The sequence below is a fragment of the Cetorhinus maximus genome, chromosome 13 (assembly GCF_964194155.1).
Source record: "Cetorhinus maximus chromosome 13, sCetMax3.hap1.1, whole genome shotgun sequence".
NCBI lineage: Eukaryota > Metazoa > Chordata > Chondrichthyes > Lamniformes > Cetorhinidae > Cetorhinus > Cetorhinus maximus.
In genome coordinates, this window is record NC_135891.1 from 79,140,482 (window position 1) to 79,212,570 (window position 72,089).

At 45.7% G+C, this 72,089-nt stretch overlaps 1 protein-coding gene across 1 annotated transcript; it reads right to left on the reverse strand.

The window, feature by feature from the left end:
* Window positions 1-1,079: 1,079 nt before the first annotated feature.
* LOC144688736 (procathepsin L-like) lies at window positions 1,080-31,115 on the reverse strand. The gene is made up of 8 exons (XM_078555631.1): window positions 31,020-31,115; window positions 17,940-18,081; window positions 17,095-17,217; window positions 13,622-13,828; window positions 8,936-9,160; window positions 5,660-5,822; window positions 3,212-3,314; window positions 1,080-1,475 (listed from the first exon to the last, which is right to left on the reverse strand). The coding sequence occupies exons 2-8, from the start codon at window positions 18,069-18,071 to the stop codon at window positions 1,361-1,363; spliced, it is 1,068 nt and encodes a 355-aa protein (XP_078411757.1). The 5' UTR covers window positions 18,072-18,081; window positions 31,020-31,115; the 3' UTR covers window positions 1,080-1,360.
* Between the last annotated feature and the right edge of the window lie 40,974 nt (window positions 31,116-72,089).

The window sequence follows — 72,089 nt, forward strand, 5'->3', positions numbered from 1 at the left end:
CTGCCTTGGACTACCTGCTGGCCCTCTGCCTCTTGTGTCTGTGCCTGTCACCCATAGGTCCCTCCCCTGGAAGCTGCATTGGGACACCCGGCCTCCTCTCTTCTGCCCCTAACTTCCTCAGGAGATGCCTCCAGTGGAGACCAGGGTGACGGAAGGCTGCCTGATACCTGGAAGGGTCCACGTGGTCAGTCCTCGGAGCCTTGGAGACAGAGTCCAGAAATGACACATGGAAATGCTAAGAATGAAGCCCCAAACAGATGAAACTGCCAAGTACTGAAGCAACAGCAACAAACTATTTCCAAAACTCCTCGCTATTCACACTAGTAATGCTGCTGACCCTCCTTTATCCCACCTATGGATGAGGCTTTGCAAATTGTGGCTGCTCGCCTGACCATTTTGCCTGTGCAACAAGTGAAAAATCTCACGGGCAATGTTAAATCGCCGGCAATTGAGTTGTCAAGTGCCTTAACTGGCCTCTTTAATGGTGGGTGTGGCTCTGACTCCCACGCACACCTGCTGCCTGCAATGTTGCACGTCACTTTATACTCATTTGGGTCAGGCACACCCACCCAACGAGCGGAAAATTCTGCCCCAGTGCTAGCGCTATTCCTTGTCCTGATTCATGACTGTTAGGGCTGTCTTGTCCATATTCAGTGTCAGCCCTGTGTCCTCTTTGGATTCAGGGCTATTTGCACTGTGACATGTCTGGACTCTGAAGAGTTGACGCTGTGCATTATCTGAACTCTGCAGTGTTAGTGGCATTTTTGAACTGTGGAGGTTTTTCTGCTGTGCTGCAGTTATCTACCAATAACTGGACCAAATTTTCCCCCTCTGAACTAGCTCCTGTGGTTCATGTGACCATCTACAGTCTGACTAGATTAAATTGCATATTCTAGGAGGGCTCCTGGATGAGCACTGTTCAATTAAACTGTAGACTTCTCAACAGTGTCATTACACTCATTAACTATACAGGTATCAGAAAACACAGCTTAATCCTTAATGTTTTACACATTATTTTAAGGTACTTATCATTTCAAACTGAAGTTGATAATTCATCAGGAAGAAAAAACACAGCTCCATTGTTATAAAAAGTCTGATTGCTGAAGCATTTATTATACTGCTCGACATCACCAGTACAATGCAGCCCACTGTCTCTACACAAGTTGGATGATGTGGTTCCATTCTTTAAATACGCAATGGGATTGCTCTTTATGTGAAGCTATAAAAATGTGTAGAAGCTGTTAATATTCCATGTTTTAAAATTGCAGCAGGAAGTTGAAGCAATGGCGGAGAATGGGTAAGCATCAGCAGAAATGATCATTCCATCATTCTTTCAGGGGGAGTTCGATGAAGCTCTAATTCAACACTGGTTGCGTTGCACTAATGGATAGACTGCATAATTGGCAATTCCACAGTTATTCCTTCTGTCCTTGGCCATTCTGATGTAACCTTGGTCACCCCAGGCTGTCCCCCAACTGGAATTTTAAAAATTGTCCATTAACATCACAGTTCCATTCAAGAGACAGGGTTGGACAACTGAGGATTTTTATACTGGAAATGTGTAGATTCTGAGGGGATCTGATTGAAATCTTTAAAATAATTGAGGGACTAGATTCTGTCCAAGCACATGGGTTATTTGAGTCAGATCACTTGAGTAGAACCAGACTACAGCAGTACAAGTTGTGAAGCAGAAAGTTAGATGAGGTGACAGGAAGAATTTCATTGTGACCCCTGACATAAGTTGCCAGTATGTACGGTGAGTGGATTCACTGCAAGCTTCAAAATGGAGTTAGGGGAGATCCTGCGAGTGGAGACATCTACAGCTATAGCAGGTAGATGGGTAGCAGAGACAAGAGAGATCAGTTACCATGGTCTCCTGGAGATTGCCTGCTTGCCTTATCAGGGAGAATTTTCCAGAGCTTTTACTGCCTTCATCCTAAGATCGCCTCCCACAGGAGATTGGGTGAGTTGTTGGCATGTGTAGGTTGCCCCATGCCTGTCTATTCTTCTACACACACATCCTGCCCTCCAAGGATATTACATCCTAACAACTTGCTTCCAAATGTTGCTGCCCCATCCAACCCTTATCCCACCCATCTCACCAAGCTATCCTACCTCCCATTAAACACTGATATTATCTGTTTTGTCTGCTTTCTATTTACACACACACCCCTTTTTCCCCTTTGGGAATAGTGTGGAAGAGTGAGGAGGATTAGCAGGCTGATTATCATGATAAAAACAAATGCTGTTCAAACAAGTTGAACGCTCCTTCCCCAGCCAACAAAGTCCTAGGGAGGGACTTTAACCCAGAGCTTCTGACTCAGAGGCAGGGGTGCCACTTACTGAGCCACAAGACCACCTAATCCAACCATTATACCACCTATTCCAACCCTGAAACTCACCTCATCCAACTTAGCCCCCAGCCATCAATTCTCAATACTATCTACATTTAACTGTTCTACCACCCAATCCAACCCGGATAAAATCCACCTCACTCAATCCTTCACCTCCTCCAACCCTGATATCATCCCACCCAACTATGTCATTAACCCTTCACATCCACAAACATTATTCAGTGTTGGTTACATGGATACATAGACTGCAGCACAGAAACAAGAAATTCAGTCCAACTGGTCTGTGCTGGTGTTTCTGCTCCACATGAGCTCCCTCCCATCTCTCTTCAGCTAACCCTATCAACAAATCCTTCTATTCCTTTCAGCCTCATGAGCTTATCTAGCTTCTCCTTCACTGCATCTGTGTTACTCACACGCCTCGTGGTAACACTTTCCCAATTCCACCTCTCTGGGTAAAGAGGTTTCTCCTGAATTTCTGATTGGATATATTAGTGACTATCTTGTATTTATGACCCCTAGTTTCAAACACCCCCACAAGTGGAACCATTTTTATCTATACCGACCGTATCAAATCCTTTCATAATCTTAAAGACCTCGATCAGGTCACCTCTCAACCATCTCTATTCTGAAGAAAAGAGCTCCAGTCTGATCAGCTTTCTCTGATAAATCTCTCCTTTCAGTTCTAGTATCATCCTTATGAATCTTTTATGCTCCTTCTCCAGTGCCTCAGATAATAATCAGCAGTGGGAATTTTGGTGGATGCTTCTCTCCCTATCCCAGGAACACAGAGCAAATCCAGTGCTCCTGTTACTGCCCCAGCTGTGATCAGTTATTTGGTGTTTTTATAAAGTACATACCTGTTTTTAACCAGCCAATAGTTCCTTCCATTCTCTCTCCCATATCCAACCACCAGCACTGCATGGTTTGGCCGTCGACTGCATCTTCTTTCATAGTAGACTCCTGTAAGCAGATACTTTTATCTTAAATATGATATAATTGTGAAATGTATAATTATTATTCCCTTCCTACAGATATTTGCTTTTTGTAATATCTTCCTCTCCAATTATCTACTGGTCTCCAATCCTTTTTTACAAAACTTTGCTCCCTGATGTTACTTACTTGTCATTTTTTTAATCCATTTCTTTTCCTAAAGTCCACACCTCTGCCATTCACTCGCCCTCCAGGCTCACCTTCTCTCTCTTGTCCCATTATCACTCCCTTTGGCCCTGCACTACTGCAATGACTTGACAGAGCAGGCATGGTTTCAACAAGAAATCGAAACTTTATAACAGAGCTTTCCAAGTACTACATGCTAGATCAGGACTCATCAGGAAGCACCCCTTTCCCCCCAGATTACTCTGCTTAGAGCACATGGGTCAGAGCCTCCCAAAACATCACGTTATCCCTGACAGACAGCAGGAGAGGTTATGCCCACATCCTCCCCCTTTAGGTATTTTTACACTTTCTACTTACAGGTTAACATTGAATATCTAACAATATATACAGCTGTTTTAAAGATCAAGTCTCTGAGGAGCTCTCCTTATACAGCTAGAGCAGCATGGCTCTACCACTTAAGGTTGCTCAACAGAATCTGGAACTGCAGCATGAGACACTTCATTAGAAAGTGGCAGTTCTGGGTTTGGCAGCTCTACAGAGACATTGGGCATGTTTATTCTAGGTCAGTCTGTCACCTTGGGAACTGATGTTTCGATGTTAATCACAGACAGAATAGTTGGTTGTTGGAATGTCTCTCTAACAAGAATCTAGTCTCCGCGCCTATGACCAATTCTATCTTCTAATTGTGCTTAAAAAGATAATTGACCAGTCTGAGATAATGGTTCCAGGAATCCAAGGTCCACTCCTGAAATTTTGCATGAATGCTGTTACCAACAGTGTGCAAGCTTTGCTGTGCATATTGTGATTCAAGTTTTGATTACTCTGATTCTGCTCTGCCTTCCCCTATAAATTTGGAAACACCAGGCTTAATTGTGTACATAGGTGGCGTTTCATCAATAATTCAGACAGTGTTGAACGCATAGTCAAGTGTAACATTGTACAATAACTGAAGAAAGCGGGAAAGTCGAGTTTCTAGAATACTTTTTGATATCCTTTTCAAACCAGACTTAAAAGTTTTCACTGCTTTCTCGGCTAAACCATTTGAGGGATGGTAAGGGGCTGTTTTAATGTCTGATTCCATTTGTGTTCATGAATTTCTGAAGCTGTGCTGGTAAAGGCTGTACCATTTACAGAAATCATTGACGAATTGAGGTAGGCCATGGATGCTAAAACAATGACTCAGCTTCTCGATAGTTGCGCTCTATGTTGGCGATTTGACTTTGTATACATCCATCTATTTAGAATGCGCATCTATGATCAACAAAAACATGGTACCTAAGAATGGCCCTATATAATCAATATATAGTCTAACCCAGGGTTGACCAGGCCACTCCCACGGATGCAGGGGAGTTGAAATAGGCAGTTCCAATGTTGCTGACAATGGACACAGTGCTTGACCATGCTTTCAATGTCACTGTCAATGCCTGGCCACCAGACATAGCTTCGCACAAGCATTTTCATCTTTGATATGCCTGGATGTGTACTGTGAAACTGAGTGGTTCTCTACCTTGCAAAGGGACAACAACTCTTGACCCCCACAATAGGTGTCATACTATAGGAAGGATGTTATCACACTGGAGAGAGTGGAGAAGAGGTTTACAAGAATGGTTCCAGGGATGAGAAACTTGGGTTATGAAGATAGATTGGGACTGTTCTCCTTGGAGAGGAAGGTGCTCAAAATCAAGAGGGGGTCAACTGTCTGGCCTGTTGCGCTATTTCCATTCAGCAGAAAGAGTAGTGTCTCGAGTTCCAGCACCTGCTCCTTTAAGAGGTACGAGTTGGCTTTAAGTCATACAGGCGGGTTTTAAGTGGTGTTAGCCTCATAAAAACTTGAGGTTTGCAGTCACTCAGCTGCACATCTCTATCAGCTAAATTCATAGACAGTACGAAGTTTGTGAGCTGCCTGGATCACTATGAATGGTGGGGGTAAATTGCCCATTGCAATTCCTGTGCTCATTACCAGCCTGATCCAATTTTAACCCCACGGTGTTTGACCACACTGGAGAGTATGTAGCACGGGGGATGGTAAAATATGAACGAGTTGAAGGGGTACGGTAGTTTCCATTACAAATATTGAAAAAAGAATTAATAAAAAGTTGACTAAGTGTGTGTGGATGTATGATTGTTGAAATATTATATAGAATTGATTAATAGACTGGTGCATACCACCCACAGCTTCTGTTTCTTACCATTACGATAAAACTGGAAGGACCTTTGACTTGCATCAATAGCAACAGATATTGGTCCGATCTTTTGCACTGCTTTTCTTAAATATTTTTCATGTCTTCTGACAGCTCTGTACGATTGGATTTTGGCAGCAATATTTCTTCTCTGAAATCTGCATCCTCCTTCCTAAATGTTAAAGAAAATGCCAAAAGTTAAAGTTTATTAATATCATGTGATGTTTTTCATGATGTTTTTCAAAGTTCCTGTGATATCTTCACAGGATCTTAAACAGCCCCTTGGGTATTAAAAATGATGCAATGTTTCAGATTGTAGACACAACCATTGTTCCCACGTTTAAATGAAAAAGGGACAATTACAAATGTGGGAACAATTGCAGAATCTCCTTGTCTATTGGTGGGAAGATCTTGGTCAGTCTGGCCCTCAGTTACCATTTCACCAATGTTGCAGTTAGTGTAGCTTCAGAAACACAGGGCTGGATTTTACCATTGATGAACGGGGGTGGGGCCCACTCCCCTTTTTAATTTTCAGGAAGCCAGGGGTGCAGCAAAATCAGCTGCGCACCTGCCGACCTGTCAATGGCCAATTCAGGCCATTGACTGAGTCACTAAAGTAATTAGTGGACCTGCCCGTCCAAACTTAAGGTTGGCGGGCAGGCCAGGAGCCCTGGTGGGAAGTAGAAAAAACATGAAACTTCATCCACAGGCGGGATGAGGTTTCACGTAGGGTTTTAAAAATTTAATAAAGTTTTGTTGGAAATTATGAACATGTCCCAAATTGTGACATTGTCACATGAGGGGACATGTAAGGGAAAACATTTTTTTCTATTTTTAATATTTTTGCATGTGGAGCTGATCTCCCTGAGGCTGCACTTAGCCTCAGGGAGATGAGTGTGCTCTTTCATGCGCATGCGCAAAAGAGTGCACTCTCAATTTTAGGAATCCCTCCCATCCGCACAGGGAGTGCATAGTGCTTCCCTGCAGACGTCACGCTGGGTGGGCCTTAATTGGCGCACACACGTAAAATGGCACCATGCCTCCGATCAGGGGTGCTGATTGGAAGCACGCCCACCCATCAACTCTTTCTCTCTTCTCCACACCCCCCCTCCCCCACAACAGGGGGGCGGAAATTCAGCCCATGGGGTGGAATTTAATCCCCTCCCCTAGTTTGGGGTGGGCTGGGGGAGTGTTTGGGGAGCAACATTTAATCAAACCAGATTTTAGCAGGTGGGAATTCCACCTCCACCCCAATTAAGTCTGTGGTAGGAAGGCCTGTAGACAGCCATCCTGCCCCACTGTCAAGTGAGGCCCTTCAATGGGGAATTCATGTACATTTTAAGGGTTGGGGGTTGACAGGGGCCTTGTCATGTTGGGGGGGAACATCAAGGATACCCATGCAGAGTTGCTTGTGGGCTCCTGGGAGGTTGCCTCATTCAAAGACACTCTGCCTGATCTTGGGATCAGGAAGTGGGACGCCTGCTGAGAGCCACTCCCCTACCCTTGCTCCTGATCCACCTCCCTCCCTCCCACATGAGCCACACCCTCCCACCAACACTCACCTGTGAACAGTTAACCAACACTACAAGATCATGGTGGGTGTCATGTCAGCAGCAGACGCTACCTTGATGCTAATGCTGCCACACAGCAGACCTGCTGGCCTCTGATTGGCTGGCAGCTCTCAGCATGGTGCGGGGCAAGGCCTGCTACTGGTTAAATTAAGTGAGTGGCAGTTAACCCAACCAACCATACTGAAAAGTGGCCAATAGGGGCTCTCACTGCCTCTGCAGCTTGTGGGTGAGACCCCCATTGCCTTCATTAAATACCCCCCCAACCCCCAGAGTGTGCGTCACTTTGCTCTGAATCCAATCAACAGATTGTGTGGATTCATAGCAAAGTGATGCACTGTCAACCGATTATTGATACATCTCATATGTAGAGGGGCGTTGCTTTCATTCAGTTGCTGCTTTCACAGATGAAAGGCTGGGTCTGTGGAGAGCACAGTGCGAGGTAGCACAGTGATCTCAAAGTCTGACTGGCCTGTGGCCTCAGGTTACCTCAGGGAAAATCAAACAGTGTTGAGACAATCCCAATATCATCACAACTCTGCTGGGTGAAAACAGACAGGTATGTGTCATCTCCAAGGAGCTCAAACATGAGTGTGTGGAGTAGATGGGGGAAGGTTTGAAGGATGCAGTGAAGAACAAGCTGAAGCTGTTTGACATTGATCTAAACAGCTGGGAGGTGCTGCAGGAGGCTGATCAGGATGACATCCAATGTCGAGGGACAATTGTGACATGAAGTACCATCAACAGTAAGAACAGTGACTGCTAGAGAACAACATTACAAAAGGCAATTTACACAAATAGTCACCAAGGAACCATTTCAAACCAAATTACTTCTTAATTCCAGCCCAATATTCAAAACTTCAGCCTATCAAATTGCAGCTTAAATTGCATTCCTAAAGAGTAAACTCCTCTCTGTCCAAATGATTGTGTTTACACAGGCTGGCCTTTCAAATAGTTTACTCACCAACTTTGAGCCTTCCCACCAAACATTAGTTTGGGGTGTGACCTATACACAGTTAAACTTTTTTTTTAATCTCAAAATGCAGCTGATATACAAGTTACTGACCAGCCACGTGGAGCGTATGGGGGAACCAGATGGACAAAAATAATCTCTCCCAGTCTTATTTTTCTCGGTCCTGTATGTCATTATGTTGCTATGGTAACTGTTGCACTGGGTGATGTTGTACACTCCACAGATCATGTCAAATGATATGTTGATTCAGCCGAGTGACACATCAACATTCTGAGGCTGGGCTTTTCCAGCCCAGTCATGGGAGATTTGGTGGCCCAGCCAAAAGACCATTGACTTATGGTGGGACTGGACAATCCTGGCAGTGGGCAGGGCTAGAAATTCCTGCCCTGGGTCACAGAATGATGAGCAGTAACACGTATAAACTTAAACACTCTTAACTCCTCATTCAAATTGCATGATAGCAGGAGATGTTGAGTGGAGATTTGAGAGAGATCATTACGAGGAGAGAAATGAGATGGAGAGCTTGTCCCTCCCTGAAAGATGTTATTCTTCCACCCTCCCTCACGCTGGTTATACGGTGACATTGCTGGAAACCTGGGAGCAGATTCTCAGGGAAGAATTGATCCAAAGTAGGATGTCAGCTTCCATTCTATTTGGACTGGGCTCCACTATCTAATACCCTGAATGCTGTAAACACACACATTGTACCTGGTGAATTTGAAAACATATTTAAAAGAGATTTACCCGTCCAGTATATGGATAAGTTCTTTCAGATTCGATGCCATTATTTCTAATTACATGTCGAAAAGCATTTGCCATCCATCCACCACGACATCCAAAGTTGCCATTTCCCCTGTCACAATCAACCAGGTTCTGTTCACTCAGAGAAACCAGTCTTTTACATATCTTAAACCACTGTCCTTCGATGGCACCAACCGCACTGAAAGCCCAGCAAGAACCACATTGCCCCTGGTAATTACAGAAATACAATCACATTAAAAACATTCTGACAAAAATAAAATTGTCTTTCCATCTCTTGTCAGGTGGAATACAGGTTTACACTTTAGTGTAAAGTTAGTTAGTTCATCTTCTTTGAGGTTTCTAGGAAACTCAAGGGATCAGTGAGTGTCAGGTTTGGGAGGGCAGTGCCTGAACTCTTGCTTTTCAGAGATGAGGCACCACTCGCTGCAGAATAATTTAATAAGTAAGACTAGGTGCTGGAGTCAGAGGCACAGTAAATCTGCATGATTCTTGTGACCCAGGTTTAAACCCAGTTCAGACACAGATGTTAACCTCCCTTGTGAAATTAAACAGTCTCAATCTACTTCTGAATAGCCTTAAGATCAAAGATGGAAAAAATGGACAAACATTGGTAGGAAATTAACAGTCTCACTCAAACATAAAGGATGTTGTTGTGGGAAATGGAAATGCCACAATAGTGTAGGAGTGGATGTTCACCTGAGAGTGGAGTTAAACTGCAATGTTGGTAAAGAATAAAGGGGGAACCACAGAGCCACCTGTGTATAGTCAATGGTGCCCTGCACCATTGGGCATCCCACTATCCTGGCAAAGTCATGTGCCCTTCCAACCTGCTCTTGCCTCTTGAGGGAGAAGAGCTGAAGTTTCCTTGCCTTGTGTTTATGGATTCTGTTACCTTCCGAGTGCTGTGATACATTTGGGATGCATGAAGCTCGTGCCTTGAAAGATCCTGGGTTGTAAAAGGTGAGGGTGACAGTGACCTTTACGACCCTGGGACGGCCGTGCCCAGCCTGTGGTGTGGGTCCAGGTCAGGCTAAAGGAGGTGACACAGCACTGCAACTAATCAAAGAGAAATCTGAGCCATGTCAGTCATCAGTCCTGGAATATCTGTGATGGACATGGTATTGAATGGAGTGTCCTCTTTCTCCTCCCTCCTTACAGGGCTTCCCTTCTATGCCTCCTTTATTCCATCTCCTGACCATGCTGTAGACCAAGGGGTACTGCAGCAACTCTCTCCATATCCGAATCCAGTGTTCCCCCCCCCTCCTCCCTGAACATAATCACCAACTGCCAAATATCATCCCCACCAATATTCCACAGTGCTTCGCCAACAGTGTCTGAGAAAAATAGGTGAAAAACATATACATCTTGCTGAGTGACCCTTTAAATAGGTCCAGTTTAGAACCCTTCTTGCCTTTCTGCATGTGTTTTTTCTTGAATTATAAACACAGATGTGAACAAGTCTAGAATGGACCAAGTGCTGAGAGCCTGGCATCAGCTGGTTAGTGAGTCTGTTGTCAGTATAGGGTTAATTCACAGCCTTCTGCTGCATGAAGGGGATACACTTGCATGTGCTCTTCTGCATTCATATTGTGCATGCCACTAGGCAAGTGACCAATGGCACAGCCCACACTTTGTAAACAGCCCAAGGCCTCCATATTACCATTACAAGCTACTCTACATGACTCAAATTTACAGCCACCCCTCCTCACCCTCCCCCTATCCCCAACATATGCTGCCTGCTTGTAGGTAAGTTGTGAAGAGAACGTAAGGAGGCTACAAAGCAGGGTTAAGTGAGTGGGCAAAGCTCTGGCAAATGGAATATAGTGTGGGAATATGTGCCAGGAAGAATAAAAAAGAAGCATACTATATAAATGATCAGAAATTGCAGAGCTCTGAGATGCAGAGGGATCCAGGTATCCTAGTGCTTGAAATGCAGAAGGTTTGTATGCAGGTACAGCAAGCAATTAGGGAAGCTAATAGAATGTGTGATGAAATTATAATGACTTTCATAATATTTTTCTGGGCTATTGGGAAGTATGCTTATGGGGGTAAGTACAGTTGGGTCCATCTGTGTGATTTAATTACGTTTGTAGTCAAGTAGACTGCAAGTTTGAAATCATCAAAAGAAGCTAGGTGCTTGACATGCTAATGAGTAAACATGGATGCTGGCTTAGCATGTAAGGTATGAAGGGAATTAGCATTTTTAGATAAATGAAGAGATATTTGTGTTTCCAAAGTGGTCTGTTTACCACTGGTCAGATAAGCAGGGCTAAAGATTGTGTTTATTTTTCCCAGAGGTTACTGACAATATTGGCAACATGAAAGTTTTTATATTATGAGGAAGATACAGTTTCAAAGGCCTATGGAACAATAGGATTTACATATTAAAAAGGGAGAAACATACATAAAGGAGAACAAAAGGCTATGTGTCAGAAGGGCCATGTAAGATCTAACAGGAGTGTGAAACAGCCTTAAGGAAGCCCCCAAACAGTTGTGCATAAGTCTGCTATGTAACAAAACTGAAGTAGGGAATAAGCAATTTGGAATTCCACTGTCAAGTGGATGTTGTGTTAACTTGCTGGTTCTGTTTTAAATCTAAAATTTATTTTGGACTGCTACCTTAAAGCAGGTATAACTGGGGGCTAAGGTTAATTAGGAATTTTAGGATTTGTTATTGTAGTAAGTAATTGTACTCATGTATATGCTTAATCTTTTCTCTTGTTAATAAATATTTTAATTTAATTTTTAAAATCTCTAAAAGGCCTTGGTAGGCTCATTACTTCTGAATTTAGTGCACACATCTCGTAATAAGTACAAATTGCAAAACCGTTGTGATAGCACAACCAAGTTTCCTTTAGATTCGGTCCGCCTGGCACACATCATTTGCCATATCATAACAAATGTTATTGTTCATTGCAAGGGGAATTGGATATAAAAATAGGGAGGTTATGCTTCAGTTACAAAGGGCATTGGGGATACCACATCTGGAGTACTGAGTATCATATTGGTCTCATTATATAAGGAAGGATGTAGATGCATTGGAAGCAGTTCAGAAAACTGGACTAGATTATTAATTTACTAGACTAATACCTGGAATGGGCAGAATGTCCTATAAGGAAAGGTTTGACAGATTTGGCTTGCATCCACTGGAATTTAGAAGAGTAAGAGGCAAGCTGATTGAAACATAAAATCCTGAGGAGTCTTGACGGGGCTGAATTTTGCCCTTGGCGGGCGGGTAGCTGATTGCCGCTGAAACGGGCCCCGCCGCCATTTTACGTGGGCGGGCCAATTAAGGCCTGCCAGGCGGGAAGCGCTACGCGCTTCCTGTGCGGGCAGGGGAAGATTCCCCAAATGCGAGAGTGTGCTCTTTTGCGCATGCGTGCGAAAGAGCGCACATCTCCCTGAGGCTAAGTGCTGCCTCAGGGAGATCGCTGAAAGGTTGTGAAAGTTTAAAAATAGAAAAATAAAAAGCATTAACATGTCCCCCTCATGTGAAAATGTCACACGAGATGGGACATGTTAATAAAGTGCACAAAAACTTTATTAAACTTTTTTAAAGCTGAAATTAAACCTCATCCCGCCAGTGGATGAGGTTTTTTATAAAATCACTTATGCGCCTGCCCATTGGGCCCGTGCGCTGAGCCGAAGTTCACACGGGCTCCTCAAAATCGTCATCAATTGCCGGCTTAAGGGCCTTAACAAGGCCTTTAATCAATGGCCGGCACGCGTTGGGCTGCATAGCACGCGCCCGCCGACCTAAACATCGCGCTGACGTCGGGATGCTCGTACGACGTTAGCGCGCGACATTTTAAGCGCTGGCGTGTGGACTCCGCCACCCCCATGTCAGCCAGAAGATTCAGCCCAGGGTGGATGTAGAGAGGATGTTTCCTCTTGTGAGAGAATCTAGAACTAGGGGTCATGGTTTAAAAATAAGGGGTTACCCATTTAAGACAGAGGTAAGGCAATTTTTTTTTCTCTCTGTTGGAATTCTCTTCCTCAAAAGGCAGTGGAAGCAGAGTCTTTGAATATTTTTAAGGCATGGTTTTAAATTCTTCAGGTCCCTGAGGCAGCTCCCTGCCTTCAGGGAGCTTTCATTGCCCGCTCCCCTACACTTGCGCTGACATCAGTGCTCACCCTCCCCTCCTCCCCACCCCCTCTGCCTCTTTCCTCCACCCCCCCCCCCCCCACCCCCCCCCCCACCCCCCCCCACAACCCCAGCAGTGCTGAACCTCTCAGCATGCGTTTCGCGCTGGCTATTAATTGGCCAGTTAGTGTGAAATCATGGTCGGGGGCCAATCACAGGCGGCAGCCTGTTTCCAGGCCGCTCCCAGGCCCGCCCACCCGCCCAATGACCCGAAAATCCTGTCATTAAATTTTAGAAGTTATTCCAACATCTTAAGCTTTTATAATTAGGAATAAAAGATCTTATAGTCTCTTTGTGCAAAAGAATGAATGTTAACATAGATCCCTCACCATGACTCCATGCCGGACCATAACCAAAATGGTAAACAACAGCAACGAGCAAGCAGGAGAGGCATTTTCAGGCAAAAAATGATCTAAAACTGAAGCTGCATCTTCCTTACCAGTTCCTACAAGCTCCTCTTAACTTCAACATTTTTCAGAACCTCTCACTTAATAATCATGAGAAGGAGTTCTTCCAATTTTTACCTGGTTCTTCACTGAGGTAACATAGCCTTGACTACGCCAGTCGACAGTTGCACTTCTCAGATCATCATCACTTTCCGTGTCTTCATCAAATTCATTGTCACCTACATCTTCAATAAGTTCATCTCCTTCATCAAATTCTTCTTCAGTCGAGTTATCAGCTTCAACTGGGAGGAATCCATTCATAAGTTCATTGAACTCTTTGGTGCTCTAGAAAGTCAAATACATGGATATTCGTTAATGAAGTGATTGATTTTTAATGGAAAATGTGCAGGAGGCGGGTAGATAACCTCAAATGGCTACCATTCCCATCCATTCACTGAGCATAGCAAAAAGAGAGAGAGATCAAAGTATCAACCAGTGCTGACACTCCATTCACATGCCTAATATTTGACTAAAATGAAGAACTGCAGGAAAGTCCATTTCTTCACACTCCAGTATAAAGGTGGGTGGAAAGCGTGAAGGTGATAAAGTATCTCTCTCTCTGGTCTATGGTACAACCAACAAAATGACAGCCGTGATTATACATGTGCCTCAGTTTGTGTGAAATGATTTGATAACCTTCTGGTAATTAAAATCTTACAGAGCACTTTCACCAGTGAAGAGAGTGGGTAAAAGTCCCCAGGATGGCTGAGTTTATTGGTGCTTAACTGAACCATCCCGATCAGGAGGCTCTCAGATTCCATCACCAGCCTGGTCTTAATTCCCTGCTCTCAGCTGAGGCTGCAATTGGTCTAGAATTGGCCTCAGGACCCTTGGACTTAGAGACGAAAGTCGGGCAGCTTTCCCATTTCTGATCACACTGGAAAGTAGCTGCTACACAAAGACCAGGTTTGGTTTTGATGCTGCCCATTGGCGAATACCCTGTCCGCATGAACTTTGGAGGTTCACACATCAAACCTGAGAAAACTGTGTCAATGGACTGGTTCCCATGAGTTATTGTCTTTTTTTGGGGTGGGGAAGGTGCCATTTTGAACTGGGATCTAACATTTCACATTTAGATTTTATTATTTCAAATTCACAGTACAATTTGTTTCTCATCAATTTTCCAGTGATTTGAATGAGAAGATATGACATGACATTGGAGACTCAATTGCCCAGTGTTGATCCCAGTATTGGGTTTTAGTCTATCACTGCAGGGAGGTTAGGGACAGAGAGAGATTAATGCAGCTGGTATGTTGAGCACTGTCAACGTTATCCCATCATTTTGAAATTGTCACTTGATTTGGTGCAGGTGAGCCCATCCCCTGTTTTGTATCCACAAAGTACAGTTGACTCATGGGCAGTGTCCCAGCCCATGGTGCAAGAGAAAATAAAATGAAATTAAACATGAAATTAAAATGAGAATCTGTTCCAGCAGAAACATACATTGGGTAAGGGAGGTTAGATTCTTTGTTAAAATGAGGTGCTGTGATATCACTAACCATTACAACACCTCATTCAGTATGAGAACTTCACATTCTGTTTGAGGGAGAGAAATGTTGGTCTGAAACCAAAGGCAGTTACAAGGGTATGAAAACAGAGTTAGCTAACCTTGACAGGGAAATAGGTCAAAAGGTAAGGCAGTCGAGAAGCTTTGCAAGACACTTAAGGAGATAATTCACAACTCTCAACAAAAAACATGTTCCATTGAGAAAGAGTCTGTGATAAGGATGTGCCAGCCATGGCTAACTAAGGAAATGAAAGATGTATCGAATTGAAAGAAAATGTGTAAAATGCTGCAAAGAATAGTGATAGGAGGTTCAAAAAAAATTTTAAAAGGGAGAAATTAGAATGAAAGAAAATTAACTAGAAATACAAAACAGACAGTAAAAACCTCGGCGGTGTTCAAAAAGGAAATGAGTAGCTAAAGTGAGCATTCGTTCCCCAGGAGATGAGACTGGGGATTTAATAATGGGGAAACAAGGAAATAGCAGAAATTTTGAATATTTTGTATCTGTCTTCACAGCAGACAACTTTAAAAAAAAAAAGCCCAAAAATATTTAAAAATTGAGAGGCAAAAAAGGGGGTGGAACTTAAAAATAAATCACTGTCACTAGAAAAATGCACTAGAAAAACTAATGTGACACAAAGCTGACAACTCCCCTCGGCCTGCCTCCTCGGCTCCTAAAAGAAGTGGCTGCAATGATAGTGGATTCATTGGTCCCAAAATTTCCTAGATTTTGGAAAAGCCCCAGCTGATTGGAAAAATGCAAATGTAACACCTCTATTCAAGAAAGGAGGGAGGCAGAAAGCAGAAAACTATAACATCTGGCCTAAACACCTGTCATTGGGAAAATGCAAGAAACCATTATTAAGCAAGTAGTAGCAGGACATTTAGCAAATCGTAATATAATCAGGCAGAGTCAGCATGGTTTTGTGAAAGGAAGTCATGTTCGACAAATTTGAGACTTCTTTGAGGATGTTATAAGCAGGGTGTCTAAAGGGGAACCAGTAATTGTATTGTAATTTCCAAAAATCATTCAATTGGATACTATGTAAAAGAATACAACACAAGATAAGAGCTTATTAGCATGGATAATTGGCTGAGTAATAGGAAACAGAGGGGATAAATGGGTCATTTACAGATTGGCAAACTGTAGCTAATGGAGTGCCACAGGGATCAGTGCTGAGACCTCAAATGTTTACCATCTGTATTAATGACTTGGATGAAGGGGTCAACTGCATTGTTGCCTAATTTTCTGATGAAACAAAAATAGGTAGGAAAGCAAATTGAGGAGGATACAAAGGCTGGAATTTAATGCCCTCCCCCAGGCAAATTTGGTGGCAGGAGGAACTAAATCAGGCAGGAGGCTGGTGGGTGAGGACCCCATCATCTTTCCACCTATTCCCCAATTAAGTCTGGAGGGAAGGCTGTTGGACAGTCTTCCTGCCCTGTCAGTAATTGACACCCTTAAGTGGGCAATTAAGGCCAATGTAAAGGCCTTATCCCACTGCCCAGGAACTTGCCATGTGGGAAGCCAAAAAGCACCATGTCGCCAAATTTTGGGAAGGCCCATGACATATAAATGTCCATTAAGCACTTAACTGGGCAGCGTTGGGCCTTCCCTGGGATCAATGACCCTGTGGGACGAAAATCCTCCCCTGGGAGCTGCCAACCAATCAGAGGCTTGAAGCTATACATTGCTCAGCAGCACCACAGGAAAGTAGTGACTGCTGCTGGTAATGCAACAACCTGAGGCCCAGGCTCACTGAGGGACCCAGGCCACAGATGAATTATGGCAGGAGGGGGATCACGGGTATCGGTGGGGAGGGTGGTCGACAGCAAGGACAGGTGGTGGCTATCAGCAGCCTCTCCACCTTCCCAATGGTTATGAGAGATAAGGCTACAATCAGATCAGCCATGATCTTACTAAATGATGGACCAGGCTCAAGGGGCCAAATATTCCACTCCTGCTCCTATTTCTTATTCTGATTTTATAGTAGCACAACAATAGCAAGTATCTGATGGTCCCCTATACACATCTTGTACACACCAGATCTCCAAACTGGTTCATTCCCACAGTAAATGTGTGTTTGCCCATGGAGTACTCCAGGTTGTGTTGTTCGATGTATCTCATATTGTCCTCCCATATCATCCTCCTATGGGTCTCTTCATCCTGAAGAAAGACATTACAATAGTCAGGCTTTAGCATCTTTTATTAGTAAAAACAAAAGCTTTTAAAATCCTTGTGCAAAAGCTGAAATAACAGTTTGCAGTCAGGTTTCTATCCTCTCATTACCCTTCCCATTCACATACAAAGATAAATCGCTCTCAGAGATCGACACAAAGTACAGTCGGAGTAAACAGCTGAACAAGATGAACATCTTTGTCCCTGGACAAAATGTTTTGGAGTGATCAACAGAAAATTGGATAATAGAGGAACAATATAGCTCATACATTTCACAGGTTCGATTTTGTCTCCTCTATTCCATTAATTTTGGAGATGTGTTCTGATTGATGTGCGAGATGACAATGTCAATTTATATAAAAAGGATGGTTCTGAAGCTTCTCAAGGTGTATCTATGGTTTCTCCGGTAACTTCAACAGGAATCTAGTGAAATCCCAGTAAACCGAGTTATGCCAAGTCTCTGCTGTTTCACTGAGTTCAGTCAGTCCTCTACTGGAGTTAGAGACTGGGAGAACTCCCATAGAATTTCAGGAACAATATTCACATTTCACTTCACATATCCATTCATTCCCAACAGGGAACTCACCTCTCCCACCTTAACTCCATGTGAGAATTCTCAATAATTTAGCAAGTGTGTGGAATCCCTTCCCCCTTCAGAATGAGCTGAGTGTTTGGAATAGGTTCTGTACTAGAATAAATTCCCCTTTTACCTCAGTGTAGTGTTTCTCATGTTGTGATTTCCAGTTCTTCCAGTGTTCATCCAGTCTTGAATCAAATGTGTGGCCTGAGACTAAAACCAGAGTAGACACCAACACACAGGCCAGAAACAGAGAGAGCTTCATGATGGACAATCTAATGGAGCAAAACCAATGGCATTAGACATGGAGTGGACAATATTCACAGATTACTGTGAAAATAGCTGTTTGGTAAAGATATTCTGCAAAGAGAAAAATATATACAAATAACATCCTCCTCAATCAATTGCTCTCACCTTTTTGCATTTTAACTCCATTGAACAGAAAAAAAAAGTCATGGCCATACTTTGTGGATTGGAATCTTCCAGTCAATAAATTTATTTAATTAATGTTGCTCAAAATTAAAAGCCAATTGTCAGAAAGAGCAGCTTATAAAGAAAACACGTGAACTTAATTTAAATTTTACTGATATGATATATGATTCTTAATTTGCTCAGCCACAGCATTCCAGCCTCAGATTTAGTAAGTCAATGGATCAAGGAGAACTATGGTGGTGATGTTACTAGATTCACACTTCAAGTGACCATTGTTCCCTTTAAGGTGAGACTGGGAATTAATAAAGGGAAATAAGGAAATGATGGAAACACTGAACAGATATTTTGTGTCTACCTTCACTGTATATGATGTGAAAAAAATCCCAAGAATACTTGAAAATGAAGAAGTAAGAGGGAGGAAGGAACTATGGAAAAGGTAATGGAAAAATTATTAGAGCTAAAAGCTGACAAGATCACTGAACCTGATGGCCTTCATCCTAAGATCTTAAAAGCAGTGGCTGATGAGATAATAGAGGCATTATTTGTGATCTTCCAAAATTCCCTATGTTATGGAAAGCTCCCAAAAGATTGGAAAAGCACAAATGCAACACCACTATTCAAGAAAGGAGGGAGGCAAAAAGTAGGAAAGTATAGGCCAGTTAATCTGTCATTGAGAAAATGTTGGAATTCATTATAAAGCAAGTAATTGCAGCACATTTAGAATATCATAACACAATCAGGCAGAGTCAATGTGGTTTTATGAAAGGAAAATTATCTTTGATCAATTAACTTAAGAGTTCTATGAACATATAACCAGCATAAAGGGGAATCAGTAGATGTGGTGTATTTGGATTTCCAAAAAGTATTCAATAAAGTGCCACATAAAAGGCAACTGCACAAGATAAGAGCAATGTTGGTAATATATTAGCATGGATGGTGGATTGGTTAGCCAACAGGAAACAGAGTAGGGATAATTGTGTCATTCTGCATTGGCAAGCTGTAAGTAGTAAAATGCCACAGGGATCAGTACTGGTGCCTCAGCTATTTACAATCCAATTACTTGGATGAAGGGACTAAATGTATGGTAACTAAATTTGCTGATGACACAAAGGTAGGTAGGAAAGGGGACATAAAGTCAGGCGGACATAATGAACCCACAAAAGGATTTAGCTAGGTTAAGTAAGTGGGCAAGAAATTGGAAGGTGGAGTATGTTTTTAAATTATTTATGGGATGTGAGCATCACTGGCTAGGCCAGCATTTATTGCCTAACCCTAATTGCCCTTGAGATGGTGGTGGTGAACTGCCTTCTTGAACTGCTGCAGTCCACTTAGTATAGGTACACCCACAGTGCTGTTAGGGAGAGGGTTCCAGGATTTTGACCCAGTGGCAGTGAAGGAACAGTGATATATTTCCAAGTCTGGATGGTGAGTGGACTGGAGGAGAACTTCCAGGTAGTGGTGTTCCCATCTATCTGCTGCCCTTGTCCTTCATTATGGTAGCAATCATGGGCTTGGAAGGTGCTGCCTAAGGAGCCTTGGTGGGTTTCTGCAGTGCATCTTGTAGATGGTACACACTGCTGCCACTGTTCATGGTGGTGGAGGGAGTGAATGTCTGTGGAAGGGGTGCCAATCAAGTGGGCTGCTTTGTCCTGGATGGTGTCAAGCTTCTTGAGTGTTGTCAGAGGTGCACTCATCCAGGCAAGTGGAGAGTATTCCACCACACTCCTGACTTCTGCTTTGTAGATGGTGGACAGGCTTTGGGGAGTAGGAGGTGAGTTGCTCAGAGTGAGGACTTTGAGTCTCTGAGCTGCTCTTGCAGCCACAGTATTTATATGGCTAGTCCAGTTCAGTTTCTGGTCAATGGTAACCCCCAAGATGTTGATAGTGAGGGATTCAGTGATGGTAATGCCATTGAATGTCAAGGGGCAATGGTTAGATTCTCTCTTGTTGGAGATGGTCATTGCCTGGCACTTGTGTGGCGTGAATGTTACTTGCCACTTGTCAGCCCAAGCCTGGATATTGTCCAGGTCTTTCTGCATTTGGATATAGACTGCTTCAGTGCCTGAAGAGTCACAAATGGTGCTGAACATTGTGCAATCATCAGCAAACACTCTACTTCTGACCTTATGATGGAAGGAAGGTCATTGATGAAGCAGCTGAAGATGGTTAGGCCTAGGACACTACTCTGAGGAACTCCTGCAGTGATGTCCAGGAGACTAACATGATTGACCTCCAAAAACCACAACCATTTTCCTTTGTGCTGGGCATGACTCCAACCAGCGGAGAGTTTCCACCCTGATTCCCATTGGCTCCAGTTTTTCTATGGCTCCTTGATGCCAAACCCGGTTAAATGCTGCCTTGATGGCAAGGGCAGACACTCTCACCTCACCTCGGGAGTTCAGCTCTTTTGTCCATGTTTGAACCAAGGCTGTAATGAGGTCAGAAGCTGAGGGACCCTGGTGGAACCCGAATTGAATGCCAGTAAACAGGTTATTGCTAAGCAAGTGCCGTTTAATAGCACTGTTGATGACCCCTTCTATTACTTTACAGATGATCACAAGTAGACTGATGGGAAGGTAATTGGCCAGATTTGTCATGCTTTTTCTGTACATTTTCCACATTGCCGGGTAGCTGCCAGCGTTGTAGCTGCACTGGAACAGCTTGGCTAGGGGCATGACAAGTTCTGGAGCACAAGTCTTTAGTACTATCGCCAGGATATTGTCAGGGCCCCTAGCCTTTGCAGCACCCAGTGCCTTCAGCTGTTTCTTGATGTCATGTGGAGTGAATCGAATTGGCTGAAGGCTGGCATCTGTGATGCTGGGGACCTCCGGAAGAGGCTGAGATGGATCATCCTCTCGGCACTTCTGGCTAAAGATTGCTGCAAATGCTTCAGCCTTATCTTTTGTACTGATGTGCTGGACCCCTCAATCATTGAAGATGGGGTATTTGTGGAGCTTCCTCCTCCAGTGAGCTGTTTAATTGTCCACCACCATTCATGACTGAATGTGACCGGACTGAAGAGCTTCGATCTGACCCATTGGTTGTGGAATCGCTTAGCCCTGTCTATCACTTGCTTCTTTGCTGTTTGGCACACAAGTAGTCCTGTGTTGTAGTTTCACTAGGTTGACACCTCATTTTAAGTCATACCTGGTGCTGCTCCTGGCATGCCTTCCTGCACTCTTCATTGAACTTGAGTATAATGTGTGCAAATGTGAACTTGCCAACTTTGGCTGGGAGAATAGAAAAGCAGTTGATTATTTAAATTGAGAAAGACTGCTAAGCACTATGGACCAAATGGATCCAGGTAACCTGGTGCATGAATCACAAAAATTTAGCATGCGGGTACAGAAAGTGATTTGGGAAGGCAAATAGAATGTTGGTGTTTATTGCAAAGAGAATCAACATAAAAGTAGGGAAGTGTTGCTACAGCTGTACAGTTCTTGATGAAACTGCATCTGGAGTACTGTGTACAGTTTTGGTCTCCTTGCTTAAAGGATATAATTGCATTAGAAATAGTTCAGAGAAGGGTTGCATGACTGATTCCTGGGATGAAGGGGTTAGCTTATGAGGAAGGATTGAGCAGGTTGGGCCTATACTCATTGGAGTTTAGAAGATTGAAATTTAAGATTCTTGACAAGGTAAATGTTGGCAGAATGTTTCCCTTTCTGGAGGAATCTAGAACTAGGAGTCAGTCTCAAAATAAGGAGTCTCTCATTTAAGATGGAGTTGAGGAGGAAATTTGTGTCTCAGTGGGTTGTTAATCTTTGGAATTCACTATGCACAGAGGAGTGTAGGCTAGTTTATTGAATATATTCAAGGTTGAGGTAGACAGATTTTTGATCTACAAGGCAGTCATGGGTTATCGAGGACAGACAGGAAGGTGTATTTAAGGCCACAATCAGATCAGTCATGATATTGAATAGTGAAGCAGGCTTGACAGGCCAAATGGCCTCCCCCACTCCTATTTCTTAAGTTCTTTTGTACTCCAAGATTCCTATATTCCTCTACCCCACTTTAACTCCTTCCAAGTAATAATGCTACCTCACATTTTTCTGTGTTGGACTTCATTTGCCAATCATTTGTCCATTCTGCAAGGTTTTTTAATGCCCTCTTGTAATTTGTTGCAATCCTCTTCGGTTCATTATTGACTATCTCCCCATTCACAAATGGAGCCATTCACAAATTTCAAAATTGTGCTTTTGATTCCAAAACCCAAATTGTTCATGTAAATTGTGAACAGCAGGTGGTCCCATCATTTATCCTTGTGGAGCACCACTATTCACTCTGTCACAGTGAATACCCTTCATCCCACTCTCTGCTTTCTCTCTTGAAGCCAGCTAGCAGTCCATTCTGCTATTTGTCCCCTGGATCTGCAATTTCTGACCTTATTCGTTAGTCTATTATGGGGGGCACCTTATCAAAAGTCTTTTGAAAATCCAGATAATCTACATCTACTGCATTAACATTGTCTACTCTCTCTGTTACTTCTTCAAAAAAAAATCAACATGTGGTCGAGCAAGATTTTCTCTTTTGAAATTCATGCTGATAGTCCATTTTATGTTTTTCCTTTCTAGATGGTCAATTCTCTCCTTTCGGCTCAGAGTCATGAGCTGGAGGCTGAGCTGCAGACTCTGTGACACGTCAGGGAGGGGGAAAGTTACCTGGGTGCTTCATACTTGGAGGCAGTCACACCACTTAGGGTAGAGTCTTCTGATTTGGTCAGTGGTCAGGGACAGGGAGGTATGACTGCAAGTGAGGCAGGTAAGGGGATCCAGAGGGAAGGAGGGCAGGAGTATGAGCATCTGCAACTGTCCAACAGGTTTGAAGTTCTCTCAGCTTGTTTGGATGAGAGCAGGGGCTGCAAGGTTGGATGAACAAATTGACCATGGTACAGGAAGCCATCCAAGTGTGGAGAGCAAACAGGAATGTAGTGATAGTAGGGGACAGCATAATAAGGGGTAATGACATTGTTCTCTGTAGCAAAGAATGAGAGTCCAGACAGCTTTGTTGCCTGCCCGATGCCAGGGTTTGGGACATCTGCTCAGGGCTGGAGAGAAACTTGCAGGGGGCGGTGGGGAGGATCCAGTGGTTATGGTCCATGTAGGTACCAACGACATAGGCAGGATGATGAAGGAGGCTCTGCATAGTCAGTAAGACGAGCTAGGCTCCAAATTAAGAAGCAGAACCGCAAAGGTAGTAATTTCTGGATTATTACCTGAGCCAAGTGCAAATTGGCATAGGAAAATAAGACTAGAGAAATGAATGTGTGGCTCAAAGACTGGTGTGGGAGAAGTGGGTTCTGGTTTATGGGGCGCTGGCACCAGTACTGGGGAAAGTGGGTTCTGTACCGTTCGGATGGTCTACATCTGAACTGTGCTGGGGCTGGTGTCTTCAGCAGCCGCCTAACTAGGGAAGTAGAGGGGGTTTTAAACTGAATAGTGGAGGCAAGCGATCAAATTTGGGAAGATGTGGTAAACCAAAGAGTGGAGACAAGGCAAGAGAGACAGGTATTAACATGGGAAATGATAAACAGACTGTGACAGGAGGAGACAGAGAGTACAAATCTAAGAATAAATCAGCAGATAAGGCTAGACACTACAAAAATATTAAAAGGATAAAACTGAAGGCTCTGTATCTAAAGGCGTATAAGAATTCAAAATAAAAGAGATGAATTGATAGCACAAATAGAAATAAATAAGTACGATCTGATAGTCATTACAGAGACATGGCTACAGGATGACATAGATTGGGACCTGAATATTGAATGGTATGTGACTTTTGGGAAGGACAGCAAGTTAGGAAAAGGTTAATTAATGATGTATTAGCACATTAGAGAGGGATGACCTAAGTTCAGGGAACAATGATGTGGAAGCAGTTTGAGTTGAGATGAGGAATGATAGATGCAAGAAGTCACTTGTGGGAGCGGTGTACAAGCCCCCTAATTGTAACTACATGGTAGGACAGGGTATAGAAGAAGAGATAATGGGAGCTTGCCAGAAAGGTATAGCAATAATCATGGTGGATTTTAATTTAAAAATAGACTGGAAAAATCAGATGGGCAAAGGTAAGGTAGATGAGGAGTTCCATAGAGTGTTTTTGGGATAGTTTCTTAGAACAGCATGCTCTAGAGCCAACCAGAAAGCAGGCTATAGTAGAGCTTGCATTGTGCAATGAGATAGGATTAATTGATAAACTCCTGATGAAGGCACCCCTAGGCAGCAGTGATCATAATATGATTGAATTTTACATTCATTTTGAGGGGAAACAAGTGCGTCCAAGGCTGGTATTTTTAACTTAAATAAGGGCAATGATGAGGGCATGAAAGCAGAGCTAGCTGAAGTGAACTGGCAAATGAGGTTAAGGGATATGTCAATACATGTTCAGTGGCAGACATTTGAAGGGATATTTCGCAATACACAGATTAGATACATTCCAATGAGAAAAAAAAATCCCAAGGGGAGGGCCCACCATCCATGGTTAACTAAAGTTAAAGACAATATCAAGCTTAAAGAAAAAGCATATAATTACACAAAGACAGGTGGCAAGTCTGAAGATTGGAAAGAATATAAGAATAGCAAAGAATGACAAATAGATTATGAGGGAAAGCTAGTTAGTAACATAAAGACGGACAGTAGGAGTTTCTATAGATATTTAACTAAGAAAAGAGTTAACCAAGTGTTGGTCCTATAGACAGTGCAACTGGGAATTGATAATGGAAAGTAAGGGGGTGGCAGATGAATTAAACAGTATTTTGCTTCGGTCTTCACAAGTACATCCTGGAAATAGCTGTAAACCAGGAAATGGAAGGGATGGAGGAACTCGGGAAAATTACAATCACCAGGAAAGTGTTATTGAGCAAATTGTTGGGGTCACGGGCTGACAAATCTCCAGGTCTGGATGGACTTCACCCTAAGATCTTGAAAGAAGTGGCTGGTGAGATAGTTGAAGCACTGCTTTTAATTTTCCAAAGCTCCTTAGATTCGGGGAATGTTCCATTAGGTTGGAAAATAGCAAATATAACTCCTTTATTCAAAAAGGCTGGGGGACAGAAAGCAGGAAACTACAGGCCAATTAGCCTAACATTTTTCATAAGGATAATGTTGGAAGATGTTTTAGCAGGGCATTTCGAAAAATTCAAGGCAATCAGGCAGAGTCAACATGGTTTTGTGAAAGGGGAATCATGTTTATCCACTTTATTGGAGCTCTTTGAGGAGTCACGTGCTGTGGATAAAAGAGAACCATAGAACCATAGAACACTACAGCACAGAAAAACAGGCCATTTGGCCCTTCTAGTCTGTGCCGAAATATTATTCCGCTAGTCCCATTTGACCTGCACCTAGTCCATAACCCTTCAGACCTCTCCCATCCATGTATCTATCTAATTTATTCTTAAAACTTAAGAGTGAGCCCGTATTTACCACGTCAGATGGTAGCTCGTTCCACACTCTCACCACTCTCTGAGTGAAGAAGTTCCCCCTAATGTTCCCCTTAAACCTTTCCCCTTTCACCCTAAAGCCATGTCCTCTCGTGTTTATTTCTCCTAACCTAAGTGGAAAGAGCCTACTCGTATTTACTCTGTCTATATCCCTCACAATTTTGTAAACTTCTATCAAATCTCCCCTCATTCTACTACGCTCCAAGGAAAAAAGTCCTAACCTGTTTAATCTTTCCCTGTAACTCAACTCCTTAAGACCCGGCAACATCCTAGTAAATCTTCTCTGCACTCTCTCAATCTTACTGATATCCTGTTAGGCGACCAGAACTGCACACAATACTCCAAAGTTGGCCTCACCAATGTCTTATACAACCTCACCATAACATCCCAACTCCTATACTCAATTCTTTGATTTATGAAGGCCAGTATGCCAAAAGCTTTCTTTACAACCTTGTCTACCTGTGACGCCACTTTCAGGGAATTATGTATCTGAACTCCCAGATCCCTTTGTTCCTCCGCACTCCTCAGTGCCCTACCATTTACTGTTCATGTATATCTTTATTCATCCATGGATTCTCACTAGTGTTTTGTTTGTTCTATTCTCAGCTCCTCAAAGTCAGCTTTTCTTGAATCATCATATTTATGTTCTTTTTTATTATGTTATGGTCACTTTTGCCTAGATCTTGCCCTAATTTTACTCCTTTTATCTGTTCTGGCATATTTCCCATTACTAGACTTAATAATGAATCTTTCCTTGTTGGACGTTTCTACATACTGGTTTAAAAAGGAGTCCTGTATGCATTGTAGAAACTATATTCCTTTATCCCCTTTACCTACCTCTACTGTCCAATTGATATCAGGGTGATTGAAAACCCCATGATTATTATTTTATGCTTTTTACTTAATTCCCTATTTTTTTTCTATTTGTTCATAGGATATGTGCATCGTTCCTATCAAGAAACATTGAACAGGTTGGGGCTCTTTTCTCTAGAAAAGAGAAGGCTGACAGACGACTAATAAGAGCATAAGAATAGAAGAGACCGGAGCAGTAGTAGACCATTCAGCCCTTCGAGCCCACTCCACCATTCAATGAGATCTGGATGACCTTCTAACTCAACACTATTTTCCTGCACCGTGGCCTATATCCCTCAATGTTTTTAATATGTAGAAATCTATCAATCTTAGTCTTGAACATACTCAATGACTGAACCTTCACAGCCCTCTGGGGCAGAGAATTCCAAAGATTCACCACCCTCTGAGTGAATCTCCTCCTCATATCAGTCCTAAATGGCTTACCCCTTATTCTGAGACTGTGTCCCCTGGTTCTAGACCACACGCAACCAAGACAAACATCCTCCCTGCATCTACCCTGTTGAGCCATGGAAGAATTTTCTATGTTTGAATGAGATCACCTCTCATTCTTCTAAAGGCCCAATTTATTTAATCTTTCCTCATAGGACAATCTATTTAATCTTTCCTCATAGGACAATCCCTCCATCCCAGAAGTTAATTTAGTGAACCTTTGTTGCACTCCCTCCTATGGCAAGTATATTTTTCCTTAGGTAAGGAGACCAAAACTGTACATAATACTCCAGATGTGGTCTCACCAAGGCCCTGAATAATTGTAGCAAGACATCTTTACTCCTATATAAAAGCAAAATACTGCAGATGCTGGAAATCTAGAACAAAAACAAAAATACCTGGAAAAACTCAGCAGGTCTGACAGCATCTGAGGAGAGGGATACAGTTAACGTTTTGAGTCCAAATGACTCTTCATCAGAAGTCATTCGGACTCGACGTTAACTGTATCCCTCTCCGCAGATGCTGTCAGACCTGCTGAGTTTTTCCAGGTATTTTTATTTTTGATCTTTACTCCTATACTCAAATCCTCTTGTAAAAACGGCCAACATATCATTTGCCTTCTTAATTGCTTGTTGCACCTGCGTGTTAGCTTTCAGTGGCTCACGAGCAAGGATACCCAATTCCCTTTGAAATTCAACACCTTCCAACCTCTCACCTTATAAGAAATACTCTGTATTTATATTTTTCCTGCCACAATGAAGAACCTCACATTTCTCCACATTACATTCTAGCTGCCAAATTTTTGCCCACTCGCTTAGCCTCTCCAAATCCCCTTGAAGCATCTTTGCATCCTCCTCACAGCTCACACTTCCACCTAGTTTTGTGTCTCATCTGGAAACTTGGAAATATTACATTTAATCCCTGCATTGAAATCATTGATATAGATTGTGAATAGCTGGGGCCCAAGAACTGATCCTTGTGGTACCACACTAGTCACAGCCTGGCAACCTGAAAATGACTCATTTATTCCTATTCTCCATGCTCTCGTTAGTCATCCCTCAGTCTTTTCTTTTCTAGACAAAAAAGCCCCAACCTGTTTTCTGTCCATTAACTATTTCCTAATCCATGCGAGTGTATTATCCCCAATCCCACATGCTCTAATTTTGTTTACTAATATTTTGTGTGGGACTTTATCAAAAGCCTTCTGAAAATCCAAATATACCACATCCACCAGTTCCCCCTTATCTATTCTGCTAGTTACATCCTCAGAAAACTCCAACAGGTTTATTAAACATGATTTCCCTTTCATAAATCCATGTTGACTCTGCCCAATACTACCATTATTTTCTAAGTGTCCTGTTATGCCTGTTTTCTCTTTCCCTCCTTTCTTAAACAGCGGGGTTACATTTGCCACCTTCCAGTCTGCAGGAACCATCCCAGAGTCTATAGAATTTTGAAAGGTAACCACCAAAGCATCTACCATCCCTGCAGCCACCTCTTTCAACACTCTGGGATGTAAATCATCATGTCCGGGGGATTTATCTACTTTAAGCCCCACTAATTTCTCCATCATTTTTTTAAACTAAGATTAACATTTTATAGTTCCTCATTTAAGTCCCTTGATTCGCCATTATTTCTGGGAGGTTTTTAGCATTTTCCTCCGTGAAAACAGACACAAAGTATTTGTTTAGTTTCTCTGCCATTTCCTTATTCCCCATTGTAAATACTCCTGACTCCACTTGTAATAGACCCACATTTGTTTTTGCTAACCTTTTCCTTTTAACATAGCTATTGAAACGTTTACAGCCCGTTTTTATGTTCTCACAAGCTTACTCTTATATTCTATTTTCCCTTTCTAATCATCTTCTTGGTCCTTCTTTGCAGAGTTCTAAAATGCTCCCAATTCTCAAGCTTACCATTTCTTTTGGAAATTTTATATGCCTCTTCCTTTGATCTAATGCAATCCTTGACTTCTTTTGCTAGCCATGTCTGGAACACTTTCCTTGCTGGACTTTTGTGGATTAAAGGAATGTATTTATGTGAACTATGCATTAGTTATTTAAATGTTAGCAATTTCCTGTCTACCATCATATCTTTCAAAAAGTTTCCCAATCTACCATAGCCAATTTGCCCCTCATACCTTTGTTTAGGTTCAAGGCCCTAGTATCTGTTGAACCACATCACTTTCAAACTTAAATGTAAAATTCTATCATATTTTGGTCACTCCTTCCTAAAGGTTCCTTTGCAACAAGATTATTAATTAGCCCTTTTTTTTGTTGCATAATACTAGATTTAAAGTAACCTGTTCCCTCATTGGTTCTTCAACGTGCTGCTTTGGAAAACCGTCTTGCATACTTCCTCCACAACATTAGTACCAATTAGGTTTACCCAGTCTAAATGTAGATAGAAATCCCCATGATTACTGTATTACTCTTGCTCCACACATCTCTAATTTCCTGATTTATACTGTGATTTACATTACCACTGCTTTTTGGTGGCCTATAAACAACTCCCACCAATGTTTTCTGCCCCTTGCTGTTTTTAGTTCCACCCAGACTAATTTTACATCTTGATCTTTAGAATTAAATTAATCTGTTACTACAGTACTAATGCCCTTTTTAACTAACAGAGCTCCCCACTACCTTTTCCCAGCTTCCTCTCTTTCCTGAATGTCACATACACTTGGATGTTCAGATCTCAGCTATGGTTTCCTTGCAATAGATTTCTTCAATATTAAATAAGGGTCTGATAGGTTAGACAGAGATATAAATACAAGATTGTCACTAATAATTTGAATAAGGAATTCAGGAGAAAGCTCTTTACCCAGAGAGTGGTTAGAATGTGGAACTCACTACCACAGGAAACAGTTGAGGTGAATAACATAAATGCAATTAAGGGTAAGCTAGATAAGCAGATGAGGGAAAAAGGAACAGAATGATAAACTGATGGGGTGAGATAACGAGGGGAGGGAGGAGGTTCATATGGAGCATAAACACTGGCATGGACCTGTTGGGCTGAATGGCCTGTTCTGTGCTGTGAATACATCGTAATATTTTGCAAGGTTGGCATTGTCAAGTACCCCTTGATTTAATTTCCCTTTCCTCCTTTTTTTTACAAACTTGCTGTTCTGTTTGATGGGCCTTGACCTTTCACCTTGGTTTCTCAATTGAAAAATAAAACCCTCCTAATGTTCACACTCACCAATTTATAGTGTGCACCATTGGCCAGAAGCTGGAGTGGAGCAGCCATATCAACACTATGGCCATACATGCAGGGCAGAGGCTGGTTATTCTGAGACAAGTGCCTCACCGCCTGACCATTCAGAGCCTCTCCAAAATCTACAAGATTCAAGTCAGGAGTGTGATGGAATAATCACCATTTGCCTGCAAGGTGCAGCCACAACAACACAACACCATCCAGGACAGAGCATTTCACTCACTTGGTGCTTCTGCTACTAGACTCAGTTTCTCCTGCATCATCTACCACACTACAGCTGCGGTGTGTACAATCTACAGGATGTGCTGTAGCAAATTACCAAGCTTATTCCTTCCCTTACAACCTCTACCACCAAGAAGGACTAGAGCAGATGTGTCTTGGGTACAGCCCCAGCTCCACTTTCCCCTCCAAGTCTCACACCGTCCTCACTTGGACATATATCGCTGCTCTCTTGTCATTGTCACTGTCTTGGGAATTCCTACCTAAGGCCATTGTGGGAGCACTTTCACCACAAGGACTGCAGCAGTTTAAATAGAAGGTCCCCCACCACCTTCTCAAGGCAATTAGGGATGGGCGATAAATGCCGGCATTACCAGATTCAGCCACATCCTGAGAACAAATATTAAAAAATAGCCGAGAAGAGGAGGAGTTCATTAAGCTGGTGATTTGAAGCAGGTTAAACCACTTTCCCAGAATACTGAAACTGAATTTATACCTTGCTCCATCTGAACATACACACAGGATGTGAACTGAACCCATCCTATTCCACCCGATTAATCAATGAACACTGGAAGGAATGAGACAGAAACCTTGCATGAACAAACTCACCTTGAAGTGATCCTCTGAGCAGCTCCACCGAATGACAGGAGTACTCCCACATTATATACACACGCAGCCTCCCAGGGCCCATCCCTTCAGACCCATTGTAACATCATAGATTGGGAAATGGAAGACAAACGAGTTAAGTGGGATTGTCTCATGTTTTTCAAAATGTTGCTGAAGAATCAAGTTCCCCTTTTACAAGGTTACCAAAAATATTGCTTTGAAATGTAATATTCACATTACCTCCTCTTTTTATCTACTTTTGGTTAATTTGCTGTTTGTCCTTACCACTGGATGTCCCTAAAGCTGCATTTAGACACTATTATGCTGCGTGGAGTTATTAGGAATTACTGATGCCAGATAACCTGTCCATTGACCTTGCTGTGCTCTGTCTGTATTTTGCTGTGTGATGAGATCAGCATGATAAAATGTGAATAAACTGACCGTGTGTTCCAGCTCCGGCCAGCTCACTACACTATAAGTATGCATAATGCCCAGCTTTACAGGGACGCAGGTCTAAAATGAATTTTACATTATCAGTAGAAAGAGGGTCAGCACTGGGGAGGGAAGGTTTTGAGGACAGTTTTCACCCAAGTGCCAGCAACAAACAGGTTTGTCATAGGCCACTCATTTGTGATGAGTAATCTTCCTCTACCCTGTTTCAACCTCAAAAAAACACCCCCACTAGGAACATAGAAACAAGATTAGGCCATTCCCCTCCAAGTCACTCACCATCCTGACTTGGAAATATATTGCCGTTCCTTCACTGTCACTGGATCAAAATCCTGGAACTCCCTCCCTAACAGCACTGTGGGTGTACCTGCAGTGGTTCAAGAAGGCAGCTCACCACCACCTTCTCAAAGGCAATTAGGGATGCGCAATAAATGCTGGCCCAGCCAGCAAAGCCCACATCCCTTGAACGATTCTTAAAAAACAAATTCATCCCCTTAAACTTGGTCACCATTAATGAAACCCTGTCTGATCTGTGATTTAACACCTTTGCCCCATATCATTTAATACCATTGGATAACAAATATCTATCATTCTCAAGTTTAAAACTAACAATTCATTAAATTCATTTAACAGCTCATTACCATTTGTGAGTTTCCTGTCTTCACTCCTTTAAAAGTCTGACTAGGTTATGCCCGAGTCCTAGATTCCCCAAACTTTGGAAATAGTTTCTCTCTATCTACCCTATTGTTCCCCTCAATATTTTGAAAACTTGAATCAAATCCTGCCTTTTAAATTTCAGGCAATTTAACCCTAATTTGTGCAATCACATTTCATAATTTAACCTTTAGAGCCCAGCTACTGTCTGATAGATAAACCTACACAGTGCTCCCTCCAAGGCTAATATGTCCTTCCTACGGTGTAGTACACAGAACTGCTCATGTATTCAAGGTGTGTTCTAACCAGGGTTTTAGATAATTGAAGAATGACTTCTAACATCTTGTATTCTTGTCCTGTAGATATAATGGGTGCCATCTCTGTAGACATTTTGATTATTCTCTATACCCATTCATGGCATTTTAATGATCTATGTACCTGTACTCCCCTAAGTCTCTTTGGGCCTTCACCATTTCTAGGTTTTCACTATTTAGAAAGTGCCCAGTTCTATCCTTTTTATGTTCAAAATGGTTGACTTCACATTTGTCTACATTGAAATCTATTTGCCACAGTTTTGCCTATTCACTTAATCTATCAATACCTCTTTGTAACTTTATGCTTCCCTTTACACTGCTAACAATGCCATCTTTGTGTCATCAGTATATTTGGTTATTGTGGCTTTCAATCCCATTGTCTAAGTCTTAATAAATATGGTGAATAGCTGCGGGGCCAATACAGATCCTTGTGGGACCCCACTCGTCACATCCTGACAATGAGTGTACCTTCCCTTTATCCTTACTGTCTGTCTCTTGCCACTCAGACAATTTTCTAACCAGGTCAGTAATTTTCTTTCAATTCCATGGGCTGAATTTTTCAGTTTGCGTGCTGGGGGCGGGGCCCGCTCGCCAACGTTATCCCCCCCCCATTTAAATATTCAGGAAGGTGGGGGCACAGCGAGATCAGCTGTCCGCCCGCCAACCTGTCAATGGCCAATTGAGGCCATTGACAGGATCATTAAAACAATTAAAGGCCTGCCCGTCCAACCTTAAGGCTGGCGGGCAGGCCAGGAGCCCCAGCGGGCTTCTGAAAAAACATGAAACCTCATCCACCGGCAGGATGAGGTTTCATGTCGGGTTTAAAAAAGTTTATTAAAGTTTCTGTGATATTTATTAACATGTCCCATCTTGTGTGATATTGTCACATGAGGGGAGCATGTTAAGGATTTTTTTATTTTTCTATTTTTAAAGTTTATGCAGATGTCAGCGATCTGATGTGCACTCTTTCGTGCGCATGCGCAAAAGAGCGCACTCTCACTTTTGGGGATTTCCCCCCCCACCCGCACAGGAAGCGCATAACACTTCCCAGCGGATGTCACGCTGGGCGGGCCTTAATTGGCCCACCCACTTAAAATGGCGGAGGGGCCTGCTTCCCCGGCGGGGATCGGCTCCCCGCCCGCCAGAGATTGGGTTGGGCTTGCCCGCCCGACAGGTAGAAAATTCAGCCCCATGAGTTTCACCTATAGCTTCTAGTCTTTTATGAGGGACTTTATCCAATGCCAATCCCGATTCTATTCCAACTTTACAGTTCGCTAAGTGTTTGTCTGAGCTGCTGTTTGATGGTGTAAGGTCATTACTGATGTGGGGTTACTGCTGCTCGTCGGCCTGGGTCTACAGAGGCTGTCCAGATGGGAGCTGCTGGCTATCTGACAGAATACAAGAAGCAGGGGAGGGTTGGGCTGAGCGAAAGTTTGGTGGGGAGGAAAGCAGGAGTTCCATTTTCACATCATTCATGCTGCCACACCTCGGGATAAGGGTGAGGAGAGAGATGAAAAGGGACATAAGGCAGTTACTTACCATCGTCCTGGGCAGCCTCTGCCTGCCATGCTAGATAACACGGGCTGTGTCACCTCTGGATACATGGTGTGAAGCATCGTCTCCTCAAGGGGCTCAGGGAATGCAATCATTCAGGCCCTCTCCTTTCTTCTGGATCTCACTGGTTTTATCCTTCTCCTGTAAGAAAGAGGCCAGACTGCATGATTGCCTTGCAGGGTGCTTGAATGTGTCTACCATAGCTGAATAGTTGGGCCCCTGTGGAGGCAGTGTGGCAACATTGGTAGCTCTGTGTTGGTGAAGTACATTACTTGAATGAGTCCTGAGTGCTGGGGTGTATTGCCGGGTGAGTGAGAGGGGTGAGGATTATTGGGTAGAGTGAGAGGTGAGTATGACATGTAGGGCAGAATTTTATGAGCCCCTGCTGGTGGGTTTGTAAATGGGGGGCCTTTAAAATTCCCTAGGCGGCTGCCAGTGTCTACTCGCACGCACTCAGCCCTTCTGCTATTTTACAGGGGGAGGGTGAGGCCTAAGGTGGCAAAACCCACTTCGCCCCTATTGATGACCTTAATTGGCCACTTAAAGGCCACTTCCCACTTGGGTGCAGTTTTAGGTCAGCGGGAGAAGGTCAGGAATGGAGTGGGATGCCCAAGCTGTGCCCCCCAACTGGGTGCTCCCTCCCCAGCCCCCAGCATTTCCAGCTGACCTCTAACCCTCTTGTCCCCACCTTGCCTTGGGCCCCCCTTCCACCACGACAGCTGGCTCCTCCCCCTCCCACGGCAAGTTTCTCTCCTACCCAGAGCAGATGTCCCAAAGCCTGGCACCAGGCAGATAACACAGCCTTCTGGACTCTCATTCTCGGCTGCAGAGAACTGTGCCTATCCCCCTGAATATAATGTCCCCTACTATCACTACATTCCTATTAACTTCCCTCACTTGAATGGCTTCCTGTACCACGGCAGCATGGTCGGTTCCATCATCTTCCCTGTAGCCCCTGCTTTTGCCCATACAGGCTGCAAGAACCTCAAGCCTGTTAGACAATTGCAAAGGCTAAGGCTCACCCATTTCTACCTTCTCAATCCTCTTATCTGCCTCACTCACAGTAACACCCTCCTTCCCTGACCATGAACCAAATCAGACATACCATATCCTAAGGCTGGGGGAGTGGGAACCGCCGTTCAGGTAAATTCCACCCCCCCACCGCCGCCCCCCAACCCCCGCCCCCCCCGCCCCCCCCCCCGCCCCCCCCCCCCCCAGCTGATATGTTGCACTGTCTGCAGCTCAGCCTCCATCACAATGACTCAGAGCAAAAGTTCCTCCAACAACAGACACTTGCTGCAGATGTGTTTGCTTTAGATTACACTGGTATATGCAAACCCCCACATTCTGCAGCTATATCACCTGCCCTGCCATTTTATAGCATTTAATTAATTATTTTACCGATTAAATTTTAATCACTGTCTCTAATCCTGCACCTGCTTATATTCTTATTATTTTAACTAATGTTTTACTTACCCCGATTGAAATTCCCTAGTTAAGATAAACAGAAAATATTCACCAGCCAATCTAATATTCTTTACTACTAATAGTAAACCTTCTTATTAATAATAAATCCTTTCAATTACCCAAGGCTTGAAAGATAAATGAGAAAAATACTCACCAACCAATCAACTAACTGTTTTCCTGTGACATTACATTTTGATTTTTCTCAGAACGTGGTTGGTCAGGTCTGAAGACACAGACTGGATAGCTTTTTTAGGTGCAACTGCCTGTCTCTGGGCCCCCCTCTCTCCCGCCCTGGGCTCTTGGAGCACCCTCCCTTTATAATAAATGTTTTGCACTGTGAGTGTATCTGCACCAGATGGACTGCAGTGGTTCAAGAAGGTGGCCACCATCACCTTCTCAAGGGCAATTAGGGATGGGGAAAAATCTGCTGGCTTTGTTAGAGATGCCCAAATTCCATTAACTAAAAACAATGCGGGTTATAATTTTAATATTAGATTATATAATTTTAATGACCTTCAGAGTTGTCAAGCTAACAATTCTGTCCCTTAATCACTGCTTACACCTCCACCACCTTCAGCCTTAGCACTCCCAAGACTGCCCTTCCTCACTATCCTTCATTCTCCTACAATCACTGCAAACCACCATGCACCTCCTTCTCACACACACACTCACCACGATTCCAACTATCAAACCTATGGTTCATGTTAAAGCAGAAACAATGTCACATTTTCAAGATTAGATTGGATAGGTGGATGAAGATAGACACGGAAACCAGAGGGGTTAACGTGGTTAGGGCGATGTGCTCCAACAGGGGGTAAACATTGACACGGACAGATTGGAATGAATGGTATGTTGCTGATTTGCAACCTTTGTGTATTTTTGTATTTACAAATGTTTATCTGTTTATTTGCTGACTTTTCCGATATTTCTCTGCAATGAACGTGGGAACAACATTATTTTATCCTTGAAAAGGAAAGGCCTTCTCGTGAATGCTTTTGGAGTTGTCACATTGTCTGATGAGATGGACCAGGTGGATGCTAGTCTGGAACAAGTACCCTCTGGAGCTATGTAAATTAGATGCCCTCTAAGGGACCCTGAAACTCCAATGGGGGTGGTACTGGAATGCATTGGTGGATGTGACTCCAGCATAACTGCTGAGCGTGTGACCCACTGGATTGCTAATGGACCAATCATACACCGCCCTCCCCAAGAGTTACCTCAACAATCACTCATGAACATCTAACCCCTAAAGTTCACAGAGATACTCTGCTTCTTCCAGACTCAGTTCACACAGACACTATACACAATCCAATCGCTATTCCCACATTTTCACAGTTTATGTTGGGACCCTTCTCCATCACTCCCTCAGTTCAACATGAAACACTTCTCCCATCTCGACAGATTCAAACTGGCACTCTTCCCTTTTCCTACACATCTGATGGAATCTTGTGCAGATTCTGGCAATGGAAAACAAGCCAAGCAAGGTCTCTTAATTGAGTGGGGGGCAAAAAGTCAGCTTCCCGACAGGATGAAAGTACGGTATTAAATTGGCAGCAGATTGAGCACCCCAACAGCAAGCATCGACAATCTCTTTTTAATACACGAGAATGTCATGAAAACCCAACTTCACCAGAATTAAGTGTACATTTTCAATTAAGTATGATCAAATGAGAAACACATGCCTTCAGATTCACAACTGCCTCAAACTGGCATGCAGCAGGTGAGGTAGTCTTATTGGTGGATTTGAAGTGAGGAGGAGCTACTCTTTCCTCCTTGGGAAGCTTTGGAGGAAGCTACTGAAGAGGAGGCTTTGACGATTGCAATTGGGTGGTGACAGTCAAAAGAGAAAGGGCATGGCCGACTGAGGGAGGGAGGGACGGAGGGAGCTGGCAGCCCTAGGAAGTGTCATGGGAACAGTGGGAGGAAGCTGGACTATGCAGGAAAGGTCAATAGCTAAAGATGGTAGGTCAAGCACGATTGTGAGGAGATAAAGGGTTATACAGGGAAGGTCAATCGTGAAGTCCTGAGAGTCAAAGGTAACAGACAGAAAGCCAAGGATGATAGAGGGAGCTTCGGGGTTGATAGATAGTGGATCAAAGCTAATGGGGACGGGGTGGGGGTGGAAACTTGAGGATCAATGCAAGTTGGTCAAGGGTTATGGGTCACCAAAGACAGGGCAAAGGTGATGGAGTGAGGGTTGAGGGTGATGGGCCGAGGGTTAAAGGTGATTGAGGGAGGGTGCAAGGTGATGGCCTCCTGTTCCAGGGTCCCTGTGCAAGTGCCCAAGGCATAGCTGTGTCAAGAAGAAGAGTTCTTTGCAGTGAACCTCGAGGATGGGGTTGACCATGGTGGAAAGGGTAGACCCCAGGGTGTGGCTGATGATAAGTATAGGGCTCCTCATTGGTCAAAACTACTCAACACAAGAGGGGAAGCCTTCTGCTGTCATCCCTGGGAAACAGGACCTCCCAATGTTCCTGGTCAGCCTGGAGGAGAACATGCAAGGTAGCATTGCTGAACTATGGTGCCACTTGTTGTCTGCGCTCGGACATTTGCCACTTTTGTATGGGTTTGCAGCAGCTCCAGGGATCCAGGTAGCAGGTGGAGACGGGGTGGCAGATCCTAAAGCCTCCTCTTAGACAGTGAGAATAATGCTCCTGGCTTGCAGGAAATGAATGGCAGTCTGGTTGCCCTTTAAATGTGGTGCCCGGACCTTTGACCAGTGAGGTAATGGTGGGGGTGTTGACTTCCTGTCTGCCCCTGCTGCATGAATCCCCACACTCCTTGTGCATGAATACCTAATTGGCTGGCCTCCATGTGATTGAGCATGGACATTTACCCCGCCTGTGAGCACTTCCAGCCCCGCTGCCGACAACCTCATTACTAGTGGAAGATACGCCCATTCTTTTTCCATTCCTATTTTTTCTGACAATTTATTCTTCCTCCTACCAGTAAATTTTGGCAGGACAAAGCCCTATATCTGACTTCCCTTCTTCCTGCTCTCCAAATTGTTACCTCCAGCTTCTTCCCACTTCAAAGTGTTGACCTCAGCTTCTCCACTTCCCCTCCCTGAAATAACCTGTTTGTTTTATCCCCACTTTTGTCCCCAAGCTCCGCTCCTTATCCTCTGCTGTTCTTGTTTCAGTAATCGCCTCCTGATCTCGTGCAGTGTCAATCACATTTAGGAACTGCAGGAACAAGACTTGCGCCTTGGGGGGTGTGCCTGGTGTGTACTGCATTTTGCTGGGAACCTTAGTACTCAGGAGTAGTATTTTATGCCCTCTTCCATGGCGAGTTTAGTGGCAGGGAGGACATTAAATTGGGCAGGGTGTTGGCGAGTGGGGATCCCGCCACCTCCCTACCTCTAACCCAATTAGCTCCATAGCAGGAGGCCCACGAACAGCCTTCCTGTCCCGCTGCCAATTAATGCCCATTTAAGGACCTCATCCAGCCCCCACTGCTATTAAACAAGCAGCAGGTGGTCAGCGGCAGGAGGGCCTGTTGCCATATGTGAAGCAGGGATGAGCAAGCCTGTGCAGGTTGCTTGCGGTCCGTCAGGGGTAGGGCGGGTGGGAGCTTTGTTCACAGGTACTCAGTACCTGATTGAGGGAACTGGCATTGGGAAAGGGGGGTGGGAGGTTGGGGTAGGTGAGGGGGATGGCCTGCTGAGAGCCACACTGCCTGCCCTTGCTGCCTACACACCCCCCTCCCCCTCTCAACCCCACACCACAAAACCCCTCCCGCTACACCTCTGGCCTGGTTGCTCCATGATCCTGAGTATTTTCCACAGCAGCCACCTCCCTCCCTGGCAGCACACTATTGAGCCACAGGTCCTGAACTCATGGAAGTGCTGCCGATGGCCAGTTCATTGCCTGATTGGCTTGTACATTGTTTTCCCCAGTAAGGAGGCAATACAGGTGTCTCACCAGATCTTCGGCTTCCACAAAACCTCCCCACTGAAGTCTATGTCAAACATGGATTTCTGGAATCTTTAATTCTATTTTATATTAGTAATGGAATAAACATTTGCTTAACTTTACATTTGGGAAGCCCCAGTGATTAAAAGATTAGGAAATCCTGACCATGGTAAAATTTTACTTTTCAGTAATTTAACCCAACCACAAAACCAGGAGAAATGACTTTGGGCAAGTAAATTCCTTAACCTCTGTTAGTAACTACTGATTTGCAACATAAGATGGGGATATGAAAAACGGACCTTGCGGCCAATAATGCGATTTTGACACTAACAGATTTTTGTACATCAGATGCTGGAGGCCTGTGTTATAATATATCACTCGCCACCATGTGCTGGACTCATCAAAAGTCTGAGAAATTCTAATGCTACCCTGTCTTCATGATCTCATTTGAGTGCCTGAACAGTGCTCTGGGCACTCAGAGACCCAGTAAAATTAATGCTGAATGGGCCACAAGGATTGCCAGGTTGGGCCCTTCCTCTTAAAGCAGACTCAGTCCAAATTCACTCACACACTCAGTAGCTGCTCTGTTTCTCTTCACTGGCTTCACAGCTCTGAATGAAGGTCTCCCGACTGTTGAAGATAAAGAATTACATTGAAACTGAAGTGGAAGATTCACTGGTCATTGCTGAAGCAGTTGCTGAATCCAGCTTGCAATGATTGTTTTTGCCAGAGAAAACCTGAAGTCAACTAAACTACACAACAATAGAGGTTATGGTGATGGGTTTAGAAACTGCTGAGGAGGGAATCTGAGTGTTAAAGGAAGGAAATTTATTTTCCACAGGTTTTTTGAGTTTCTTTGAATAATGTGTTCTTGGGATGCGGGTGTCACTGGCAAGGCCGACATTTATTGCCCATCCCTAGTTGAGAAGGTGCTGATGGACCTATTTCTTGTACTGTCGGTGGTAGTGGCCTATGGAGTGGCTTGCTAGGCCACTTCAGAGGGAGATCCATCCGGCAATGTGGAAAATTGTCCAGGCATATCCTGTAGACAAAATGCAGGACAAATCCAACTGGGCCAATTACCATCCCATCAGTCTACTCTCCATCATCAGTCAAGTGATGAAAGAAGTCATCAACAGTGCTATCAGCACTGCTCAGCAATAGCCTGCTCACTGACACCCAGATTGGGTTCCACCAGGGGCACTCAGCTCCTGACCTCATTGTAGCCTTGGTTCAAACATGGACAAAAGAGCTGAACTCCTGAGGTGAGGTGAGGTGAGGTGAGGTGAGAGTGACTGCCCTTGACATAAAGGCAGCATTTGACCAAGTGCAGCATAAAGGAGCCCGAGCAAAATTGAAGTCAATGGGAATCAGGGGGAAAACTCCCCGCTGGTTGGAGTCATACCTAGTACAAAGGAAGGTGGTTGTCGTTGTTGGAGATCAATCATCTCAGTTCCAGGACATCACTGCAGGGTTTCCTCAGGGTAGTGTCCTTGGCCCAACCATCTTCAGCTGCTTTATCAATAACCTTCCTTCTATCATAATGTCAGAAATGGGGATGTTTGCTGATGATTGCACAATGTTCAGCACCATTCATGACTCCTCAGATACTGAAACAGTCCATGTCCAAATGCAGCAAGACCTTGACAATATGCAGGCTTGGGCTGACAAGTGGCAAGTAACATTCACGGCACACATGTGCCAGGCAATGACCATCTCCAACAAGAGAGAACCATCGCCCCCTTGACATTCAATGACATTACCATTGCTGAATTCCCCACTGTCAACATCCTGGGAGTTACCATTGACCAGAAACTGAACTGGACTAGCCATATAAATTCTGTGGCTGCAAGAACAGGTCAGAGGCTCAGAGACCTGTGGTGAGTAACTCCCCAAAGCCTGTCCACCATCTTCAAGGCAGAAGTCAGGGATGTGATGGAACACTCCCCACTTGCCTGGATGAGTGCAGCTCCCAGAACACTCAAGAAGCTTGACACCATCCAGGACAAAGCAGCCCGCTTGACTGATACCACATTCACAAACATTCACTCCCTCCACCACCGACGCTTGGTGGCAGCAGTGTGTACCATCTACAAAATGAATTGCAGGAACTTACTTTAGACAACACCTTCCAAACTCATAACCACTACCATCTAGAAGGACAAGAGCAACAGACACATAGGAACCCCACCACCTGGAAGTTCCCCTCCATGCCACTCACCACCCTGACTTGGAAATATATGGCCGTTCCTTCACTGTCACCGGGTCAAAATCATAAGACCATAAGACATAGGAGCAGAAATTAGGCCATTCGGCCCATCGAGTCTGACCGCCATTCAATCATGGCTGACAAGTTTCTCAACCCCATTCTCCTGCCTTCTCCCCGTAACCTTTGATCCCCTTACCAATCAAGAACCTATCTATCTCAGTCTTAAATACACTCAATAACCTGGCCTCCACAGCCTTCTGTGGCAATGAATTCCATAGATTCACCACTCTCTGGCTAAAGAAGTTTCTCCTCATCTCTGTTCTAAAAGGTCTTCCCTTTACTCTGAGGCTGTGCCCTCGGGTCCTAGTCTCTCCTACTAATGGAAACATCTTCCCCTTGTCCACTCTATCCAGGCCTTTCAGTATTCTGTAAGTTTCAATCAGATCCCCCCTCATCCTTCTAAACTCCATCGAGTATAGACCCAGAGTCCTCAAACGTTCCTCATATGTTAAGTCTTTCATTCCTGGGATCGTTCTCATGAACCTCCTATGGACCCTCTCCAGGGCCAGCATATCCTTCCTAAGATACGGGGCCCAAAATTGCTCACAATATTCTAAATGTGGTCTGACCAGAGCCTTATAAAGCCTCAGCAGCACATCCCTGCTTTAATATTCTAGTCCTCTCAAAATAAATGCCAACATTGCATTTGCCTTCCTAACTAACGACTCAACCTGCAAGTTAACCCTAAGAGAATCCTGGACTAGGACTCCCAAGTCCCTTGCACTCCAGATTTCTGAATTCTCTCCCCATTTAGAAAATAGTCTATGCCTCTATTCTTCCTACCAAAGTGCATGACCTCACACTTCCCCACATTGTATTCCATCTGCCACTTCTTTGCCCATTCTCCTAACCTGTCCAAATCCTTCTGCAGCCTCCATGCCTCCTCAATACTACCTGTCCCTCCGCCTATCTTTGTATCATCTGCAAATTTAGCCAGGATGCCCTCAGTTCCTTCATCTAGATCATTAATGTATAAAGTAAAAAGTTGTGGTCCCAACACTGACCCCTGCGGAACTCCACTAGTCACCGGCCACCATCCTGAGAAGGACTCCCTTATCCCCACTCTCTGCCTCCTGCCAGATAGCCAATCTTCTATCCATGCTAGTACCTTGCCTCTAACACCATGGGCTCTTATTTTACTGAGCAGCCTCCTGTGCAGCACCTTGTCAAAGGCCTTCTGGAAGTCCAAGTAGATAACATCCATTGGCTCTCCTTTGTCTAACCTACTCGTTACCTCCTCAAAGAATTCTAACAGATTTGTCAGGCATGACCTCCCCTTGATGGAACCATGCTGACTTTGCCCTATTTTATCATGCGCTTCCAAGTATTCTGAAATCTCATCCTTAATAGTGGACTCTAAAATCTTACCAACGACCGAGGTCAGGCTAATCCTGGAATCCCACCCTAACAGCACTGTGGGTGTACCTACACTACATGGACTGTAACAGTTCAAGAAAGCAGTTCACCACCACCTTCTCAAGGGCAATTAGGGATGGGCAATAAATGCTGACCTAGCCAGCGATATCCACATCCCATAAATGAATAAAAAAGATTTAAGAATCAATTATGTTGGTGTGGGACTGGAGTCACATGTAGGCCAGAGCAAGAAGGACAGCCTTTTGGGGTGTTTCTCCCCAAAGACATAAATAAATTAGTTGAACTTTAATTGATGATTTCATTCCCATTTTTATTGATATCAGCATTTCCTTTCCAGATTGAACACTATGGGGGGAATTTTCAGCTCTGGTAACTAAAGCTGGAATTTTCCAGACCCGTTGGCATCAGGAGTCATGGTGAAGGGTGGGGTTGGGGGTGGGGTGGGGGGGGTGAGGGGGGTGGGTTACAATATGGTGAGAAGGCCAAAAATTGGTTTTACGCCATCATGAAACCAGTTTGTGATTGTCGCTCCACCCATCAATGACGGGCTGCATATCCCACTGCTGCACTTTGGGAACCTAATTTCAATACTTTAGCATCTCATTATAAACCCTGCTCGAAAGAATCATCTACCCATGCCCACATCGACATGACTTCAGAACGGCTTGCATCACAACTGCCTTTAAAAGGCGTGTACCTGACTGCAAACAACCTTGCGCAGTACTCGTAGGACATCAAGGAAGAGGTGCCACGCAACAGGCTCTGGCAAGTCACTTTTTCATGACTGGCTTTCAGTGCGGTGCCAGGGCAAGGGCCCCAGTGCGGGTCAGGGTGAGCGGGGGTGGGGGGGGGTTGGTGGGGGCCAGTGGATGGCAAGGCAGTAGAGACTGAAGGAAATACTCAAGCACATGCCAGAGGGGTGGGGGGAGGGAAGTGGCCATGCACTTAGAAAAGTTTGTCAAAAGTGAATATTTTTCCAAAGCTGAGACCGTTCAGCTGCAGCTCCATTGACAGGCTTGGAGCCGGGCCTCTGAAGCTTTTCTGTCCACTCATGCACTGCAAGAACATGAAAGTGCCACCAAACGCTCCAGGACTTTTCAGCCCTCGGGCGCAGACTGCGAATTAATGTGCGTTTTACATGACAGCAGCACAATTGGCTGACTGGGCAAGTTGTAGAATCCCCTTGTGAAAGGTGGCCATGGCGCAGTCACTGGTGGAGGCGCTCACAGCCCCTTGCAATGTCTTTATTAATGTCTGGACCAGTATCCATTATGATTCAAGCTAACAGTGCAGCCTTGCAGTGTGGGTTAGGAGAATGCCTGTGCCTGAGCTGAGAGCACAGCATGCAGTCCAGTGGGTAAAGCCGCTGCCAATCGGTCAAGTGGAGTGGGGCAGAGGTGGGCGGGGTTTCAGACAGCCAATGAGCACACTGCACACCGGCCATCCAAGTGGGGCCAGCACTCACCTACATGCATAACGGTGCCTTCAGATTTAACCAAGAGAGGTTCTTAGGACATATATGCTAACTCACGCGCCTCTCTTTTTGATCCTGCAGGAGAAGAACATCAGGATCATGGAGCCTGGTGATTTAGCGGTATGCCTCATGGCTTACAGGGAGCAGAGAAGAAGAAAAAGAGAACAGCAGAGGCACCTGGCTCGGCAAAGGAAGGAGCACCTCCCTCAAGATGAAGGGGTGGCAGTACACGTGGCTGAAGATCCACAGAGAGCTGTCGCTCGTAGGCACCTCGCTAGACCCAGGGTCTATGGACGGCACCTGTCATTCCTGAAAATGACCGAAAACCAGTGTCACTGAAGATTGTGCATGTCTAGGGAACCGGTCGGTCACATCTGCCACCTGCTGCAGGATTTGGTGCCACGGGGACATGGAGGGCATCCACTGCCAGCAGCCGTGAAAGTGAATGCAGAGCTCAATCTTTATGTCAGTGGCTCCTTCCAGGGCTCCACAGGTGATCTGGGTGGGATCTCGCAATCCTCCACACACAAATGTATCCAGGAGGTCATGGATGCTATCTTCACAAAGGCACAGATTTTATGCATTTCGCCCAGGGTCAGTGAAGCCAGGGAACCAGAGTGTTGGGATTTGCCCAGATCTCTAATTTTCCACAGGTACAGGGTGCACTCATGTGGTGCTTAGATCTCCGTGGCAACAAGCAATCAACTACGTCAACGGCAAGGGCTTCCGCTCGCTGAATGTTCAGCTCTTGTGTGACCACCACAAATGTATCCTACAGGTCTGCGCAGGATTCCCAGGGAGCGTCCACGACGCCAACATCCTTAGCAGGTCTCAGATCCCTGACATCTTCCAGGGTCCAGAGAGGCTGTAGGGTTGACTCCTTGGGGACAAGAGCTACCCACAGAGGATATGGCTGATGACGCCTGTGCAGCGGCCTCAGATTAAGAAAGAGAGAGAGAGCCTCAGAGGCTGCAGCAGAGCGATGGCATAATGAGGCTCATGCCACGACCCGGATTTTGGCGGAGCAAATTATAGACATTTTGAAAATAAGGTTCCAGTGCCTTGACAGGTCCGGTGGAGCACTGCAATATAGTCTACCAAGGGTGTCACGCATCATTGTTGCTTTCTGTGCATGACACAACATGGTGCTGCCAAGGGGGTGGATGGACCTGGCTGAGGAGGAGATGGAGGAGATGCATGTCTCCTCCGATGAGGAGGAGGTCAAAGGGGCTAATGGTGATGATGCCCTTGAAGGCAAGGATACGGGCGATGAGGCCATCATACTTGCCAGGCAAGGCAGGCACGCTTGGGAGGCCCTCAAGATTCGTGGAGGATGATGACGAGATGCAGTGAGGACAGTCCTGACATCCTCACCTTGCATCTGTGAACGTTTGACTCCTGTGTGGCTGATGGCAAGGCACATACCCTCAGTGCTCAGGCTCATGTCATGGAGACTCAGCGGAGGCCCTAATAGTTGCAAAATCCCAGGAGGTTGATGACGACATACAGTGAGAACATTCACATTGTCTCTGTGAATGTCTGATTCCTGTCTGGCTGAGGGCAGCTCACTTGCACTGTGATCAGGGACATATCATGGAGGCTCAGCCATGAAACCTTAATTGCATCTGATCTTTTGTCAGCCTTCAGCACCTGAGCCCATCAGGAACACAACGTCACCAGTCACAGATACTGACAAGATGAGGGGGCCAGCCCCACCTTAAAGGTGCTGAGAGCACACAGAGAGAATGATGGAACTCTGTGATGTCTGCCCAGGACATTCTGGCAGCAATGACCAGCCCCATCGAGGTGCAGGCATCAGTAATGTGTTCAGTGAGTGTGAAGCCGGACCATCACTTTAGTCTGAAGGTTACACAAAGCACAGGGAAGAGGCCCTGAACTGAGACACCTGCCTTTATCTTGTGCAGGAACCAAGGTTTCACATCTGAGTGACACGAACACTGCTCATCGTAACAAGGAGCCATAGGCAGGGAGACATTGTTGGGAGTTTATTCACAATAGTGAACATAATGTACAAGTCATTAGTGAGCAGTATGTACAAGTGATTAACACCCGTGCCCAGGCTGTGCAATTATATCTTCTTAACATTCCTAACCCTTCCGCTACATCTTGGTGCTCCCCCAACATCCACTGCAGAGGTGGAGGCAACCTGCTGACTTAAATGCCCTGTTGTCTGTGATGATCTTGGCAGGCATCCTTTGGAGGGCTGAGACCTGGAAGGCTCTGCCCTGCTTTTGGGGTCCTGCTGTATGGCAGTGGCATCCTCCACAGACTGTGAAGCTGGAGCTGCTGGGGTCATAGGAAGAGGGGATTCAGATGGGCCAGAGTCACCTGGATGGATGGCCCTGGGTGAGCACCTCCCTATTGGTGCCCAAGGGCCCCTGCCTGACTCCTTGAGGGGTAGGAGAAGCTGGAGGGAGATCGAGCTGCCCTGCACCCCCCTCACGTTGACGCTGCTGGAGGCCAACTATGGCGTCGGCGATGGTGTTCAGCCCACACAACAGTGCAGGACCGATGTCCTGGACCAAGGTCTCCATGGCAGCTGCCATCCTACCAGTGTTGACCTCAGTGTGTTGGCATACTGGCGCTATCACCTCAGCCTGAAGACAGACAGACTCCTCCATCATGCCTTGCAATCTGAGGAGTGCAGTGGACATCCCTTCCTGATGTTCCTGAGCTTGCCTTTGCAGCTCCAGCAACTGTGACATGACCGAGTCCAGAGGCTCCTCATCTGACTCGGACTTAGCAGATTTCTGGCCTCCAGCAGTCCTCCGAGTGCTGGAAGCCTGGGAAATCCCTGCGATCACCTGCTGTGGATCAGACAGTGAGATGCGATTGTGACCCCGAGGCTACTCTAAAACTATGTACCCTGAGGTATGTGTCTCTGTGCTGGTGGAGGGTATGGGTGAGCACTGTGATGGGTCTTCAATTAGAGTGTCATCAGATTCTTCTTCCAAGGTGTCTTCGGGGCTTGAGTTGAGGACCTGGCTCGTGGATCCCCTCAGCTGCTTCCCAGATGTGCCTGTGAAAGGAAGGAGAGATAATTAGTGTATGGCAGGAGACTGCGGAATAGGGGAACTCACTCACAGCATGGTTGTCTGATGGATGTTGCACTGCTGGATCCTCACTTGGTAGAGCACCACCAACCTCACTTGGTAGAGCACAGGAATGGTTCTGATCATCTCCGGCCAGCTGGATGGCTCTGTTTCAAAGTCTGTGAGGACCTTAATGTCAGACATTTCTCCACCAGTCTGCCACCTCTCCCTCTTGTTGTGTGCCAGCTTGTCCTGCATGTGTAAACAGGATACCTGCCAGGCCAGATGAGAAGGATGCCTGGCATGTATGGGTGGTGAGTGGTGCCATGGATAGGATGAGGACACGATCCGCAGGGCAGACGAAGGTGTGTGTGAGAGAGTGAATGGTGATGTCCCTTGAACTGGCAGTAAGTTCCCTGTAGATGCATAATGGGTTTGTGAGTGTGTGAGTTGAGAGTGATGAGAAGAGTGACTTACCCTGGTGGAGTGGAAGAGATCATTCATCCTCTTTTGGCACTGGGTGTCTGTCCTTTTTTGCAGGGTGTTGGCGCTGACCACCACTGACCACCACTTCCCATGCTGGATTGGTGACCTTGCTTGCTGGTCTTCGCCCAGAGCTTGGGTAGAGGACTTCACTGCAGCCTCCACTGCGTCCAACAGGCGCTCAAGGGAGGCGTCGCTAAATTTGGGAGCAGCATGTTTCCTCCCTTTAGCAGTCATGACTTTATCCAGCATCTTCCGATCCCTCAGAGAGTGCTAGCTCTGCGCAGGGACACCCTTTAAATATGGTGCCTGGATTATTGAAGGCCTGGGGTGATGGCAGGCCGGGTGAATCAGAGGCTGCCCTGCCTGCAATCTGGCATGTTTTCCGGGAATGCGGTGGGCATGGGATAATAGGAAGAGAAAACTCTCAATTACTGCCAGCTTGTAAAACGTCTTTTTTCCCACCCACTACTGCACTGAGGGCGGAATCGTCCCAGATTTGCGCTAAATGCGGTGGCGGGTGTGAAGGGTGGTCTGGAACCCATTGGCCAACATGGTTGATTTCCACATAAGATCGTCTGCTTTTCACCACTTTGTGTATGCATAAGCGAGCAGCACATGTATCACAAGGCAGGCTGGGATTCATCCGTCATCCCGTTACCTCATTGGCTCATATTTACGGGCGCAATATTTAAACACCACCTGTGCACACATTCACTCTCTGCAGCCCAGGACTTGTAGGAGGCGAGTGATGGGCCCCAGAAGAGACAAACAATGTGCCCCTAAATTCAGCAACAAGGCACTGCTAGCAATCCTCCAGCCACTTGAGGACTGGCAGGAGATTCTTTACCGGGGTGATGGGAGCCAGAGCTCCAACAACCTCACCACCAAGGCTTGGGAGTAGATCGCCAGGGCAGTCAGTGCCAAAGCTACGCAGAAGAGGACCGCCATCCAGGATGAATGACTTCATCCACACTGCTAGTGTAAGTCAATCTTCTGCTTAATTTCAACTCATGCCCTCATAAGGCTATCAGGCATTTGCAGGCTAACAGTCCATGGGGATCTCACACACTACCAATATAAGGGACATAATCACTGATTCTCTCACACATACTTCAACATTAGCACCTCCTGTGACATCCTGCACAAGTTGCGACTTCAGCCCTTATATAGGTCCACTTAGCACACACAGCAGGGAGGCATGCTTATCATCTGCTTTGGCAACTGTACTGCACAGTCTGTCTACCTGTGTTTATGCAGGAAAAGATTGCCCACAACAATTGGGAAAGATCCCAGACCTGAAGGGGGATGCCAGAGCTCAGGCCACTCACCCACTTTGAGAAGCAGGCAGCAGAACTGGCTGGTGAGGACAGGGACTCTTCCAACACTATTAAATGGAAGGATGCCCCTCTGGGCCTGGTTTGCCTGGCTTGACATAATCCCTGAGGCAGCTGTCTGATGGGCGATCGACAAGGTTATCTGATTGTGACCATGCCATCAGTGTCCCAGGTTCCCTTGTGTATACCTGAAACAGCTGGAATGAAAATGTGAAGGCCTCAGATGGGATCAGAGCGAAGCTCCAGTACATCTGATGTGTGCTCTTTATTATCAACTCAGTCACTAATGCCTAAATGCAGTGTTGACATTTTCTCGGTCACAGATGCCAAGGCAATGCTGGAAATGGCCTTGAGAAGCTCCAGACGAAGGCTGGATGTTGAGTGTTTGTCAATGATCAGGTGATAGTGCTGCTGAAGCTCTCTCTGTGCTTACGAAGGTAACCCGACTCGCAGGCTCACATCCATGATTGAGAGTGACAGATCACTGCATCCTAAAGAACGATCTCATGCTGGGGACTCAGTATGAGGTGAGGCCAGAACATTATTCTTGCATGAGGGATGGCCTGTGGAGAGATGCCGCAGTCTGGATTCTGATCAGTCCTCAGACATTCATATAAGAACCAGCGATTGATAATTGTCCTCATTGAGGCATGTGGCAGTGCTCCAGGATTTTACAGCCATAAGTGCACTGAGGTCTGCAGTGCTGCTCCTGCCTCTTGAAGGCTGCCATAGACAGCGAAATGTTGGCGCGATGCTTGGAAAGACTGCACCATGTCTAGTTTCTTTACAGAGCGCACTAGTGGAGTTCTTAACCCATTACAGAACGGTCACATGCTCCAGAGGCTACTTAGCCTTCTAACGATGAGGCCTTCATCACACAAGATTGTGACTACTCATTCTGAGATTGATACCCTTCATTGAAATGCTGAGGATCGCAAAGAAGGTGTTAATGTCAAGCCTGCATGGAGGGCACAGGTGAAAGAGGCTCATATGAGCTGTTTGCCTTCAGTGTCCTGGGACCTCATGGCTAAAAGGATCTCACGGGCAAGTCTGCAGCATCTGACTGATGTGATGGCCTCTTCCTCTGGGGCCTCAACATCTTGGTCCTCATCAAATTCATCCCTCCCGAAGTCCCCCTAATCGGAGGAGCCATTTAGCTCCTCCATCTCTCCATCTGACAACTATTTCCCACTTTGCTGTGCCATGATGTGCAGAGTGCAGTAAACAACGATGGTATGGGACAGCCTCTGGGCAGATTACTGGAGAGTGCCACCTGACCAGTCTAGACATCTGAAATGCATCTTCAACATGTCAATGGTCTGTTCAGTCAAGAAGCGTGTCGTGGAATAAGCCGCGCTGTACCTCTCCTCTGATACACCCTGTGACTGCCAAACAGGAACCATTGGCCACATCTTTTGGGGGTAGCCTTTGTCACCGATGAGCCAACCCTGGATGCGTTGAGGGCCCTCGGAGATCTGTGGCACCTGTGAATGACTCAAGATGTATAAGTCATGTGAGCTCCCAGTGTACCTCGCACAAACCTACATGATTTGCTTTTGGTGGTTACAGATCAGCTACACATTGAGAGGGTGGCAGCCGTTTCTATTTTTGAATCACAGCAGCTGCTGCCAGGGAGCTCTTAAAGCCACACGTGTGCGGTCGATAGCACCCTGCACCTGAGGGAAGCTGGAGATTGCTGCAAATCCCACTGCTCCGGCAGCCTGGCTGGCTTCATCCAGGGAGAACCGGACGTAACTGTGTGCCTTACTGAACAGGGTGTCGGTGCCCTCTCGGGTGCATTCATGAGCGGATTATCGTGACATTTTGCAGAGGTCCCCAGTGGAGCCCTGGAACGAGCCACCTGCAAAAACATTGAGTGCGGTTGAGTTACCTTTAGAGACACTGGCAATGAACGGTCTCCCAGCCCGGGCAGCGCCAGATCCTCCCGAAGAATGTGGCAGCTGAGAGCACCACATCCCTTAACAAGCAGTGGTGTCTACAGCACTGTCTTTCTCTCATCTGCCTGTATGTGATGCATCTTCGGTATATCCTGGGTCAAGCCAAACGCCTCTATGAAATGGGTCTGTCAGCCTCAGCTTCTGGGCCTTGATGGGGCCCCGCTGGCCCATATTCCTCAGGGCGAGGCTCTTCCCTTTGCCCTGCTGACGGCAACGGATCTTTCTTCTCACCCTCGGTTGCCTGATTGCCATGAAAATGGCAGCATTACTTGCTCCACCCATTCTGCGCTCCTCCTCGTATCTGTGGGAAAATTGAACAGAGACATGATTGCAGCTTACCCTGCAATGATCACCTTCCATCGCCAAGCTAGGGAGTCATTGTGAAGCCCCTGTGCTGCCCTCATTCCAAGCATTCCATCCCCAGACCCTTCCTTGCAGCTGTTGCACAGCCTTAGGTATCATGAGTGGAGCGTCACCACCCCCCAAACAAACACCCCAGGCATCATAGCACTTTCACAAAGTGGGTAGGGTCTGGATGAGTACAGCCAGGTGCTATAAGCCTCAGTTAGGATACTGTCAGGCTAACTCCTTTGGAGTAAACTAGAGCCCTGCCTTGCACTAAAGTAATGATTTTTTTTTTTTTTGTAAAAATATACTTTATTCATAAAAAATCTTCAATCACATTCAAAACCATTTCAAAAACAACATTACAAGGGTACAATCCAGGTTAAACTTTTTGTAATCGAGTTATCAACAGTCACAGATTGCAACTCTTTCGAGTACAATCACAGTTTCTTGGTTTCCGGGAGTGGGACATGAACCCACAACCCTCTGATTCAAAGGCGAGGGTGCTATGAACTGAGCCACAGCTGTAATCGTTTAGGTGTAAGGCCTGAACCTCTCATCTGCGATGTGTAGAAGTCTTTGGAGCTTTTCCATATGCCCTTCAGCCATTACCCTTTACAGTTGGAACCTTTTGAGCTTTGCGCATTCCTATGAAATGGACCAATGGTCATTCACACCCAATCAACATCTGGCCCCAAGCCACAATGGATTCTCATAAGATGCACACCATGAGTTAAAGTGCCCAAATCCTTCAATTGGCATTTTGAGCCTTCCTAACATGTTTCAGTTGAGCCTTGCTCTCCATGACCTGAAGCAGAAATTATCAGGGTGCCCCTTCAATCTGCCCAAAAGTGCAGTAGTCGACTCCTCTCACTCACCCTCAGACTCCTGCCCTGGCGATTTTTTCCAAGGTTATTTTTCAACTGCGTCATTACAACTGCTGGCAAAATGGTGCTGCTGCGAATCTATTATGGAACCAGTTTCCACCTCCCCGCCACCCCCCCAGCACCTGTGACCATCCAGGTCCCTCCCATCATGCTAGAGGAGCATTATGTGCAGCTTTCCCAACCTCAGATCATTCTCCTTTCTTGTCCTCTAACCCTGGATCCCTTTGTGATTGTTGTTGATATCCCTGTCCTCCCCCAAACCGTTTTCTGTGGATGTCCCCAGGCCACATGTCGAGCTGACCCCTCCCGACCTTGAGGCCCAATACATAGTCATGTATCGAGTTCCCCCACCCAACCCCAGAGACCATCGAGTGCTCCCACTGTATTACCTGTTCCCCCATCTACAGGCTGCAGGTGCCTCCCCTGACTCTGACTGTGCCATCTGCTGTCAAGTACCAAACCACCAACCCCTAGGAGCGAAGTGTGTGAGGGACTGACGGAACCCTGCACACCATGCTGTGCATGACTGATGTAGGATAAACAGGCCCTCCCCCTCCCTGGACTGAAAACCGGACATGTGTGCCAAGGATAACCTTGTAACATGCTTTGTGGCCCTAAATAATTGTGAATAATTGCTCCCCCACCCAGCCATGTGTCTCTGTCTACCCCTTCTCCAGTCATTTAGATATGAACATAAGAATTAGGAGCAGGAGTAGGCCATTCAATAAGATCATTGCTGATCTGATTGTTACCTCAATCCCTCATTCCTGCCTATCCCCGATAACCTTTCACCCCCTTGTTAATCAAGAATCTATCAAGCTCTGCCTTAAAAATATTCAGACTCTGCTTCCAGCGCTTTTTGAGGAAGAGAGTTCCAAAGACTCACTACCCTCTGAAAGAAAAAAATTCTCATCTCTGTCTTAAATGTGTGAGCCCTTATTTTTAAACAGTGACCCTCCCAGTCATGTGTCTCTGCCCTCCCCTTCCCCGTGGACTCCATTCAAGCCCCCGCCACGCCCCAGTCAAGCCTTTGCCTTCCAGACCCCGCTGGTCTTGCCTGAGCAGCCTTGACATGGCGTTGGAGCAGCTACGAGCTCAGCACAGTGAAAGGTAGGCGAACACTGTGTGCACAAACTTCAAGTTGAAAGTGAAGTACAGTTCGTCAGGTGCAAGTCTGATACATCCTATCGTGATTCACAATGGTCTAATTAATGCCAGCGCGGTCAATTAATTTGGAGTGGGGGAGTTTGGGGGTGGGGGGGAGTGGGGTGTGGGGGGGGGTCCATGATTCTGGCAAACTGGGTTTTTAATGAGCATTCATGATATTTAAACGCATGCAAATGCAGCTCCTGACATGGCGCAGTGGGCCACCCGACCCCTCGTGAGATTCGGAAACGGAAAATTGCAAACCATTTTTATGCCAGCAGGAAACAGTCTTTTGGCCGCACTCCTAATTTTCCCGTTCCACCCACCACAATGTCCACCCCTAGTGGGACCAGAAAACCCCACCCTATGGGTGAGAAAGTGGGTTCGGTCGTGACTGTCCTAATGAGCAACGAGTGCCCTTAAGGCTCTAGTTGGTGTCTGCACCATGAGCAGACACTTCTGACACAGAGCGTACCAGAAGTCATTTCCCCTGATAATGCTCCAGTGAAGTGTCTTGAGAGACTTTACTACATTAACGGCACTATATGAATACAAGTTGTTGTTGGTGAAGTTGTTAGTGTGCACACAGCAAATGTAGACAAGAAATGCACAGAGCAGGCAGATTGTGGTGTCAATACATGTGCAATGCTGATTTGACACCGGTGCTGCCATTTTGGAGCACAATGTTCCAGCCAGTGCCCTCTCTAAAGTTGGCACAGCTGAACATGTTATGCAGCAAGAAAGACCACCATAACCCCCAGGTTCCACCACCCAACTGAACCCCCAGCCCCATCAGCTCAATTAAAGAAATCAGTTGTTGGTTTGCTCCTTTAGGCTGTTCCTATATTTTACACGATTTGGTGGCTTTCAGTTGTTGATTCAAGTTTCAAAAGTCTACAGAAGGAGCATGGCCACATCTGAAGCACTGTTGCTGACTTCAAGGTTTCTGCACATTCCAGCTGCTCCCAGACATGGGTACAAGAGCAGGTTTTCCACTGGGAATCGAGTGTGACTGAGAGAAAGAGCAGAGGTAACACAGACAGGGAGAAAATGCTGGAAGAGGGAGGAGGATGAGGAGGAGAACGCATCTCAGCAGGAGACTATATCCACCCGGAGTCTTCAGAGACCAATTCCCTTACCTAAGAGAGGAACATTGGGTGCAATGTCTGTGCGTCACATGAGAAGTATTCACTGAAACACTGCAAGTGCAACCTTTGAACAGGTTGCGGGTGTCATTGCCAGTGGCTGTGATGGTGACTATGGTGATGAACCTTTATGCGATTGACTCCTTCCAAGCTGGTGCTGGAGATATTATCAGAATTTTTAAAATTCTTTCATGGAATGTGGGCATTGCTGGCTAGGCCAGCATTTATTGCCCATTCCTAATTGCCCTTGAGAAGGTGCTGGTTAGCTGCCTTCTTGAGCCGCTGCACTCCATGTTGCTGTTACGAAGGGAGTTCTAGGATTTTGACACAACGACAGTGAAGGAATGACAATATATTTCCAAGTCAGGATATGAGTGCATTGCAGAGGAACTTCCAGGTGGTGGTGTTTCCATGTGTCTGCTGCCCTTGTCCTTCTAGATATTAGTGTCGTGGATTTGGAAGGTGCTGCCTAAGGAGCCTTGGTGAATTCCTGCAGTGCATCTTGTAGATGGTACACACTGCTGCTACTGTGGGTTGGCGGTGGAGGGAGTGAATGCTTGTGGAAGGGGTGACAGTCAAATGGGCTGCTTTGTCTTGGATGGTGACAGGTTTCTTGAGTGTTGTTGCAGCTGCACTCTTCCAGGCAAGTGGGGCATATTCCATCACACTCCTGACTTGTGCCTTGTAGATGGTGGAAAAGCTCTGGGGAGTCAGGAGGTGAGTTTCGCGCCAAAGGATTCTGAGCCTCTGACCTGCTCTTGCAGCCACATTATTTACATGGCTAGTCCAGTTCATTTTCTGGTCAATGGTATACTTCCAGGATATTGATAGTGGGGGATTGAGCGATGGTAATGCCATTGAATGTCAAGGGCCGATGGTTAGATTCTCTCTTGTTGGAGATGGTCATTGCCTGGCACTTGTGTGGCCCGAATGTTACTTGCCACTTGTCAACTCAAGCCCGGATATTGTCCAGGTCTTGCTGCATTTGGACTTGGACACTTTCAGTATCTGAGGAGTCGCGAATGGTGCTGAACATCATGCAATCTTCAACGAATGTCCCCACTTCTGACCTTATGATGGATGGAAAGTCAGAGATGAAGCAGCTGAAGATGGCTGGGCCTAGGGCACTACCCTGAGGAACTCCTGGTGTGATGTCCTGGAACTGAGATGACTGACCTCTAACAACCACAGCCATCTTCCTTTGTGCTAGGTATGACTCCAACCAACAGAGTTTCGCCTCTGATTCCCATTGACTCCAGTTTTGCTAGGGTTCCCTAGTGCCACACTCAGTCAAATGCTGCCTTGATGTCAAGGGCAGTCACTCTCACCTCACCTCTGGAGTTCAGCTCTTTTGTCCATGTTTGAACCAAGGCTGATACGAGGTCAGGAGCGGAGTGGCCCTGGCGGAACCCAAACTGGGCATCAGTGAACAGGTTATTGCTAAGCAAGTGCTGTGTGATAGCAATGTTGATGGCCTGTCCTGGGTGACAGACCTTGTGGGGGGCTGTCCCGAGCAGAAAAGGCAGCCAGTGATGGAGGCACACCCACCCCCATTCTTTACCAGACGTCTTTACACCATTTCAGCCACCACAGCAAACAAAAGGGAAATGACTGGGTAAAAATCTGTTACCTATTGTTGACACAGATCATTGTCCCTTTTTGTAACCCATGTACATTGGAACAGAATGTACACCATGAGAGCCCTGCTGCCACAAGAGCAGACCCACTGACAAGCTGATGCAATGAGCCCACTGCCTGGACCGCATTGGAGGCTGCAGCACTCAGCCGAGCAGCTCTGACCATTGGCAGTACATGCTGCACAACCTTGTCATCATGAGGGTGTAGCCCTTGTCAACATCACTCACGCTAGAATCTGTGTAGAGAAGCATGAGGAACAGGAGGAGGAGGAGGATGCAGCATGGGATAAGGCAGAAGAGGAGGAGGTGGAAGAGAAAGGCAGGCAGCAGCCTAGACAGTCAAGGTTGAATGTGTGTATGAGATGATTTTTTAAACCAGTATGTTGAGGGACCAAATAGGGAACAAGCTATCCTAAATTTAGTATTGTGCAATAAGAAGGGGTTAATTAATAATCTTGTTGTGCGGTTTAGGGAACAGTGACCATGGGCAGATTTTTCTGCCTGTTGAGCGGGAGTGGACGCGGGCGGGGGCGGAACTGATCGCCGCCCGTGATCAGGTCCCCGCCACAATTTTACGCGAGAGGGCCAATTAAGGGTCCCTAGAACAGCAGGAGTGGGCGGGCGGCGGTGGGACTGCAATGACCTCCGGGTCCAATGGTGACCTGGCGGCCTGTTTAAAAAAGATCCTGCAACCTTTCATAGGCTGTCAAACATGGCTACTGGAAGGGCTCCCCAGAGCGCTGCTGGTGAGCAGGCCAGGCAGGAGGGTAGGGCAGGAGGGCTCTGTGCCCCTAGTGTTTCTGACGATTGCCTTGCTGCCTTTTTCGAGGAGGCGGCAACTACTTTAGTTCTGTCTTCACAGAGGAGGGCACAAATAACTTCCCAGAAATACTAGAGAGCCAATGGCCTAGTAAGGAGGAGGAATTGAAGGGAATTAGTATTACTAAAACAATAGTGCTGGAGAAATTAATGAGACTGAAACACGATGAATCCCTAGGGCTTGAAAATCTACATCCCAGGGTACTAAAGAAGGTGGCAATAGAAATAGTGGATGCATCGGTTTTCATCTTCCAAAATTCTGTAGATTCTGGAACAGTCCCAGCAGATAGGAGCGGGGCAAATGTAACCCCACTATTTAAAAAACGACGAAGGGGTAAAACAGCAAATCACAGACCAGTTCACCTAACATCAGTAATAGGGAAAATGCTAGAGTCTATTATAAAGGATGTGATAACAGGACACTTAGGAAATATCAACGGGATTAAACAAAGTCAATATGGATTTATGAAAGGGAAATCATGTTTGACAAACCTACTGGAGTTTTTTTGAAGACATAACTAGCAGAATAGATAAGGGGGAGCCAGTGGATGTGGTGCATTTGGATTTTCGGAAAGGTTTTGATAAAGTCTCACATAAGAGGTTAGTGTGTAAGATTAAAGCACATAGGATTGGGGGTAATATATTGGCCTGGATTGAGAATTGGTTAGCAGACGGGAAACAGAGTAGGAATAAATGGGTCTTTTTCGGAGTGGCAGGTGGTAGCTAGTGGGGTACGGCAGAGGTCAGTGCTTGGGCCCCAGCTAGTCACAATATATATCAATGATTTGGATGAGGGAGTCAAGTGTAATATTCCCAAGTTTGCTGACGACATGAAACTTGGTGGGAATGTGGGAGGCGTCTAGAGGCTTCACGGTGATTTAGACAGGTTGAGTGAGTGGGCAGATACATTGCAAATGCAGTATACTGTGGATAAGTGTGAAGCTATCCATTTTGGTAGGAAAAACAGAATGGCAGAGTATTATTTAAATGGTGATAGATTGGGAAATGTTGATGTACAAAGGGATCTGGGTGTCCTTGTGCACCAATCACTGAAAGCAAGCATGGAGGTGCAGCAAGCAGTTAAGAAGGCAAGTGGTACGTTGGCCTTCATTGCGAGAGGACTTGAGTACAGGAGCAGAGATGTCTTACTGCAGCTGTACAGGGCCTTGGTAAGACTACACCAGGAGTATTGTGTGCAGTTTTGGCCTCCTTACCTAAGGAAGGATATACGTGCCATAGAGGGAGTGCAGTGAAGGTTCACCAGACTGATTCCTGGGATGGCGGGATTGTCATTGAGGAGAGATTATGCTGACTGGGCTTATATTCACTGGAACTTAGAAGAATGAGAGGGGATCTCATTGAAACGTATTAAATTCTGACAGAGATGGATAGACTGGAGGCAGGGATGATGTTTCCTCTGGCTGGGGGTGTCTAGAACAAAGGGTCAGAGTTTCAGAATACAGAGTAGACCATTTAGGACTGAGATGAAGAGAAATATCTTCATTCAGAGAGTGTGAACCTATGGAATTCTCTAACACAGAAGGCTGTGGAGGCCAAGTCACTGAATATATTTGAGAAGGAAATAGGTTTCTGGACTCTAAAGGCATCAAGGGGTATGGGGAGAGAGCGGGAGTATGGCATTGAGATGGAGGGTCAGCCATGATCATACTGAATGGTGGAGTAGGCTTGAGGGGCAGAATGACCTACTGCTGCTCCTATTTTCTATGTTTCTATGTTTCTGTACTAATTTAAATGCAATGCCAGTTGTCATGATGACAGGACGCTGTGACTGAATGAGATCCACCTACAATGTCACCAGAATACCACCGACATCTTGAACTGTTTAAAGAAGACCTGTTTTTAAAAAAATACAAGAAAAGACATGATCAAAAATGGCTGCCACAAGTCACCTGATGTCTGATACTGTAAACTGATCACTTCTCTGGAAAGCTTCTATATGAATTGCACTGTAGACCTATTTCATAGGGCGGAATTTTACGCTAGCGTGATTTTATAATCCCACCGAAGTCAATGGACATTTGAATGGCTCACTATATTTTACAGGCCTGCCCCCTTCATGATGGGGCTGTGAAATTCCGTTCATGGAATTTCACATCTGGCAGGCGACAAGGTCCACTTCAAACAGGCACGCCCTTGAAAGGAAGGCAATAAAAATGCAAAGTGTGAGACCATCATCAACTGTCAACCTATCAAGAAAATAGGAACTAATAATCAGCCAGATACTCATCAGACATTCAAAATCCCTTGTGGAGGATGAAATAACCCCCATCTCCTGTTGATTTATGTATTGAAATGTCTCAAAAGTTTCAGAGATGAAAAGATCAAAAATGGGATTACTTGGTCTGCAACACTGACAACAGGATATGCTAATCAAATTCCTTTCTGGGAATATACAGACAGGAGAAGCAGAATTAGAAAGGGGGGAAAGAAATAGAAACATCACAGTCATCTAAAACATGGCTGGAAGGGAGCAGTAAAGAGCTTGTTCTCCCCCTCTCTCTCTGAAGCTAAAAGAGTCTTCAACAAAGTGTATACCTGAACCCAGTCAACTCCAGAAACCTACAGGAAACCAATTAACTTCAAATGGCCGCAACATTCAACAATCTATGCCTCAAAGACAAGCAAAGGACATAACTGTATGTCCTTTTAACTTTTTATTGGACTCCACCTTTCTTAATTCTGATATCTTTATGCGTGCGTGCTATTATTTTTTTCTTGGGTTTAGTAACTAATTAAATTACTCTTTCTTTGACTCAAGAAAACTTGGTTGGATTGGCTCCTTATTAATAAATAAATACATTTGGATTAGAAAAGACATTTAAGGGGGGCAAGACATTTTAAAACCTTTGTTGCAACCGATTAAGAGGGCTGAATAGAAGGGGAGCCAGCTCACTCCTGCTCACCCGATCATAACAAAAGAACCTCAATCTCAATTCCACAATTATCAAAACATTCCTGACTTTCCGTCTGTCAACGACCATCACGTTGTCCTCTTGGCCACAATGCAAGAATTAACGGCAATACAAATTAAACATTCCAAACCAAATTTATAAATGAAATCATGCCATAGGGGTCAACGAATCAGCTTGAATGAGAGAAGTCTGAGCTTGTTCAGTTGAAGCAAGTTGAGCTGGAGATGATTTTCCTCACTTGGTTAAATTTTCCAAATTAACTTTTTACTCACAAACTGGAATTACATTTTAAGGAGAGGATTTTCCCAGGCATTGGACAATGAATGGAGGGAGCGGACATTCATCCATCTGTGGTTGATAATGAGCAGAGACACCACAAGGTTAATTCAGCTGTGGGAGTGAAGCGAGGGACAAGATGTTAATGTAGTCTTTGCACGTCTCATTGAGAGAAAGATGGAGTCAGCAAGGAGGAGAAAAATGTGAGGAAGACAAAAGGAACATAATTTACTGTGAAGTTTGCATATCTTGTTTGAATATTGTGGAGTGGGCTTTGTGCTCATATAGTAGCACACAGATCCCAATGAAGTTTCTAGGATCAGACCTAATTGTGTTTTCCCTCAAAGCTCTTGGTATATAACTTCCTAGTTAGCAGGAATTTCCAGATTTGGGGTAATATTTCTGATTTAGCTGCAACTGTTTAAAGGACTGTAAATGCCATTTAAAGGATGGGCCAGTTTTTTTCCAGGCAAACATTGTGAAGAAGATATAATTACTTGTTTGCTCTCTACACACTTACAACATCAGCATGGCAGTGCCTTAGGGGTTTCTGATTCTGCACTAGAACTGCTGCTGCAAAAAGTGGGGAAATGAAGTGTTACAATTCAGGCAACTTCCCAATATTCTTAACATTCGTTGATTTAGTTCGTTATAACCTCTAACCACAATTTCCAAACATTCTCCATTCCTATTGCCAGTTCTCTGTTTATAATGTTCTGAACTTTCTGTAATGGTTACAATTTCTGCCAGTTTCCTATTAGGGGTAAAGTTCCTTGGAGTTTCTCCCAGTGGAATCGCTAATGCTATGGTGGAGGGGCGGGAGAGGGCCTGAGGAAATAAATCCCACTTGTGTTAAGGGATGAGAGATTTTACTTATGAGGTAAGACTTGGACCCTTCATCAGAACATAGTCCAGAGAATTGGAGACAGCCTATTGATATGAGCAAGGAATTAGTGAGAGAGTAAGAGACAGATAGTTTGAAAGGAAGTTTAAAAAATATATATATATTAGAATCAATTGCTGTTTGTGGAGGAGGTTATAAATCTCAGCCACTCTTTTTGTGGAGAAATGTTTCCCAATGTTACTCCTGAAGCATCTGGTTCTAAATTTCAACTATGCTCTGCAATACAAATCAATGTTCTGGGGTCCTCAGAACAGTGCTCCAGGTGTGGGGTCTACACTGGAACGCATTAATTTTACCTCTTTGTATTCTAGCCCTCTAAGGCAACCATTCCAGTAGACTTTTGGATTATTTTCATTGCCTGTTTATCACATTTTAATGATCCATCCACCTGAAGCCCAAAGCCTCTTTGGTTTATTTGCTTTTCATCACTTAAAGGAACTTTGTTCAATCCTTTATAGGTCCAAACTGGATGACCTCACTCTTGCCTACATAATATCCAATTGCTACAATTTTCACATCATCTTAAAATATCAATTGCTCCTTGTAATTTTCTACTTCCAATGTTACTGCTTACAATGAATGCCATCTATCCTTGTGTCTTCAGCAGACTTTCTGGCTTTCTTTCCCATTATCTAAGTGTTAATAAATACAATGAATCATTGAGATCCCCTTGATAGGTTCTGCCGGACACCGCTAGCCTCACCCTGCCAATTAGAATAGCATCCCACTATCCCTATTCTCTGTCTCCTGCCACTCAGCCAAAGTCCTAATAAGGTCAATAATTTATCTTCAGTTCCATGAACTTCAACTTTAGCTAGCAGTCTCTCATGAGAGACATCACCAAATGTCTTCTGGAAGGTCATAGAAGTAACATCCATAGGCATTATGCTGTTCGCTATTTTGGTCACATCTGCAAAAAGCCCAGTGAGTTTCATCAGAAATGAGCTACCCTTTACAAATCCATGCTCTCTCTGATCAGCTGAATATTTTCAAGGTATTCAATAACCCTATCCTTAATTTTAGACTTTAGTAATTCCTGACAACAGATTTTAGGCTAACTGATCAATCAATTTGCTTACTTTAATTTGGATGAGTCCCTATCTCTGCTTCAGTATTAGAATCCTTCAGATATCCAGCATCCTGACCTCTTCCTCTACTGTAAATATTGGCGCAAAGTAATTATTCAACAATATCCATCACTTCATATTTTCCTTGACAATATCACTGTTATCAGTTTTTAAGGGGCCCACATTGTCCCTGACTGGAATATATTCAGAATTGCATTGTACATTTTCCATATACCAGCAGAGGGAGTATAGAAGGAGAATAATGGAATCAATTAACAGCACAATTGCCTGCCATTTTTCATGGCAAACGGGCAAATAAGCCAGGCGGCCTTTACATTTTTCATGAAACCTCATCCAAGGGTGGGATGAAATCTCCATTAGGAAATAAAATAGATATAAATACCTGGGGACAGCATTTTTATGAGGTATGCTTTAAGGTGCTTGGTTGTGATGCATGGACATTTTTTTGCAGCTTTCAGAGCTGCATTTTATCATTTGCAGGACTGCAGCCCCCTGAATATCAAAATGATGCACGATGATGGGGGTCGGGACACACACCTGACGTCATCGCGCATCATTTTACGCGTTGGCGTGTCGAGCCCGTCCCCGCATGCCAATGGTAATATTCTGCCCCTAGAATCTTAATAGCCATTTCATGATCCTTCTTTTCAAACATTACTTTGAACTAGATTCGGCAATGCATTTGACACCACACACAATTCCTGAAAAACAGGTGAAAATGTATCAAAACTGGCTGACTACAACATTTCTCTGCCTGTTGGTTCATATACCATTATCCACTTAAAACCGTGATACTTCTCTCTTTTTAGTCCACCATAGAAAAATTACCAAATGCCTTTTCTGAATTTCTTAGACACAATATCCACTCAGTGTTATTTTTTCAGTTAGAAATGAGAACCAGCAGCTAAGTGCAATTAAACAGACAGAGAAACGCCCATTGATTGTTAGACCAGTGAAGAAGGGTTCAGTTCATCTGGTCCAGTCGCTGGGCAAAATCTTCCAGTCCCATCAGCAGTGGGAGTCATGGCAGGTGCGGGAACTTAGTTTGGCGTGAGGCCAATAAACAGTTTCCCAATATTGGGATGAACTGTCAGAAATTTGTTCTCAGGACTTTCAAGGTGGGTTAAAGGTGGGCCAACTTCCCGCCGAACAATGTCTGCAAGCCCTTTCTCATGTGTTAGCATCTCATGCATGCTCATTAAAAGGCTGCCTCACTGCAATTAAGCTGCTCTTCCAAATTAAGTTTTATGATTGTATATAAGTGGGGTGCACCTAGCGAGTTTCATCTCTCTCATGAGTTTGAGGTCAGTACACACAGCTTTCACCTTCTTGGGGACTGCTCATTACTTCGCTCATATCGGGCGCCGAAAGCAAAAGCTGCACCAAGGCTGGACTCGGGAGGAAGGAGCAGTTGGGAAGGGGAGAAGGGTGGAGCGGAGGCAGGACAGGGGGAAGAACTAATGGAGAAGGGTAAGGAGGCTGTCCTGGAAAGGCAGCCAGACTGTCTGCATGTTATAAGGATATCAGGAATGAAGACAGACTACCTGGGGCATGTTTAGAAGGGTCAGCATGTCTTGCATGTCTTAGTCCCATTGTAGGGCAGTGGATGGCCTCTCTGGGCAGTGAGTGGTGCAGAGAGATGTGTCCAGAGGGCATGGTCCATGTGTTCTTGAAGTTGGTCCTGGGGGTTTGAAGGAGGGTACTGGGACTCAGAGGGTACAGTCACAATGAGAGGAGGGAGCTGGATCTGGTAGAGTGGAAGTGCAAGACCCATGGTGAGGCAATGGATAATCCCATGATGCGGTGGGGATGGGGGGCAGTGGGTGTCGTGGAAAGTCAGAATAGACCTGGCCTCCAGAATGGGAGGGGTCAGGGTCAGGAGACGCATGAGCACGTTGACCGTGAAGGGAACGGGGGGGGAGACAGGAATGTCTACAGAAATGATAATTAGGTCCAGGGTAACAGGGTAACATAATGGTTATGTGGAAAGGAATTAGGGGACGGTGATTGTGGAGGAGGATGAGGGGAGGGTGAAATGTGTTGTAAGTGCTGCCAAACGTCAAACACAATATATCAACACTTGCAAGGTTGTGGCGTAATTTGTAAAACCTCTCAAACATTCAATATGGGAGATGTCTCAGGACGGGTGGGAGGAGTGAATGACTCATCTTTTGGGCTGAGTGAAGGAGCACCCTATTAATGATCAGTTCACTCCAAGCAGAGCCAGGCTCAGCTGAGTTCTGCTTTCGAGGTTCCAATGTCCAATAAACCAGCATCGCTCCAAGACTAAAGAGTTGCATTCCATCAAGGTGTGGAGCTGCTGTTCATTCTGTGCGATTTGCCATCGACTGCAGTCAGAGGCAGGGATGAAGGCACGGCTGATGGACAGCAGCCAGTGCCCGACTCCAAACCTCCATCCTCCCTGGTGAATGATCATGGATGAAAAGGAATCATGTGGTAAGTCTTTCTATGATGCCAAGGCAATGGTCTCTCTATAGAATCTGGAGGGTAGTGGGGACAGGCAGAATAGTATCAGAGGGAGGACTCTCCTACATGGCTCTCATCACCACAGTCAATGCACAAAACCCTTTGTACAGCCATGTATGAACAAGAGGAACACCCATCTCTAGTCCTCCTGGATGTCCTTTGCCTGTAAGGGGCAGGGTGGGGATGCCATGTTGAGATGGAGACCAGGAAAAGGACTGATGTTCTGTCTTTGAGAATGAGAGAAGCCTGTAAAGGACATGCTCACTAAATTTATCGCTTCATTGCGTTCACAGATCCACTGAGGCATCAATGAAGCAGGCTGCAGGCATCCCTGCCTTGGTAATGGCTCTGATCCAGGTGAGGCAAAGGGAGGCCCATTACAGCTTGGTACAGGACCAGGAGGAGTAACATCCTGAGCAGCAACAGGCAGTGGGGTCTCAAGAAACTCAAGATGCTGATAAACAAGTTCCACGGCAACGACGACCATTGACCTGACCACAGGTGTATTGCAGGCAGTGCTCTTCTTTAGAAATAAGGCAATGCCAGAGGTGCATTCATTTGTCCTGGGATGTGGTTGCTCACACCTGCCAGCTTCTCCAGGACCAGCCTGCGGCCTCAAGGACTTTGAGGGAATCTCATTCCTGTGGCATTGAAGGTCACCGCTGCCGTAAACTTCTTTCCCGGTGGATCTTCCAGGGCTCCACTGGAGACCTGTGCTGCATTTCCCAGTCAGTGATACACAAGTGCATACAAGAGGTTACAGATGCTTTGTTCAAGAGAGCGGACCAATTTGTACGTTTCCACTTGGATCATGAGGGCAGGCTGCAAGAGTGTTGGGATCTGCAGCAATCTCAAGTTCCCCACAGGTACAAGGTGCACACATGCGGCCTTGAGAGCTCCCTGGCAACAGCCAGTCAGATTCATTAATAGAAAAGGATCCATCTTTGAATGTGCCGCTCATTTGTGATCACAGAAGGGGAATCCTGCACGTTTGTGCTCAGTTCCCAGGGACCTCTCACAACGCATATATTCTGAGCCACTCCCAGGTGGCACAGGTTTTTGAAGGACCTTGGAGATTTCAGGGATAGCTCCTTAGGGACAAGGCATACCTCAAGAAGACATGGCTAATGATGCCATTTCACCATTTGCCGAGTGCTGCTGAGAAGAGCTACAATGATGCATATGCCTGCTCCAAGGCCATGATTGAGCAGACGATAGGCCTCCTAAAGTTAAGGTTCAGATGTTTGGACTGGTCAGGCATGGCTCTCCAATACTCACCCCAGAGAATGTCCCAGATCAGCATTGTCTGCTGTGACCTGCACAACCTAATGCTACAAATCGGGGATGCCTTGGCTCAGGGAGACATGTCAGGCGAGATGTCTCCTATGATGAGGAGGACGGTGAAGGTGGTGGAGCTGACAAGGGCCAGGATGTCACTGATCCATGTGCAGAGGCCATAGCAGGGGTACGACATGGCAGACAGGCCCGTGCCAATCGACTAGCTATCAGATTCCAGGCAAAGGAAGCTGCAACCAGATTCCAGGCAGAGTAAGCTGCTACCAGATTCCAGGCAGAGTAAGCTGCTACCAGGTTCCAGGCAGAGTAAGCTGCTACCAGGTTCCAGGCAGCCCCAGCACCTTTTTGTTTACAAACATCATTTTTCTCAAATATGCCTTGATTTCTGAAGCTGAATTAAATTGAACTGGTTGCCATCTGCCCTGCTGATGGTTTGATCCTTTGCATGTGCCAAACTATGCTAAAATGCAGAGCCCTGGCGCTAAATGCATGCATTAGACCTGCACAGCACTCCGCTCCCCCGTGACCTCAGGCACCTGAAAGTAGAATGGTGATTTCGCCCACGCCCTCACGAAGTCCATGTGTATGGCAGTTTGGAAGCAGTATCAAATCTACCCTCGGCAGGGATGCACTCATGTCATTGAATAAACTCGCAGCAAGATGGAATCCACGAGACTTCCAAACAGTGAAAGTGAACATATATTTACAAGTGTCCAAAATGTTTACTGTTAGTGAACAGCCGTGCCACCTGCGTGCCTTCAATACTTCTTAATTTTTCTTATCTAACCGCTATGCCTAGGTACAGGCCCGGCATCCACAGCTGAGGTGGAAGTTGCCTGCTGACAGCTATGTCCTGTTGACTGTGATGACTTTGGTGGGTGTCCTCTAATGGCTCGAGGCCTAGAGGGCCCTGGCCTGCTAAGGGTTTCCTGCTCAGGCACAGGTGCGCTCTCCTCGATCTGACCAGCTGGAGGCGATGGGTCACTGGCAGAGGGGGGTGGATTGGCAGGGCACACTTGGAGTGCACCTGGCTGTCACTCCTCCTTCTCCTTCCTGTGAGAGCCGGATTGCACCTCCCTGGCTCCTCGGGGGTAAGGTGAACCTGGCGGGAGGTTGAGGTGCCCCGTCTCCCTCTTGCCTAGCCACTGCTGCACTGCACCAGTGCCTAGAGCAGTGGAGTATAGGTCCAAGTGTATACCGAGTAGCCACTCTTCCTTCTGCTGGACCCAGGTCTCCAGGGCGGGGCCACCCTTTCCATGGAGGTAGCCAAGCGCTCGTGTGCTGGAGCCATGAAGCAGAGCGTGGACGGACTCTGCCAACCTTCGGTCAAGCCTGTGCACGGTCTCTGGTATCTCTGCCAGATGTTCTCCTGCCTGTCTCTGCATCTCCAAGAGGTCTCTTAGGGCCGAGCCTGCATGGGGCTGTGCAGGGACCTGGTCTTCAGCAGTCCTCAGAGTGTCAGAAAACTCGTCTGCCACTTCCTCTGGCAGCTGTGGACCGGTGTCAGTGATGTGCTCACCAGATTGTGACCCTGAACCTATTCTACAACTTGGGTCCACCGAGGTGAGTGTATCTGAATTGGTGTTGGGTACAGGGTCAATGCTGTGACAGTGCATCCTCCGGGGATTTTGAGGCATTCTCCTCAGAGGTGGGTTTGGGGACTGGGGCTGTGATCAGCCCAGCCTGCACTCCTCTCTCATTTCTTGCTGGTACCTGGAATAGAGACAAGAAAGATTTAGTAATTGACCAAACAGGCTCGTAACTTAAAAACATCTCACACTCAGTGTAAGTAGCTGACAACTGCAGACTGGAGGCATCCCTACTGGCTTCCTGGGGGAGTCCTATCTCACCTTCAGCACAGGCCTGGTCCTGCTCCTTCCCCGATAGCTCAGTGGCCTGCTCCTCATAAGGGGTAAGGACTTGTATTGGCCATGCCCCCTCTGTTCATGGCCCGCTCCTGCTTGTTGGGGGCTTTCTTCTCCTGCAGAAATACAGAAGGATTGATTGTGATCCAAAATGGTTGCATGAGCAGTTCAGGAGCATGTATGCCTAACGCAGCTGCTGAGCCCTCCCCAGTAAGGGATTAAGAAGCTGTTTGTCCTGCAACTGATATGAGATTGAGGGCATAATTGAGCACATGTCCCATCTGCTGCCCGTGTCTGACACCCTTGTGCGCCTGCACTCGTAGACTCCCTGATGCTGCCTTGAGAGTGTCGCCTTATACTTACCCTGGCAGAGCACAGCAGATTATTCACCCTCTTCCAACACCGCTGGCTAGTTCTTTTGTGGATCCCACAGATGCTATCCACCCCCGCACCTTCCTCCCAGGCCGCCATGGTCAGATGGGGGGTCTTCTGCTGCCATTTCCGGAAACAGGGCCTCCCACCTTGGACAGCCTGGAGGAGAGTCTCCAGGAAGGCATTGCTGAGCTATGGGGCCATAGGTTGCTGTCTTCTCCTGGACGTTTTTGGAACGCAGATTCTGGAGCTCCTGGCCTGCAATGAGTGAATAGCTGTCCAGGTACCCTTTAAATATGGCATCCTGACCTTTGATCCGATGAGGTAATGGAGGGGGTGATGACTTCCTGCCAGGAGATTCGCCATGCTCCACACAGATGAATAAGTAGGTGAGCTGAACAGCTCAAGGCCGCGCGTATTCAGCCACCCCACCCCAACAAGAATCGCTCCCACTCCCGAGACCACCACCGAGCTTAAAATTCAGAGCGGGGGATTGGCCCACTGTGTGGATTAGCTTTAATAAACCTGATTTTAAAACAAATTTTAAACAAAGTGATGGTGCAGATAGAGTAGATAGGGAGAAGTTGTTCCCACTCATAAAAGGATCGGGAACAAGAGGGCACAGATTTAAAGTGATTTGCAAAGGAAGCAAATGAGATATGGGAAAAAAACTCACACAGCAAGCGGTTTGCGTCTGGAAGGCACTGACTGGAAGTGTGACTGTGGTAAGTTCAATCGAGGCCTTCAAGGCGGTTTTAGATGATTATTCAAATAGCAGCAATGTGCAAGGTTATGGGGAAAAGGCAGGAGAATGGCACCAAGTCATAATGCTCATTTAGAGAGCTGGTGCAGACATGATGGGCCGAATGGCCTCCTTCTGCACCGTAACAATTCTGTGATTCTGTGATTTTGTATCCCACCTAGAATGGCAGGGAATTACACCTGATTCCGCACTTGAAGCCTATTAATTATGCACAGGCAAGCATCCCTCTAAATCGCTTGGCGGGTCAGTAGCTGATCCATCTACCCTGCGCTTATGTGGCAGGGTTGAAGGTCCCGACGCCATATTTAAACACTACCAGAGCACACACTCTCACTCTCTCGCCCACCTGCCTCCTGGACACGCACAGAGATGTCTACCACCCAGAAGAAGAAGGCAGCACCCTGCTTCACCCACCAGGCCCTTGAGGCCTTGATCAGAGGAGTGGGGAGTGCACAGGGATATCCTGTATCCCAGGGACAGTTCCAGGAAACACGCCAGCCTCACCTCTCCAGTCTGGAAGGCTATTGCAAAGGAGGTCAATGTGGCTGGCAACCACTCCTGAAATGAAATCCAGTGCAGGAAGAGGATGAATGATCTCATCCGCTCCACCAAGGTAAGTCATCCTTCAACTCTCTCCAATATCAAACTTTCACCATGGCATCATGTACTTAAAGGGCTACTCTCTTCAGGGACCTCACACAACCACTTCAGGTCACATCTCACACATCTTCCTTCCACCTTGGCGTCATCGCCTTCAAACTGAGACTCATTATCTGCTTGAGGTTCCTGGGCCTCCTGTTCTTCATCCTCCAAAGAGGTCTCATCCTCCTCCATTTCACCCTCTGGCAAGGGATCGCATCTTTGCAGTGTGAGATTGTGAAGGGCGCAGCACACTGCATTGATGCGGGAAACCCTGTCGGGAGTGTACCGGAGTGAGCTACCTGCGCGGTCCAAGCATCTGAAGCACATCTTCAGAATCCCAATAGTATGCTCGATTAGGGAGCATGTGGAGCTGTGAACAGTGTTGTACCTCCCCTTGGAATGACTCTGAAGGTGATGCACTGTCGTCAGCCAGCATTTCAGTGGGTAGCCCTGAAGCAGCCATCCCTGCAAACGTTCAGGTCCTTCGAAAATCTCAGGCACCTGGGAGTGACTCAGGATGTATGAGTCATGGCAGCTCCCAGGATATCTGGCACAAACGTGCAGTATGTGCTTTCGGTGATCACACACCAGTTGTACATTGATGGAATGATAGCCTTTGTGGTTTATAAACATTAGGGGCTGCTGCCAAGGGTGCATTCAATTGCATCCTGCGCTCTTGGGAAGCCTGAGATGGTGGTGAAGCTGGTGAATCTTGCAGCCTGGCTCTCCTCATCTGAAGCAAACATGACATAATGATGTGCCTTGCTGTAAAGGGCATCTTTGTCCTCCTTTATGCATCCATGTGTTGCGGACTATGAGATGCTGCATAGGTCACCTGTGGATCCCTGGAACGACCCCATAGGCAAAGAAATCGAGCGCAGCGATCCCCTTCAAAGCCATTGACAGGGGATAGCCTCCCACTCCAGGGGGCCTCAGGTCTTCAAGAAATATGTGGCTGATGTGATCTACCATAACTCAGGACAAGCGTAGACGTGTGCAGCATGGTCTCTCACTCATCTGTAAATAGGAGAGTCTTCTTCAGCATACCCTAGGTCTGGCGAATAAACCTCCCTTATCAGGATCTCTCCCCCTGACCCTCTTGTTCTTGCTCTGGCTCCCCTTGAACCTGGGCCTCCTCCCGGAGCTGAACTCGGCGTCGCCTCTCCCTTTTCGCCTCCTCCATTGCATGAGGACCTTCAAAAAGGCAACATTGAGCCCTGAATCCATTTTTGCTTTTACCTTCTCCCTGAAATGAAACATTGAAGACATTAATGATTAACAGGTCAAGATATTGAAGCTCATAATCTGATACCAATAGCAACTGTAATGGTCTATAGTGGCTTCTGCCCTACTGGCATTCTCGCTGATGCAGCCTTGTTTCTGAGGTGCTAGCACACACATCGAGGTGGCCAAGATGCCATCCCAGAAACGTAACATCTGAATCCCTCATTGCTGTGAGGAGGTTTGAATGACAAATGCTACCTAACCTATCTCAGTGCTCCAATCTCTGATTTGGCATTATAATTAACAATAATTTGCTCATGATTAATGACTGGATGCCCTTTGGTCCATTATGAATGCTGATTCTGGAGTGGCCTCCATTAATGGAATGCCATATATGCTGCTCCTGTGCCTCCTTACCGACTGCCTGAACCCCCAAATTTCACATTCTGATGTGTTAATGTTGAGATACAGTGAATGTGATGTTAAGAGTTTGCCTTATAAGTATCCCTGTTACAGCACTGACAAAGGTTTGGGCTTCCAATGGCTTACTTCTCAAGGAGAGCTTCCTCCTTTCTCTCTAATCAAACTCCCATTTACTCTTGCAGCACCAACACGTTGGAAGGTGCCCCCAGCAAGGGCCCTTTGGTGCAACAGTGTGCTCCTCCCACACAACCTCAGACCCCTCCTGTTCAGAATCGCTCCTACTTTCGATTTATAACTGCGCCAAAACACCAACAGAGCAAGATGGTGGTTCTGCACTACTATTTCAAAACAAACTTCATCGCTCCCTCTCTCACTGTCCATGCCCCCCATATCTATCTGGAACCCCACAATGTGAAGGTAGAGCTCCCTCCTGTAATTCTCCAGCCTCCCCCAATAATACTGGACCCCATATTTGTTGTGGTGGACATCCTTACCCTCCCACCTGAACCTATCATTA

Coding starts and splice junctions, on each gene's coding strand:
- LOC144688736 (XM_078555631.1), bottom strand. CDS start 18,071: ATGAAGCTCTCTCTGTTTCTGGCCTGTGTGTTGGTGTCTACTCTGGTT. Junction 13,829..17,094: donor TGAACCAGTTTGGAGATCTG/GTGTGTACAAGA, acceptor TTGACTTTCTAG/AGCACCAAAGAGTTCAATGA. Junction 1,476..3,211: donor TATTGGCTGGTTAAAAACAG/GTATGTACTTTA, acceptor TTAAAATTCCAG/TTGGGGGACAGCCTGGGGTG.